This window comes from Cornus florida, unplaced genomic scaffold, assembly GCF_030987335.1.
Source record: "Cornus florida cultivar Cherokee Brave unplaced genomic scaffold, ASM3098733v1 CherokeeBrave_3.0.0_Hap2_Chr09, whole genome shotgun sequence".
NCBI lineage: Eukaryota > Viridiplantae > Streptophyta > Magnoliopsida > Cornales > Cornaceae > Cornus > Cornus florida.
This window is the reverse complement of record NW_026775579.1, coordinates 44,196,751-44,268,839: the sequence shown is the minus strand read 5'-3', so window position 1 is coordinate 44,268,839 and position 72,089 is coordinate 44,196,751. Positions and strand designations below refer to the sequence as shown.

Here is a 72,089-nt window from a genome sequence, read left to right as displayed (position 1 = left end):
GTATCTTCACGATTGTATTTTTTGTTACCCTTCTTGTTAGTTGTTGAATATGCAATCCTATGCTCCTTTCCTTTTAACATTTGTTAATGATTCTTGTTTGGTTAGTTACTTCCATGTTCCATCTTCTCACTTTAAATATATAAAAATAAAAAAGGAATGGGGTTGGGGGTTGTTGCTATCCCCCTCCCATTTACACGAAAAGAACTTCTTTAAGTGCATAAAGTTTTGGCCACTTCCTGTATTTATGATGATAAAATTTGATAGCATAGAATATATTATATTGATACCTCATATTTTCCTTTAGGCCTATTGAATCTCGTCCTCAACGGCATAATGAGCAAAAATCTTTTTTCAACGATTATAATGCCCAAACATATCAAAGGCCTCCTGCAGTTGCTTCTTTTGATGCTTCACATAATTCTGGAGCTGGCATTTCATCAAGGATTGCCCAGTTTCAAGACCACAAAAGATCCAGATCGCCTCCTTTACTGTCTACTAATGAAAATAATTTGAGGAATTCCAGAAATATATATCACCACAAGGTATATTCTATCATTTCTCTGGTATCATATGCCTGTTTGTTTTAACCCCCATCTTGGTGAACCTTATCATGTGTTTTCCTTGTCTAGGCTTACTCTATCTCCTCCCGTCTCGGGTACTGCATCAAATGTTGTTTCCAGTGCTCCTGATTGTCGAATCCATCGAATGTGCTCACCACCTGCACTGAATATTGGTAGTGAAGCTGTTGTGACTAAAGCCTCCAACTTCTCAGTCCCCAAGAGAACTAGGTCACCTGCCCAAAGCATCGATGGTGCTGCTGTTGTGAAGCCTGCCAACTTTCCAGCTATCAAAAGAACTAGGTTGTCACCTCCTTCCCCTTCTGCTGATCAAGTCATTTTTGAGAATTCCAATTCAGTCCAAGATGATGATGGACGGTAAGATATTATCTGCTTAGAATCTAATTATCATTTGTTACTCTTGTTATTCATTATTAATTCCAGTTCATTATGTTTCTTATGTCTTTTCACTTGTGATTATCAGAGAATTGCGAGCCAAAGCAAAGAGAATGGCCCGTTTCAAGGTCGAACTAAGCCAACCATTGCAAAGCACTCCTGGTAATGGAAACCAGAAATTCTCTACTAATAGACCTGATCGGACTATGGGAAGGCAAAAATTAATGGAGGAACATTCTGCCGATATGGTGGGGGATCTCTCCAGTGGCAATGCTTTATCTGATCTTGAAGCAGCAGAGTCATCCACTATTATAACTGGATTATGTCCTGATATGTGTCCAGGTATGGCTTTCAATTTTGATCAATGTGCAAGCCTTTAAATTCATTGTTTTCGAGCTGCGATGTTGAGGTCCTAGGTCCAGTCCAATTTTGTCCATCCTGCTCAAAGTGAAAAAATGGTTACAATATTGTTTTCCATATATTTTTAATTTTAAAAGAAAGAAACTGCCATTCTGGAAACAGATAATGTCAGTCTATTCTGAACTTGATATGAAATTATATCTAGTTCATTGCTATTCTGAATTTTACAATTGAAAGTTCCATCTAGTTTTTAAGTACTCTGAGAAACTAGTGCGCCTTGTTAGTAATGTGGGAGACTTCTGGAGTAAGTTTTACCTAAATCTTGTAATACATGTTAGCCTCTTGTTTTATGTTTCAGAGCGAGAAAGATTGAACAGATGAAAAAGGCATCAGTTGAATTGACGCAAATGGAATAAAGACTGATTTTATGTTTTCATGGTTGTGCGGGATCAATTCTTGGTTGCTGAAATGCCATTTAGTTCTTCTCTAGACTAAATAGTGTTGCCGATTGCTGTTGTTGTCAGATAAGACTTCACATAGTTGCCATGCATGAATTGTGTGAATACACAAAAGGAGAAGGCTTTTCGGATGCACACCTCAACATTGAACAGATGAACAAGGCGTCAGTTGAATTGTTCCAATTGTATGATGATCACAGGAAGAAAGGAATAAAGGTGCCAAGTGAAAAAGAATTTCGAGGTTAATATGCACTTCTCAAACTGGACAAGCATCCTGGGTACAAAATAAGTCGTCTGCAGCAGCCACACAATTGTACAATATTTATTTCAAAGTTGCGTGTAAAAATAAGATCTCCGTGCTAGGTTGAACCTGCCGAGCTCTCCCTTGAACTTTCCAAGATGACACCAGAGATAAGACGAACACCAGAAGTGTTACTTGCCCGTGATGTAGCAAGGTTGTCTCCTGGTTCTCCTTCCTTTATTTAATACATGCAGGTTGCTGAGTCGGATACAATCTAATATTAATTGTTGTTTTGCTCTTTCAGAGCTTGTAGAACGGGTAATTTCATAGCCTTCTTTCGGCTTGCAAGGAAAGCGAGTTACCTTCAAGCATGCCTAATGCATGCTCACTTTGCGAAGGTATAGGTAAATGCCTCCCATTGTTCTATGCTTATGCTTTAATTCGAGCCATCTATTTTGGATTGTTTGTCCACTGTAATTATGAGTTTGCTTTATATATATACCCATGAATTCAGCTGCCACAATAGTAAGTCCTGTGGATAATGTAACAGCCTAACAGGTGGATTTAAGTTCCTTTTTTTTTTTTTTTTTTTTTAATTAGTTTGTGCTGTCCATGCTTAAATATTTCTCTTTTGCATGTTTTAATTATGAGTTTGCTTTGTTTCTCTTTTGCATGATATTACTGTGTATCTAACATGTGCGCATACACATGGAAACATGATAGTCTCATTCTTTTGTTGTCTTAATCAGTTACGAACCCACGCACTTGCATCCTTACATAGTGGTCAACAGAACAACCAAGGTATCCCTGTGGCCCATGTTGCCAAATGGCTTGGAATGGAGGTACTTTTTCTTTGGCTTGCTGGTGATTTGCCTTTGTTTCAAACTAGCAAGGAAGTTCCAACTACCAAATATTAATGTATCATGTTTTTACTGGATTTAGGAAGAAGACATAGAAAACCTTTTGGAATATCATGGGTTCATGATAAAGGAATTTGAAGAGCCATACATGGTGAAAGAAGGCCCATTTCTCAACTTTGACAATGACTTTCCTGTGAAGCTTTCGAAACTTGTTCAACTGAAAAAGTCGAGAAGGATAGTTGAGGATGTTTCATCTCCTCCTGTACCTGTTGAACTTGTTGAGACAGGAAGTTCTGCCCTGGCCATTGATGAGGAAATGCCTGATTCTCCTACCGCAAACTATGATTGCTGAAGACTTTGATGATGAAGAGCATGCAGATATTACAGATATACACCAAGAAGTTGAAAATGATGTTAGGAGTTATCATGATGAAAATGTTGCTGAGGAAATGCCTGAGAAAATAAGTTCGGCCCTGGCCATTGATGAGGAAATGCCTGATTCTCCTACGGGTAATATAGCACCGCAAACTATGATTGCTGAAGACTTTGATGATGAAGAGCGTACAGATATACACCAAGAAGTTGAAAATGATGTTAGGAGTTATCATGATGAAGAAGTTGCTGAGGCAAGACTAAAACTAATCTTAAGGTTGTAGCTTATTCCTACTCGTTCGGCTCTAATTTGTTGCATTTGTTTTACTTTTTTTTTGCTTTTTGTTTTTCTTATTGTTCCTGCATTTCTCTTTGGTCAGAATATGGAGGCGGCACTCTTCAAAGAAAAGGCAGTTACGTGAGCAAAGGCAGTTAGCAGCAAATGCTGCATTAAATTCCCTCTCATTGGATCCACCAATTCGACATAGGAAAGATGTAAGTCTTTTTGTTCCCCACCTTCTCTCCAATATATAACATGAACTAATCCCAAATCACAATATACTTTTTGTCATTCTATTACCTTCCTTTCTCTTCTGTTGGATTTCATTTTATTGCTTCTCTTGTCCCCTCCCCCCTCTATCTTTTTGTCTCTCCAATATATAAAGTGAAGTAATCCCAAAAGATGAAGATATACATACATGACTTTGTTTGGGCCATCTCCCATGGTCACACATCAATGCAGTCTGTAGTGATTGGAGAATCATGGTTGATATCTGTTTACTCCATTATTTTTGGCCCATTGGAAAGGCGACATGTGGCGAGTTTCAATGGAACTTACCACGCTGGATCGCAACTCTAATAAGTTATTATTGGAAGCTATGTAATATTACATAGTAATTGAAAGTGGACCAAACAATCCTACTATATGGAGTTTTTCTATTTTAAAAAGAAAAGAGGTGAGTCTTAATAGGATTTGCCATCTTTAAAACAAGGGCCCAAATCTTCTTGTATGGAATGAGTTTTACTATATATGGTGAGTTCTACTGAGCTTACTATGGTGCTTACTGTTGTAGATAAATTCTTTTAAGGGATTGTTATCTAACTAAATATGGTAAGACCAAAGTTGGTTTAGCCAAAAGAAGGAGAACGTGGGTTGATTTTCTCCTCATTTTTAGGAGACTTCAACGATTGTTTAGCCAAGTTGAACAATATTACTCAAAAGAAGGAGACGTGGGAGTTTAATTCGCTTCTATAAATGTGAAAATATATTTATGTTTTAGATTCAGCCCACGATGAAATACCCACGATGTAAAGTTCCATGAAGCCAAGATGGAAAGCTCAGCCAAATAAGGATACCTAAAATTAAGGAGGCGTGGTCTACAGAAGAGAGGGGGCGTGGGATGATCTGTATCTATAAATATATTTATGCATATATATATATATATATATATATATATATATATATATATATATATATATTTATGCCAGATATTAGTCCACGATGAAGAAGTCGCTAGGAAAAAGAGGCCACGACGCCATGAAAACCAAGGTTAAACTGGAAAGTTCAACAGAAAGAAGTTACCAAAGAGAAGGACAACATGGGTCTGCAAATAACTTCTATGTATATACATGATATATATATATTTATATATATAATTGTACAAGAATGGAACTTCTGCAGAAGAAAGACTTTTGAAATCGTGGGACACTTCACTAAATAAGGATACGATAGTTGAAAGTGGTGGTATTTCATGCAACTGCTACCACTAACTGAAGAGAAGTTATCGTAAATCATAGATGGTGACGCTGATGAAATCATGTCTGAAGGGGAAGATATTTACGGTAGGAGAAAGAGAATGAGAAATCGTGGGACAGATGTTGATTTATTAAAAGGACAAGTGGGAATTCACTTTAAAACTACCCACGACACAAGTTCATTGAAGACTAAAGAGAACATGGCTGAAGTCTACAACAAAGGAGGGAGAAGATGGAAGGAAGAAGTTACAACTGCCAAGAGATCATGGGACATTTGGCAATCCAGAATTTGGCCACGTGGAAATCGCTGGAATTGCCACATCAAGTTGCTACATGCATGGAGAATTCTATAAATAGAGTACTTAGAGCTAATTAGCAAACCCTGTTCAACACACACAACCAACAGCACTTTAATTACTTTACATTCATGTATCTTTACATTCATGTAATGCACTTTCAATATGTTTAATTCAAGCCATGCACTTATTATTCCTACTTTCCAGCACTTTACTTTGAAGTCCTGCACTTTCAATACCGCTTTCCTTTCCACTAGCCATAGTTCAGTCCGAAAGTCCTTTTTCAAGGCAAAAAAAACCCTTGAAGGTGGTAATTCCAGTCATTCATTCAATCGTCTGATCTTTGTAAATTCCTACTGGATAGTTGTTCAGATATCCACTCTGGAACGACAGCAGTTCCTGGCACGCCCGATATCCACTCCTACTTTCTATTCACCTGGAAAGCGGAACTAGCGCTTTTTTGCGAGCCAAACATTATTGGCATGCCTAGCGGGACATCTAGATAGATTGTTCAATGGCCGGTGGAAGAAGGCAAGGCAAGTCTGTCCAAGACCCTGCTGAACTAGAAGAGATGCAAGTCAGTGAACTTCCAGTGGAAAGTTCATGATTCGCACCTGATGAAAATGATATGGTGGAAAAATTTGCTCAAATAATGGCAAATGGACCCATCATAGACAACATCCGCATGATGGCAATGCAGCAAGATAGATTTGCGCAAGACCAAGCTAAGGTCGCTCAAGATTTAGCCAGAGTTGCTCAAGACCAATCTAAAGCTGTTATTTCTCAAGAGCGGAATTTAGCAGAAATGGTAGACCAAATCTCTCAAAGGTTTGAGTCCATGTTGGAACGAACCCTTAGAAGCTTAAACCAAGGTTTGACCCCTCGGCCAAACAACTCTGAAGGGTCTCAACAGTTGGCCTTCCAAGTGAGTAGGCCGGCCATATTTGTTAAAGGGAGTTCCTCTCAGAAACATGCAGGGCCACTCCCTCCAACTCAGCAGCAGGTACAGTCCCTTCTAATAGCACAGACTTCTATTCTAGCTACACCTGTGACTGCTCCAGTGGCACAGATGACTGTTCCACAAGCTGCGCCCATGCCAACCATTCAGTAAGTTCAGAATCCTCTACCTGTGGCATTTCCACAGCAGACTTGGTATGATCAGTCTGGCCAACTATGGCCATGCCACATCCCTCAAGCACAACAAAACGTTCCACCTGTGAACATTCAGCCAGCCGCACCTGTTCCAGCAAGGCCACCACCTATGGTCATTCAAATGGCGGTTAGGGGGCAACTTTTTCCAAGGGAGCCACTTCTTGACCAAGGAGGAAGGAACCGTGGTAGAAACAACTATGCAGATGCCAACCCCTTGCTTATAGCGGGTGGGGGGGCATCAGGTGGCTAATCAACCTCAAGGTTGGCCAGATAACAACCTTCCACAACCTATGGCGCTTGACAGAGGTCAATTTGCAGAATTTCTTCAACAGGAATTTGGCCTAACTCGAAGGGGTGGAAGGCCAACTTACAGAAAGCCCTATCCAGAGTTCATTGATGAAGTTGAATTTCCAAGGAATTTCAGAATTCCAGAGTTTGCAACGTTTAATGGAGAGGGCAAACAGTCTACCTTGGAACATATCAGTCGGTTCACTGTCCAATGTGGAGAAGCAGCAGCCAATCCATGGCTGAAAGTACGCTTGTTTCCAAACACACTGACTGGATATGCTTTCAGGTGGTATTCCAACTTGCCAACCAACTCTATTCAAAGTTGGCAGCAATTTGAGGATTTATTCCATACTCAGTTCTACAGAGCTGAGCTTGAAGTGTCCATGGCAGACCTTTCCAGACTTCATCAACTACCTGGAGAGTCCGTGATGTGCTTCCTTTCCAAATTTAGGCGGGTCAAGTTCAAATGCAATTTGTCTTTGCCGCCGGAAAAATATGTGAAGATGGTTGTGAACGGCCTAGAATTTGAACTTCGCAAGAAGTTTGAAGGTGTACAATTCCATGACTTGTTTGACTTGGCCGGCAGAGTGGCTAAGTATGAAGAACTCCTTCGTGAGGATCAAGACCGGAAGAGTTCTTCCAAGGGCACTTACTATCGTGATCCAAATTATGAGGTGTATACCACTGAAACTGAAGGGGAGTTTGAAGTAAATGTAGCCGAGCTCAACATAAAGAAGGCCTATACTTGTGAGGCCTTGACAAAACCAAAATTAGCCACGGCCAACTTGCAGGCCGCTTCTGGTTCCAAGTGGAAGGGGGCAAACCTTTCCAAGAGTTATTCTTTTGACATCTCTAAAGCCGAGCAAATTTTTTATTTACTCATGGCTGATAAACAACTAATTTTCACAACAGGCCACAAGATGCCATCGGCCTCCGAAATAACCGAGAAAGAGTATTGCAAATTTCACAATTCATGGAGGCATTCCACTAATAATTGTGTGATTTTTCGTAACATAGTGCAAAAGGCGATTGAAGATGGCCGGTTGAAGTTTCCAGAAAAAATAGAAGTCATGGGTGTTAATGAAAATCCCTTCCCCAAGGTTGTTGCCACGAACGTTACTTCCCTTGCTGCGGAACACCCTAAGAAGAATGTGGACTTGGCAAATTCAAGAGCTAGTGTAAAACTTGAAAGTCCTAAAGCTGCAGTATCCTTACAGAAAACGGTGGCCGAGTTAGAAAAGCAACTCCGTAAGGCTCAATTAGCCTTAATCCAGCAAGGTTGTTGCCCCAAGTGTAAAATTCAGAATGAAGGCTGTCATAGAGATGTTCCAAAGGAGAAGCTGTCCAATGATGACCGAGGCCAAAAAAGGAAGGTCCATGATCGGCTGACTTTCCAAAAGGTGGAAAACACAGTTACTGTAACTATTCCAAAGAAGGAAAGCCTGGTCCATACAGAAAGAAGGGCAACAACAAGGAAGCCAAAATTCCTTCCAAGGAGTATGGAAAATGAATAGAATTTCCTATCAGGCAGGGCCTTGTCCTAGCAGAAAGTTTGAAAGTAGTAGATGGCAAGACAGAGATTCTGAAGGTGACAGGTATTCCAAGCCAAAAATGGCCTCAGAAGTATGGGTTAGAAGGGGGAGTGAGCATCTCCGACTAAGGATGGTTAGACCTCCTACCTTGCAAGATGAGGGGTGGAGAAAGCTTGATCATCCCAAGTTTCCCATTCATGATGACTCTTTTATGACCCGCACACAAAAGCGAAGGCAACAAAGGAAGAGGGTTGATAGAAGGAAATTATGGGAGAAAGACCATGGTTGGACTAATTGGTCAAAGAAGACTACTAAGCTATCAGACTTGTCTGAACTTCCAACTAAAGGAGGGGTTAGAGATCCGGATGATTTATTAGATTTCATTTCAGAGGTTGGAAATTCCTTGACTACAAACGACCCTCCTACAAAAGATAGAATAGACTTGGAAATCCCCAACAGTTCCAGCAGCAGCAAAAAGATCTGTTTTAGGAGCCTTCCAGGTGAATTTACTTACAACTGGCATCTGAGGCCTTTCCACTCTTCAGCCTTGGAATTACTTTGTCAGTTTGATGATTTCCAACTCAAATATTGGCCAAGGCATCTGAATACGGAGGCTGATGATTTAGCACAACTAGACTCCCGTGTGAAAGTCCCACCGGGTGTAGAAGAAACTTTGATCACAATCAAAAGAAAGATTCTCCCTTCTATAGAGTCACAGCATGAGATGGCACGTCATTTCCAAGCTGATGAGCCAGAAATAATCAAACTTACCAAGAAGACATGGGAGATTTTCAATGTTGATATAGATGGATTAGACTTGGAAGATTGGAGAACACCAATTATCCAATTATTGCAGGAGCCTAATACCAATGTGGACAAGAGGGTTCAGCTTTTGGCGCCACATTACATTTTGATTGATGGAGGATCCCACAAGCATCCTGTGAATGGTGTATACTTGAAAGAGTATTACCCTTCCATATATGAAAACTAGAAATCCACAATCATTCAACCGGCCATGTAGAATGGCTGGTATCTTCCTTTCCAAGTAAACCGGAAAGTTGGAAAGAAAGCGTAATGGCCATACTTCGGCCATTCCAAGAAGGAAAAACTAAGTATTTGGAAAAGTACATTGGCTAAAGTTATAAAGCAAACTTAGCTAAATTTCCAAAATCAGCTGATTTTCTAAGTATGGAGCATTTCATTGAGAAGATGCTATATTACATGGTCCAGGTTTTATTTATACAGGAAATTACTTATCTTGCTTATACATGCATTTGAATGTTAGCAATTCCAAATTAAGTCCAGCCATATTGAAAATACTTCAGAAACTTTTTCTTATCCTTTTGTTTTATACAAAATATCCCCTCCTTCTTCCAGTACTTCCACTTCCACTTCTTCTTCTTCAATTTCTTTTTATTCTACTTCATGATGGCAGAATTCAAATCACATGCCTTATTATCAAATTGTTCCACAAGGCATGGAATTTGTGGGGCATATGTTTACTCCATTATTTTTGGCCCATTGGAAAGGCGACATGTGACGAGTTTTAATAAAACTTACCATGCTGGATCGCAACTCTAATAAGTTATTATTGGAAGCTATGTAATATTACGTAGTAATTGAAAGTGGACCAAACAATCCTACTATATGGGGTTTTTCTATTTTAAAAAGAAAATAGGTGAGTCTTAACAGGACTTGCCATCTTTAAAACAAGGGCCCACATCTTCTTGTATGGAATGAGTTTTACTACATATGGTGAGTTCTACTGAGCTTACTATGGTGCTTACTGCTATGGATAAATTCTTTTAAGGGATTGTTATCTTACTAAATATGGTAAGACCAAAGTTGGTTTAGCCAAAAGAAGGAGAACGTGGGGTTGATTTTCTCCTTATTTTTAAGAGACTTCAACGATTGTTTAGCCAAGTTGAACAATATTACTCAAAAGAAGGAGACGTGGGAGTTTAATTCGCTTCTATAAATGTGAAAATATATTTATGTTTTAGATTCAGCCCACGATGAAATACCCACGATGTAAAGTTTTATGAAGCCAAGATGGAAAGCTCAGCCAAAGAAGGATACCTAAAATTAAGGAGGCGTAGTCTATAGAAGAGAAGGGGCGTGGGATGATCTGTATCTATAAATATATTTATGCATATATATATATATATATTTATGTCAGATATTAGTCCACGATAAAGAAGTTGCTAGGAAAAAGAGGCCACGACGCCATGAAAACTAAGGTTAAACTGGAAAGTTCAACAGAAAGAAGTTGCCATAGAGAAAGGCAACATAGGTCTGCAAATAACTTCTATGTATATACATGATATATATATATTTATATATATAATTGTATAAGAATGGAACTTCTGCAGAAGAAAGACTTTTGAAATCGTGGGACACTTGGCTAAATAAGGATACGATAGTTGAAAGTGGTGGTATTTCATGCAACTGCTACCACTAACTGAAGAGAAGTTGTCGTAAATCATGGATGGTGAGGCTGATGAAATCGTTTTTGAAGAGGAAGATATTTACGGCAGGAGAAAAAGAATGAGAAATCGTGGGACAGATGTTGATTTATTAAAAAGACAAGTGGGAATTCACTTTTAAACTACCCATAACACAAGTTCATTGAAGACTAAAGAAAACATGGCTGAAGCCTGCAACAAAGGAGGGAGAAGATGGAAGGAAGAAGTTACAACTGCCAAGAGATCATGGGAGACTTGGCAGTCCAGAATTTGGCCACGTGGAAATTACTGGAATTGCCACATCAAGTTGCTGCATGCATAGAGAATTCTATAAATAAAGTACTTAGAGCTAATTTGCAAACCCTGTTCAACACACACAACCAACAGCACTTCAATTACTTTACATTCATGTATCTTTACATTCATGTAATACACTTTTAATATGTTTAATTCAAGTCATGCAATTATTATTCCTACTTTCCAACACTTTACTTTGAAGTCCTGCACTTTCAATACAGCTTTCCTTTCCACTAGCCATAGTTCAGTCCGAAAATCCTTTTTCAAGGCAAAAAGAACCCTTGAAGGTGGTAATTCCAGTCCTTCATTCAACCGCCTGATCCTTGTAATTTCCTACTGGATAGTTGTTCGGATATCCACTTTAGAACGACAGTAGTTCCTGGCACGTCCGACATCCACTCCTACTTTCCATTCACCTAGAAAGCGGAACTAGTGCTTTTTCGCGAGCCGAACAATATCTAATCCTAAAGACAAAATACCCTGGTTTGACATTTATTTCCATTAGTTTTGCCACTTTGGCCTTGTTTAACCAGGCATGAATAACTCACTGAAAAAAAAATAAATAAATAAAAATAAAAATAAAAATAAAAAATTCCCAAATGACAAATTTTATCCATCATAAACTAAAGACGTGGAATCCTTGGAGAGGAGGTCAAATCGAGGGTGCCTTCTATAAGTCCAGTTAACATTACATACATAGCTTTAACCAGAGATTTATGCAAGCAACCATCATGTTTTAACAGTTTTACAAAGCATAAAAACATACAGATAAAGTTCAGTTTAAGCACGAACAGAGAATGGTTTAATTGATTCAATTAATCCTAAAACTGTTTAAGAATGCAAATAACACGAAACCTAAGGGAGAGAGTGAGGATAGAACTTGCCTTACACCGACGTTCGTCCAAATCGTCCGACGAATCCTCTGTTTACTTTCTGTTTTCCTCCCAGCCGTCTCTAAACTCTTTGTATCTTACTGTGGTGTAATATCCATCTAAAAACCCTAGGCAGACACCCTAGAGGAGTATTTATAGGCCACATCAATCCTAGACTCTCTTAAACCCTAAGTGGATTTGCTCGGCCCATAAAGAAAACTAGGTTAAATGCACTGTCGGTTGTGAGCTATGATTCTAATTTATAACCATCCATGTGCAACCTTCCCTACAGCCACGTTAAAATAGAAACTAATTTAAACTAATAATGAAAACTATCAATTAATTCAAATGAAACAAATAATAACAATTAAAGCAAACAATTCCCACAACTAAACAATTAACCAGTAAAATTGCAAACAAACAGTTAAACAATAAATAAATAAAAACAATAAAAACAAATAAAACAGAGTTACAATTAAATCACAGTTAATTAATGCCAACCAATTCATCATTTAAACAAATAAAACTCAACTTAAATAATTAAATAAATTTCCAGGTCTATCCTTTTAAATTAGGGGTATTACATTCTTCCCCCCTAACAAAAGGAATTCCGACCTCAGAATTCGCTCTTACCTTCTTCCCATATTTCAGGAAACTGCGAGCGAATGACATCCTCCCGTTCCCAAGTGGACTCAGCCTCATTGTGATGACTCCACTGAACACGAACTAAAGGGATAACCTTGTTACAAAGGATTTGATCCCGACGGTCGACAATACGACACGGTGGCTCCAAATAAGTTGCATCCGGCTGCAACTCAATCTCCCCAACATCGATATGCTGATACCGATCCTCATCTTGCAGAAATTTCCGCAACATCGAAACATGGAACACATTATGGACGCAATCCAAATTATCCGGAAGTGCCAACCGATAAGCGACAGCTCCAACTCGATCCGTAATCATGAATGGACCGACAAACCGCGGTGACAACTTCCCTTTCTTCCCAAAGCGCATTACACCCTTCATAGGCAACACTTTGAGTAGCACCTAATCCCCAACCCAAAATTCCAAAGCACGAGTGCGACGATCAGCATAGCTCTTCTGCCTACTTTGGGCAATACGCATGCGATCTCGAATAAGAGTTATCTTCTCAGAAGTATCCTTGATGAACTCAGGACCCAAGAATCGATTCTCTCCAACCTCCATCCAACAAACCGGTGATCGACACGGTCGACCATATAACGCCTCAAAAGGTGCCATCCCAATAGTCTTCTGGAAACTATTGTTATAAGCAAACTCCACAAGTGGCAAATAGTCCTCCCAGTGGCCCTTGAAATCCAGAACACACGACCGAAGCATATCTTCCATAATCTGATTCACCCTCTCAGTCTGTCCATCAGTCTGAGGATGATAAGCAGTACTAAGGTGTAACTCCGTACCTAAAGCCTGCTGAAAACTCTTCCAAAATCCAGATACAAAGCTCAAATCCCTGTCCGATATAATAGACAATGGAATGCCATGTAACTTCACAATCTCTGAAATGTAAAGCCTCGCCAACTGCTCCAAAGTGTAATCAGTGCAAATAGGCAAGAAATGAGCTGACTTGGTCAACCTATCCACAATGACCCATATGGAATTATGCCCCTTGAAAGAATTTGGCAACCCTTCCACAAAATCCATAGATATGCTCTCCCATTTCCACTCTGGAATTGGTAGTGGCTGTAGAGCTCCTGGCGGCCTCCGATGATCAATCTTAACCATCTGACAAGTACTACACTGAGAAATAAAAAGAGCAATGTCCCTCTTCATACCTGCCCACCAAAACTGCCACTTCATATCTTGATACATCTTATCGCCTCCTGGATGAACAGAGAACTCAGAGTGATGAGTCTCAGTCATCACATCCTTCCTCAAATTATCAGCAGAAGGTACCACTAACCGTCCCTTGTACCTTAAACCTCCATCAGCCCCAACATAGTAGAATGGAACCTCTCCAAAAGCTATCTTTGCGACCTTGTCGACACACTGCTGATCGGTGAGTTGTGCTTGTAAAACCTTGCGAATGATGGAAGGTGTAACCATCATGCAAGCCATAAAAGCGTCTGACAACTCATCTACATTCTTCAAAGCATTCCACTCAGTAGTGAATAGAGCAGAAAGACTACCAACAGGTCGGCGACTGAGTGCATCCGCCACTACATTCGCTTTCCCTGGATGGTACTGTATAGAAAAATGATAGTCTTTTACAAACTCCAACCACCTGCGCTGTCTCATATTCAGCTCCCGCTGAGTAAACAAGTACTGCAGACTCTTGTGATCACTAAATAATCTGAAGGACTCACCCAACAAATAATGCCTCCAAATACGCAAGGCAAAAACCACTGCTGCCAACTCCAAATCATGTGTTAGATAATTAAGCTCACGAGGCTTAAGTTTCCGAGATCCATAAGAAATCGGTCTCTCCTCCTGCATCAATACACATCCAAGACCCTACAACGAAGCATCCGTGTAAACAAGATACTCTATCCCGCTCTGCGGAGTAGCCAGAACCGGTGCAGAAGTCAGCTTCCTTTTCAGCTCATCAAAAGCTCACTAACAGTGTTCATCCCACACGAACTGTACACCCTTCTTGGTCAGATGAGTGAGTGGTCCTGCTATCTTGGAGAACCCTTGGATGAATCTCCTGTAATATCCTGCCAGACCGAGAAAACTCCGAATCTCAATAGGTGATGTAGGCTGTCCCCACTCAATCACCGCTGAAACCTTGGCCGGATCCACTGCTATCCCCTTTTCTGACACCACGTGACCCAGAAATTTCATCTCCCGCTACTAAAATTCACACTTCTCGAACTTGGCATATAACTGGTGCTCACGAAGCGTCTGCAAGACTATGCGAAGATGTCTAGCATGATCGTCCTCCGACCGAGAATAGATCAAGATGTCATCAATAAAGGCAATAACAAACTGATCCAAATAAGCCCAGAAGACTCTATTCATTAAGTCCATGAATACTGCAGGTGCATTAGTCGTCCCAAACGGCATAACACGAAACTCATAAGAACCATATCTCGTGAGAAATGCTGTCTTAGGAACATCCTGCTCCCTAACCCTCAGCTGATGATACCCAAAACGCAGATCAATCTTGGAGAAGTATGTGGCTCCCTTTAACTGATCAAACAAGTCATCAATCCTGGGCAAAGGATACTTGTTACGAATCATAACCTTGTTCAACTCCCTGTAATCTTTATACAGACGAAGCGAACCATCCTTCTTCTTCACAAATAGTACCGGTGCTCCTCAAGGTGATGTACTCCTACGAATAAAACCCTGGCTGAGTAACTGCTGAATCTGATCCCTCAGCTCTCTCATCTCCACCGGTCCCATCCTATAGGGTGCCCTAGCAATAGGCGCAGTGCCTAGAGCTAAGTCTATCACAAAATCAATCTCTCGACTAGGTGGCAACCCTGGAATCTCCTGAAATACATCCGGGAAATCTTGTACAATCGGTATATTATCCAATGGCACAGTAATCCCCTCCTCATTTTCCTCCTCCACATGGAACAAATAGGTGCTACCACCCCCTTTAGAACGTGGCATAGCTACTACATACATATCCTAACCAGGTATGGTAAAAATAATAGATCTATCAAAACAATTAACTTGAGCATGGTAGTGAGACAACCAATCCATCCCAAGTATCACATCATAAGTGTGCATGTCCAGGACCAATAGATTGGCTAGAAATCTGAGTCTGTCAATATCTAGTGTCACAGGCCCATCACTCTCATGTATAATAGCTGTATCACCCAATAGTGTAGAAATACCCTAAGGTCTAGTACATACCCTCGTCCTCATCCCAGATAAAGCAACAAAAGTCCTAGCTACGAATGAGTGTGTAGCACCCGTATCAAATAAAACACGTCCATGCAAACCATGAATAGGAAACTTACCCTCAATAGTCTGAGGTGCTTGAACATCCTGTGGCATGGGGTGATACACCCTGCCATAGTGCAACTGCTGTGGTGCTTGTCCCTGAGTTTGCGGCGGTGCCGGTAAAGCCAGATGTGTCTGTCCCTGAATCCGTGGAACCTGTGGAGCTGGTAGAGGCACTGGCACCCTCTATCCCTGCTGCACATACTGTCCCTGTCCCTGTCCTACTTTAGGACACTGCCTGGTGGTATGACCATACTCTCCACAAGTGTAACAACTACCCTGGAAAGTACCAAATGGCCTCCTCTGTCGGTTAGCCTGTGGCTGACCCTGTCCTGCCTGTGGTCCCCCATTCTATTGCCTCTGAATAGGTGCCCCATTCCGGTGAGCATCTGAACCACCTTTGTGCTTCTTCTAAGGCTGTTGTCCTTGGAACTTGCCTTTGTCATTCTGCCGGTGACCATTGCCATTCCCCTTTTCAGCTGACTGATTAATAGAGTCTTTATCACCCCGCTTCTCACCACGAGCCTGTCTGATGTCCACAGTCAACTGATACTGTTGTAGAGCGGCGTCTACCACCTGAGCATAGGTAGTATAGGCTGGACTACCTGTAATAGCTCTCTTGATAGACCACATCAGTCCCTTGATGAAACTGTTACGCTTCTTCACATCTGTATCCACCTCCTCCGGTGCAAAGAGAGACAAGCGTGTGAATTGCTGCTCATACTCCGCCACTGTCATGTTTCCCTACTGCAGATTTAGAAACTCGGTCTTCATAGCTGCCCTAACTGCATAGGGAAAATATTTCTAGTCAAAGCGAACACTGAACTCATCATAAGACAATATCATCCTCTCCTCTGAGGTGGTAACTGACTCCCACCACTATAGTGTATCCCCAACTAGCTTGAAAGTAACAAGCATCTGCTTCTGAACCTCCATGCACTGAACCAAACGAAGATGACGCTCAATGTCCTGTTTCCACTGGTGAGCTGCTCTCGCATTGGTTGAGCCTGAGAACACAGATGGACTCCCCTTTGTGAAAGAGCTCCTAGCCTTTCCCCAAGAATCCGTCTGAACCACTAGTGCTGGTACAGGTGCCTGCTGAACCTGTGGTTGGTTCCAGAGTGCAGCTGTTACCCCAGCCTCTATAGCCCGAGCAACAAGGTCATTGAGGTGAGGAGGAATCTCTGGATCCCTGACCCGTTCTTGAGCCTGTTGAACTTCCTCCTGTTCCTCCTGAAACTGACCCATGTTATCCTGAAACCCAAACCTTTGCAGCTCTTCCTCTATTTGCTGACGCCGTAGGAGATATTATTGCCTACGTGCCGCTCTCCTTTCTTTCCTAGGTCCTTGCATGTTTTGTCCGTTTCTAGCGTTAACCATCTGTTAACACGAAAAGACAGACATCAGTACCATTTCTATACGAACTATAAGGAATACAATGAATCCTAACTTAAGCTCTGTTCAAGAGAACGCTACGCGGAAGATTTAATACGAAAACATCCTAGAGACACTTGAACCTGGAGTGCTCTGATACCAACTGTGATACCCCTCGGATCCGAGACACGGGTTGATGAGGCCCAGGCCCAAACCCGGGGGAATATCTAACAATTAATATTTTATAATGAATACGGAATACAAAACGAATTAAGAAATGAAATTAAAGCTGAAAGGAACTAAAAATAGAATCAGTAAAATAATATAATTATTAAAATCCATCAAACCCAAACTCCAAAACTCCAACAATTTACAACTCGGGAATCCATCTCTAGTGGACCCCTATTAAACATCCAAACGGAAAATAAAGCAACTATAATAAGCATCTAGAAATAAACTATGGAGAGAATCCTACATCGTCGGAAGAGTGAATAGAGACCTCTGCTCAGCACGAACACGTCTAAGCCTGGAACTGTCGTGTACCTGAAAAAATAAAAATGGGTCAGGCCCACGCGCAAATTCTATACTACTACAATCCAAACAGAGGCCCGATACGCATGTACATCCTAAAAAATTTAACAATAACTAATAGTCCGTAAGTGTATATATATATAGTCACACTAAAGGACTCTCACTGGACTACAGGCCGGTCTCAACCTGAATAGAGGTAACATGCTAAAAACGCACACAAAGTGGGCATGTGTACCTAAACCTAAACAGGGTACACCTCTAACCATCGTATCCAGCTATGCATCCCAATGCATATACGCTCCCTAACCGTCGATCCTGAGACTCAAGCTCATATCGAGGTACCATAACAATATATTTAAAATCCATCCTGAATCCTAGTAGTGCCATTCAACTAGTTGTTGCCATGACACTACAATCAATAGGACTTAACTTTTAGTTAATCCAATTCTTAATCCAGAGTCGGTGGGTTTTGGTATTTTGAATCCAAACCGCCCTTAGTATACCACCGTCCCATACCGGTGTATACTATCCAATCATCCAATAGTTGATAATATCAACAATTAAAGTAAACATCAACTAAATCCATTCATCCCACACTTGATACCAACAGTAATAATGTAAGCATCGATAAGTAGAGTACAAGTATATACATAAACATGCTCAGTACATACAGTTCCATAAAATCCGGTGTACTATTAAGTTTAAATCTTAATAACATTCAACAGTCAGCAGTTGATATTACAGATCTCAAAGTAACTATCAACTAAGTTCATAACTCCAATAATTGACACAACTGAAATCATGGAAACATCAAGAACAGAAATACTGTAAGCATATAGACATATTTAATCTATAGTATTTCCCCAAAATCCAGTAATACTAAGTTGGTTTAATTCTTAATATTATTCCAAGTTGGTTTAATTCTTAGTATTATTCCACACCAACTCATTCAGAATAGTTATCATTCAGATACATGATCATGATATACAGTTAAGTATGTTACAATTATATCGTTCGTCTCAGAAGACTACTAATTCAGAGAGTTAAATATTTCTAACTTTCCAATTCCTAAACATAGTGAAACTGTTTGATTAATTCCTCACGGTCCAAACTGTTCTAAGCCCTTAGACTTAATTAATACCACATCTGGAGCCCTAACCTAACCATATACATCCATTAGACCTTTCATATTAAATCCTGAACTCAACTGGAAACTTTAGAAGCAACCATTGCATGCAAAACTAACTGGAACAAAGAAAAAATAAATAAATAAATAAATAAATAAAAATGCACCAAAGGAGACGTCTCCAAAAAGTGGAGCTGCCTCCTTTAGACCTTGGAGCCGGCTCCACTTTTTGGAGCCGCCTCCACATAAAAAGGGAGCCGGCTCTCTCCAAGGGAGAGCCGACTCTCTCCCTCTCTGTCTCGTTTCTTCGCCCTCCGTCTCCGTTTTACGCCTCTCTTACTTCACCGTCACAATTTCCAGAGGCTGTAACCCAATCCCAGTACATTCCCAATCCATGCTTAAGTCCAGTTAACATTACATACATAGCTTTAACCAGAGATTTATGCAAGCAACCATCATGTTTTAACAGTTTTACAAAGCATAAAAACATACAGATAAAGTTCAGTTTAAGCACGAACAGAGAATGGTTTAATTGATTCAATTAATCCTGAAACTGTTTAAGAATGCAAAGAACATGAAACCTAAGGGAGAGAGTGAGGATAGAACTTACCTTACACCAACGTTCGTCCAAATCGTCCGACGAATCTTCTGTTTACTTTCTGTTTTCCTCCCAGCCGTCTCTAAACTCTTTGTATCTTACTGTGGCGTAATATCCTTCTAAAAACCCTAGGCAGACACCCTAGAGGAGTATTTATAGGCCACATTAATCCTAGACTCTCTTAAACCCTATGTGGATTTGCTCGGCCCATAGAGAAAACTAGGTTAAATGTACTGTCGGTTGTGAGCTATGATTCTAATTTATAACCATCCATGTGCAACCTTCCCTACAGCCACATTAAAATAGAAACTAATTTAAACTAATAGTGAAAACTATCAATTAATTCAATTGAAACAAATACTAACAATTAAAGCAAATAATTCCCACAACTAAACAATTAACTAGTAAAATTGCAAACCAACAGTTAAACAATAAATAAATAAAAACAATCAAAACAAATAAAACAGAGTTACAATTAAATCACAATTAATTAATGCCAACCAATTCATCATTTAAACAAATAAAACTCAACTTAAACAATTAAATAAATTTCCAGGTCTATCCTTTTAAATTAGGGGTATTACAAGGCGGTATTAGGTGCAAGTGCCATTCTTTTCCTTGTATCTGAAAGCATTCCTTGGGAGCTCCAAAAGATCAGGCTCCATAACCTTTTTATGTCTTTACCTTCTGGTTCCTGCTTGCCTCTTTTGATCATCAGAGGCAGACGCGAAGAAAATTTGGATTCTTCATCAACCGTGGTTGAAAATTTGGGGCTCCATGATATTAACAAATCACGTCTAAGTAACTTTTTGGTGGTTCATCTCGTTCAGAACCATGGAGACGAAAGATTTGATGGGTTTTTTAGTGACGAGCAATTAAGAGATGGGCTAAAGTGTCTGGCAAGTGAGTCGTATTTACAACCTGTTCTGAGTTGTGTTAGAACACATGAAGTGGTTCTAACCCATTTGAATTCTTCATTGGGGGAGCTTAATGAGATGAATGCTTATGATGTGGGTCCAAACCACTGTATCTCAACCTTCAATGAAGCCCTGGATCGATCATTGGGAGAAATTGCTGCTGTAGCTAATGCGAACCCTGCTTGTTGGCCTTGTCCAGAGATTTCTTTGCTGGAGGAGTCCAGTGATGAATATAAAGCTGTGAAGTTGTACTTACCAAGCATAGGTTGGAGTTCAGCAGGAAGAATTCAAGCACTTGCTAGTGCACTAAAAGACTGTAAAATTCCTACATTCCTGGATGATATATCGTGGCTTTACAGAGGTTCCATTTTGGGCGAGGGTATTGTGAACCAGATAGTACAACTTGAAAATTGCTTGATCAAATACCTAACCCAATCAAGTAAGACGATGGGACTTGCACTGGCAACAAAGGAGGCTCGTGTAATGCTACAAAAGAATGCTTGGCTTGAGCTCCTTAATTCAACCTACTGTATAGTTCCAAATTGGGTGATGATTTTTCGACGAATTTTCAATTGGCGGTTAATGAACTAAACCAATGGAGCAGTTTCTATAGCTTATATCTTAGAGCGGCGAGGTGTAGACGCTGCAACCTATGATGGTGTGGATAAGTTGGTGTTTAAAGGTGGCATATTTTCACCTTGCTATTTAATTCATCCATCACTGGATGAAATGGTTAAAGTCTGTTGCAGCCCGCTTATGGCTCGGATAAGTTATTCAGAACATGAAGCTTCTCAATCTCCATCAGTGGTTGTTTCCAATGTTGGTAAGGATCAAGATTTTGCCAATGCAAATGATTTTGAAGATGAAATGAATATTGCACAGAATGATACACTGGTAACCAATGGATCAAACTACACTAGTAGTGAATGGGTGGTGGAAACCAAAGTCACAAAGGAAGCTGACAAACTTAGCAAGTTGTTAGAACAATGTAATGACAAATAAAGAAGGATTTTTCTTCATATATCTATTGAATGAATACAACATGTATATATAGCAGTACAAACACAAACTATGGAAGCTATTCTAGGCTATACACAATCTTAGGCTCAGATTATAGTTGACCCTTAAAGAAAGGAAAATAATAAAATACAAACAGAGCAACTAATCAGCCCTACAATTTCTCCAATTAAATCTGGATTGACAACTCAAGCCAACATGTAACATATTACAGGACAGGATAGACTATACGTTGTCGATTTATTTCTGATATGTTTCTTATTATGAGAGAATTATTGTATCATATATGTAGCTGTTTGGCAAGCAGTTCTCTATTTTTTTTTTTTTTTTTTTTTTGTGTTTTTTTGGTGTTTTTTTTGTGTTTTTGTGTTTTTTTTTTTTTTTTTTTTGTGTAATTTGTACATGAGAAGTGTAATAAGAGTTCTACATGATTGTTTCCTACCACTGAGTCGTCCCTTTTTTTTTTTCTTTTTTTTTTTTTAATTCTTTTCCTTGAAAGTTCATGCAAACTTTCCATTCCTATTTGTTTTCGCTTTTTGTTAAGCTGTGTGTGCATTTTCACACTTTCCAATTTTTTTTTTTTTTTTCTTGGCAAAAGCAACACCCTACGGCATCTATATGAAACAGAATAACAAAACATAAACTACAACCAAAACAGACAAACTAAACAACCCAACAACAAAAGACCCACGGGACCCATGAACACAACGATGATGTGGAAAACACAAGGCAACACAAAGATTATGCATCCCAGGAGGCTGATGTGGCAAACACAGTGCAACACAAATAGATGGAGAGGCACCCTTCCACGCACCATCAAGACATTGAAAGCCCACAGTATCACACGTCACAGGACAATGAACACCCACATGATCACCACACAAAACACTGACAAGTTGACCCACCTCAGCATACGCGTAAACCAAACACCAAAGGAAGGACATCAACCGGATGCAACAAGAAGCCACCGGCATCGGAAAACACTAGAAACGAAGGCCATCGGGAGGTCGATACAGCATCTCGATCGACCAATATGACAACGATTGATAGATAACCCACAAAGGGATTTGAGAAGGGAGGCCATGGCCAAAAGAAATCCAGTAAAAGGTGATAGTAGTAGGGCCATGAACAACTAGAAAAGACAATATAAAACTCTAAAGCAGATGGACATCTTCCTCATCAAGGCCGAAAAGCCTAGTGCCTCGAAGCCACAAAGACCAAAACCACCGAGGGATCTGCAGCTCCAACCACTGCTTGAAGCAAGGAAACCCAAACCAACAGCAAGACGAGATAGAGACTAACACAGCGCAGAGAGAGAAGTAAAACTAAAAAATATATAACAATGATAATACCCGGGTCAAAGGGGAACCCTAACTCAGAAGAGCCAAGCGTGTGGCCACCGGCCAAAACACGCAAGGCAGGAAACTGCCGGAAAAAGCAAGCCCTCCAAGCGAACCACTCACAAAAACGAAGGACTTTGGATTTCCATGAAAACCCACTCTGATAAATGGAGAGTCTGCGACTGGAACCTTTCCATTCCTATTTGTTTTTGCTTTTTGTGCAGCGGTGTGTGCATTTTCACACTTTCCATTTGCTTTTGCCTATTTAAATTTTGTGTAGGCTTTTCACCTTTTAAAAGCGTTTTTATTTTAAAAAAATAACATGTGGACAATGTTTGGTAATTACTAAAAGCGATAAGCCCTAAAAGTCCTTTTGGGATTACTTTTCACTTGTTTAACAACATTTTTAATGGTTACGAATATTAAATCAAGAGCTTTTGAATAAAACTAGAATTTGAAGCTTTTAAAATTGCATTCCATATTTTAGGTAACTATTTTTTCTTGGACAATTCCATCACAAAAGACTATTTTACCCTTTCTTTTTAAAATTTCATTTCTTATTAAATTTTTTTTTATTAAATTTTTTTATTTAAATATTAATTATACCATTTTTCTTAATTTTATAATCAGTATCAACTGATTATAAAAATGGAAAAAAATAAATAGATTTCTAAATATCATTTTCTATAATAATTAACTTATTAAATAAAACTTATTGTACTCACTTTTAAAAAAAAAAAAATTAGTATAAAAAAATATCTTCTTTTTCAAACAATATTCATGAAAAATTAATAAATTACGTAAATAAAAAATATCTTCTTTTTAATGCAATATATTCATGAAAATTAAGAAATTACTTAAACTATTTCAAAATTTTCCATTTAAGATTTTTATTTAAATAATTAATTTAAAAAATTAAAGGCAAACTTATGCAAATTTAATGAAGATTATTTCATCAAATTAGTATGAATTTTTTTCATAATTCATTTCAACAAGAAAAATATATCAAGTGTAATTCAATAAGAAAGGGTTATTTGCAAACAGAGTAAGTCATCCAACACTACATAAGTGTCATTTGAAATAATTACACGAGCTTATTAGGAAAAAATAATTATGTCAATTTATTTTTGAAGTAAAATTATGAAATGTAGGTACCGTTAGAACTCGTTTGGGACTACTTTTTGACCATCTAAAAAAACCGTGTTTAATTGTAGTTGGAGATAGATTGAAAAAAAAAAAAAAAAAAAGGCTTTAACACTGAAGGGTGGGTAGTCCAATGATACTTCATCACTTTTCAAAGGAAAGGTTGAGGATTGAAGGGTTCAAATCCTCATAGAACACGTGGATTTGTAAGTTTCTTGTTTAAAATATAATAAATAAATAAATAAATAAAACCTCTTTTAGGGAGCAGTGATTTAATAATAATAATTTATATATATATATATATATATATATATGAAACTAGAAATTGGAACTTCTCAAATTGCGTTATGGATGGTGGTAAGAGTATTTTAGGTAATTAACTTTTTTTTAGTGGTAAATGAAAATATTATATAGTAATAAACAAAAAAAGTGATATTAAAGAAGAAATATAGAATAACTTGATCTTCTTGTAATTATTGTAATCAATGAAATTTCACAATAATTAGTATTTGTGTAATATGTTTATTAGACTATTAATGTATGAGTAATATAGTAAAATTAGTAAAAGTGGTATTCATAGAAGTGTTTTGTCAACCTTGTGGACTCTTGTGTGAAATCCACACCATCTTACAAACCAAGAAAAATATTTAGTAGGTAAGATGGAAACTGGAGTGCCCTCCATCTCTGTCCAAATATTAAACATAGCGGGTGGCTGGGGGCGGGATTGGAAAATACTTGTAATTGTATTACGAATCTAATATAGTTAAATAATAAAATAAAATTTTAATTATAATAATAATTATTTTTCTCTTATACATATAAGTATAATATTCAAATTCTCAATTAGAACTTGAGATTTAATAGTATTGTGAAAATATCAAAATAATATATAGCGGTTCTTAAATAAAAATAATACAAAACCTGTGGTTGGAATTTGCAGAGGTGCCTAGGAGTTCAAGAAGTGGCAGAACAGTCTATTCAGAATTATCAAAGGAGAAATATCAAGAAGATGGCCAGAATACTTTTCACTGCTACACTGTACAGTATTTATTATGGTGGGAGAGGAATAACCGATTGCATGATAAAAATGCAAGAAAGGTTAAGAATCTAGCTAAATGTATTCTTTGAAAGGTTTTAGATGTGTTAGGAGTTAATCTCCAAGACATTTTGTAATCTTATATTGCTTGCTAGTTTAGATTTATGAGTGTCCTTTAGGACTTTGGTTGTTTAGATGAGGGTATGCCCTCATATGTTTCTATGTACCATTTTGTTCATGTTTAATATACTCCTTTCATTTAGGAATATATATATATATATATATATATATATTTAGAAGGATATCTAATGATTGGAATACAATAATCTAAAGTTTGTTGGGAAAAATATACATAAGTAAAGTTAAGAGTCCTAAATAACAAATCGGTCACTTTTTAAAGTTAATTTTCTATTTTGATTGGATTAAGCAAAATAATTATAAATACATCAATATTTATTGCTCAGTCCAAAATATCCTCACTCTTATTTCAAAATACCAAAATATGCTTCTTAAAATTATATAATTTTAATATAATAAAATAGATAATTAAAAATTAGTTTAATTAGCGAATAATAATTCTCTATTAGTTATATTCGTAGTCAATTATATAAATATAAATATGTAATATGTAATCAGTTTTGTTCACAAGTTTTAGATCTATTACTCTGTAGGCTTCAGAAGTATGTTATACTGTATGAAATTAAGGTTCTTGCATAGGGTTATCAATTTGGCATCTCAAAATTTGTTGTGATTTTTTATAATTAATTGAAGAAACAACAAAAAAGAAAGGCAGATAGATATTCCAATACTTCATATTACCCTACCATGAAAAAAAAAAAATTTTATTTAATTACCCTACCGTCCAACAGATATATGTATCAGATGACATCAATCCCAAAGGGCAATCCAATGCCATGGACAAGAGATATTGGAGAATTTTATTTCCTAATTAAATTAATTCTTAATTATTTATTTTAATATTTGAAATTTGATAATTTTAAGAAGGATATTTTTGTATTTTGTAATAAGAGTGTGAGGACATTTTGGACTGTAGCAATAATTTTTGATGCATTTGTAATTATTTTATTTAATTCAATCAATGTGAAAAATTAACTTTTAAAATTGACCAATTTATTATTTAGAGATCCTAACCCAATTTATATGTAGTTTTCCAGTGTTGTTTGTATACTTAATATTTTTAATATAAAATAAATTACAAGGGCAAAATTGAATTTTATTTGACATTTCTCAGTCTCCCCTCTACAAGAGCGCGGATTTTTAGTCATAATCTCTATCCAGACCCTAAAACCATTTAACCACTTACTCTTTTAAAAGGGGTGGGACGAGATGGACACCGAGGAGTAAGATATTTTGTCATCCCTAATAGTAGAGTATAAACAGTGCACAATATGGGTTTGTTAATCATGTATATGTATATATATATTTTTAATTATATACGGAATGTGCATGCTCTTATTGTTCAAAAAACTCTTAACATATTTTAAATTGAGCAAATAAAGATAATTCTTCAATTTGAAGACTAAAATTCCTTTTAAGACAAAATAAATAATAAAAAACAAAAACAAAAACAAAAAATAAATAAATAAGGGCATTTTTTAAAAATTTATAAAAACCCCAAACAAATTGTTTTTTATTTATCTATTTTTTGTTTTATTTTTATTTTATTTTAACTTTTTACTTATTGAAGAAATACCTAAAATTTCTTTAAGGGTATTTTGAAATTAAAAAAAAAAAAAAATTGGTCAAAATTATTGATCATGGACAATTTGTTACAAATTTTTAAAATACATAGATTTATATATGCTTTTTTAAAAATGAAGGTGTTTCTTGTGATTTATATATGCTTTTTAAAAGCGGGGGTGTTTGCTGCCATTTTTTTATATGACATGATTATTTTATTAGTATTATTATTATTTATTTATTTATTTCAATTTACCAATATATATGTGCGTATATTTGCAATATATATATAGAGAGAGAGAGAGAGTCCTGATCTCTTGCTCTCCATAGAACAAGAAAATTAATCCACACTTTTTATATAGACCGTTAGATCAAATCCACATATGATCTTTCTGTCTAACACAAAACCACTCACACCTTATTTTTAGTTTCTATATTTAATTTTATCATTACCACCTATTATAATAGTAGAAGGTAATTATCAAAATAAAAATAGAAACGGTATATTTTACTAAAAAAATGTTTTTATTTAGATGTTTCTTTGAAAGAAAAACAATACCCGTATCTTTCAAATTTGCAACAATAGTATGATATTATAGTCTTTTCCTATGAAATATTTTATTGTTCTCAGTATAAGTAAATTAATATACTTCTCTAGTATAAATAAATTTACCAATAAATATACTGTAATATTGCATTTTGGAATATCGAATTGATTAATTAGAATTGAAATTGAAGAAAATTTCATTTAAAGTTTGAACAAAAATTCTTTCTATTTCAATTTAAAGTTGGACATTTTGTGAAATTCAACGCACAGGGAAATGGAGAGAGAGTTGATAATTACCTTTTATTGTTACGTAAGTGGCAATGATAAAATTAAATAAAAATTTGGTGAGGGTGATTTTGTGTTTAAAAGAAAAGGCCATAGGTGGATTTAAAAAATGACTGTTAGATTTAATCTAACGGTTTATATAGAAAGTGTGGAATAATATATATATAAACCGTGGAATAATATATATATATATATATATATATATATATATATATATGCGTATATGCTTGTAACTATGCGCATCTTTGGTGATAGCAAATGACCCCATTATGATGACACATGGCCTGACCAAAATCCGAGTACCCGATAAAAGTGGCACGCGCGACGACGAACATTTACGGAACCTGAGAGAAAGAGAACCCAAAATCCCCATTCCGCAGTATCGTCATCTCTCTCTCTCTAGCCCACGACGCAACGTAACCTCCGCCAACGTGAGCGGGAGAGCAAACATCGCTTGTTGCTTCTCTCTTTCTCCCTCTACCATCTAAACTTATATCCCTCATTTTTCTTCGTTCTTTCTCTCCCTCTCTCTCATCAATCGACGCTGCTACTCTCGCCCTCCCGGCACTTCCAGGTATATTCGATTCCGATCTCGAATTTCATTTCTGTATCTGCAATTAATTGGTTTCTCACTATGTTCATGTGGTCTTCATTTTCGTATTGGTTATTATATATACTATATGTGCATTGAAGTAGAAATACACACATTTTCTGTTTTGATTTGTATGTATTTCTGTTTTTGAACTTACTCTTCGATGTGAAGTTGGTCGTGCTAAATTGGGTCAGTATTTGTTGGTGACCCATATTCATAATCACCAATTGAAGTAGAATTGGAGACTTATATTGGAATTATAAACAAGTTGAAATATGACCTTTTTGAGAAAGAAAAAAAAAATGCAAACTTTGCTCATTCATCTGTCAGGAAAAAAAAAAAAAAAAAAGCTGGCTTATTTATACACATATGTCAAAATTAAGGAGTAATTAGACTAATATGTACCCTACATTTCAACTCCATTAAAGAATAAGTATGTCATCTTTTGATGAAACTAGTATTACTGTGCTACAGAACGTTTGGTTGAGTGGTATTTCCTCCTCCTCCTAAGTGGAAGGTTGATGATTCAAGTGCTTAGGAGCAATAGTGGGTGTTTGTGTGAACACTGATGATTGTGTGTGTGTTTTTTTTTTTTTTTGGAATTGGTTTCTTCGAGTTGGATTGCATCGAAGCAATAGTAATCTGGTTAATTTTTTTTAAAATATTTTGTTCTTTTGTCTTTTTAATCTTTAATAGTTCTTGCACCAATGAACCAGGACATTCACATAACTCTATTTGTCTTGCCTTGTTTAGGTAGTCAGTTTGAGAATGAACTTGTAAAGCTGATACAATGACAAAGAAGCATTTTTTCCCAACTACCTGGGGTCGGTTACATGAATCCTATGTTTTCATTCCCAACTTCTAAAGCTGATACTTCGATTTAATATAAGCTACTTTGATAAAGAAACTGTTCTTCCCATGTGTGTTAATGTTGATAGAAATGTCGTTTTCATTCTTTCTTTTTACTCGATGCCTTCAATAGAAGCAACCTTAAAAAGAAAATGTGACATCTAGGTCACAAATGGAGCAACCTTATCATTATGCCAAGCCCCGCCCTCAAATTTTATGAAAAATGTTATGAAAATTGAGTTAAAGAAAGTTTTTTTTTTTTTTTTTTGGAAAAACAATCTTTTATATTAATTTCAAAGTTCTTCAGAACTGTTTTAAGATATCTGAACCAACTAGGCCCTATGCTTCCTTGATCTTACTCTCATTGTAGTACACCGGTCTCTTCTCATATTTAATTGTAGCCTCTTTTATAGAATAAGGGAAGTGGAGGTGTTTTTCTCATCAACTAGCTTTGATGCATGCTCGATAATCTGATAGCTCATCACGTACAACAGGATTTGATGACCGACCTTCAGTTGTATATTCTATTTTGTACCATTTTTATTTCAATCAACATTCTTTGTCTTTGTCGCTCAAAGACAATTTTCTCATTATTGAACATGATAATGTGTGTTAGTCTTTACACCGTATTAAATACATCTAGGTCATAAAACCAAGGAAGGCCAAGTAAGATGCGTATTGTAGATTTACCATAATGACCATGGTATAACAGAAATGTTACTGATCCATGCTGCCTCGTATAGTTGAGAATGTGGCTTGAATAGCAACTTCAGCCACTTAAGAGGAGTGTGAACTCCACATTTGATTTGACCTATTGAATAAGCTGGTTTATTCTCACAATAAACCAATGTTTGGCAAATTGTGCTATGTTTTCAATCCTTTTACTTTTGTGACTGCTAGTAATCAGTTTATACTAGTAAGGAGTGAAGTATGCTTCTTGTTTTCCAAATATTTAGCACTGTAGTTCCTACATAAATTAATTGTAAATGAAGAATTTCCTACATAATTATTTTAATTTAACTGTTCCTTGTTTATAGTGATAACTGATAGGTCTATTTCACTTTAAAAATGTACTCTATTTTAATGGACTTTAAGTGATTCAAATTATGTCATTAATTGGATAATCACTTAGGCTATGTTCGGTTATGACTTGGAATTGGAGAAAAAAAATAGTTTAAAGTTTGAACTAACTTTTCACAAATTCCAATTCCAAGGTACCCATTGGATGCAACCAAACATAGCATTAATGTACCCCCAACCCCCTCCTCTCCTATATCAATGAAATATTGTACTTGTGTAAAGGTATATTACAGATTGTTTTGCACTGCCTTTATAACTTTCTTTAGTAATTATTTTTCCTAATGTTGCATTTTTTTATATTTTCAAGTAATTGGACAGCATTTAATTGAGTTATTTAAAAAATAATAACTAACAAAATCCCCTCATTTTCTCTCTCAAAATATTGTATATCTTATAAGGAAGTTTAAAACAAGCCATTGTATATGTGGGGATGAATATCAAGATGGGTTTTATCAACACCCCCTTTCTAGCAAGAGATAAAAATGTCTTGCTGCAACTTTTGACTCCAAATATTCAAAAACCTTCTTCGACCTTCCTATCACAGATGGCAAACCCAGTTACTTGTCCCTCACTTGCACTTTCAATATACCCAACATTGAACTAAGAGTTTCTCTTTTATTGGGAAGTGCTTTTACTGTTAAATATTGCTGACCTTTCAAAGTTTCTCATTCCTGTCCTGTGGCCTTTTCATGCTTCTTCTGTAAATTTTGAGCTGCTGCATCTCAGAATATGTTGATTTACAGAAAAAGAAGGGAATTAAGTTATCAAAGAACACCATAGTCTTTGTCTTCATCCTCACCATCAATAAGAATACAACGGCAATAAAAGATGTTAAGATGATTTGGTTTATAAAAAAGGGGCTAGCTGAGGCTCCCGCCATTGCGGTGTCTGGGGAGGGTTAGGTGTACACAACCTTCCCTCCGTATGTGGAGAAGTTGTTTCTTGATTTGAACCCGCGATCTCCAGGTCACAATGGAGCAAACTTACCATTGCCCCAAGGCCCGCCCTCTTAAGTTGATTTGGTTGTGGGCTTTAATTCTTATAAAGTGTAGAAAGTTGAAGAAAAGAAGTAGGTGAAGATGCTAGGAATCATCCTTAGAATTTTTTTTAGGCATTTTGCCCAGGGTTAGGGTTGCAGTGAACAACCTATTGGGATATAGAAGCTTTTCGAATTTCTCTCAAAAGAAATGTTTTAAATTAAAATATTCATAAATATATGTATTGATTGTTCATCCTCTACTAGGGGTGTAGGACTATGACTCCAAATCAGAAGCTCTTAAAGACTTCCTCTGTGAAACTCTCGAACACTGATGAAATGTCATACATGAAGACAAACCAACATAATTTGGCCCCAAAAATGACCCATGGGCCTCCACTCGTGCAGAAAAACTGAAATTTTGAATTTTGACATTCAAAATATGTAAATCATTAATAAAATTGACTAGCAGCTTAAAGTTTAAAAAATAGAAAAAAACTTCAAGAAAAGAAGTAGGCGAAGATGCTAGGAATCATCCTTAGAATTTTTTTAGGCATTTTGCCCGGGATTAGGGTTGCAGTGAACAACCTATTGGGATATAGAAGCTTTTCGAATTTCTCTCAAGAATTTCTCTCAAAAGAAATGTTTTAAATTAAAATATTCATAAATATATGTATTGATTTTTCATCTTCTACTAGGGGTGTAGGACTATGACTCCAAATCAGAAGCTCTTAAAGACTTCCTCTATGAAACTCTCCAACACCGATGAAATATCATACATGAAGACAAACCAACATAATTTGGCCCCAAAAACGACCCATGGGCCTCCACTCGTGCAGAAAAACTGAAATTTTGAATTTTGACATTCAAAATATGTAAATCATTAATAAAATTGACTAGCAGCTTAAAGTTTAAAAAATAGAAAAAGTTAAACTTGATATGACAGTTTAATTTAGCGGGCATTGAAATTGAAAAAGTTATACAATTTTCTCACCTTGTAATTTACTCTTTTCTTTTTCTTTCTCTCTTTCTTTCTTTTTAAATTGAGTTTCTTGTGTCACATGATTATTATGATACATAAAAATCCACCTTTCATCATTAAAAAAAAATTAAATTTGAATATGTTTTAGGAATGTGAAAAATAAGTGGCGGAACTAGCAAAAAGAGTATTTTTGGGCGTTCCCTTACATTTTCTTTATGAACTATTGTGTGTATTGTCTTACTGATCAGATGGGTTATGGGCTTTTGCTTCCGGTACACTAACATGCAGCTTTTGCCTCATAGTACTTGGGACTGTAGTGTATCACGGTTCCCTACCATATTTGGCTAAAATAATTATATTGAGATGATTTAAAATGTTTTTTGTTGGGGGTAAAATCATTTGTTAGGGAATACAATACAAATTGACATTACTAAATAGAATGAAAACTTGAGTGACTTTGAGTCCTACATAATAAGCCAATTTACTTATTCAATTTCTTTTGGACATTCAAAGCCCATTTACATTTTCATGAATAACTCATGGTTATGAATTTCTTAAGATCTAATCTTGTATTAATTTAATTTTTTTATTTTTTGTATATTATTTTCTTTTTATGATTTGGGATGAGTACCAGGTTTACTTGTAAATGGCAAAAGTTAGCAAGGTGCGGCGGAAGTCCAATTACTGGTCCAATTACTGGTCTCGTAGGGTAACCCCATATCTGTTACCATCCAAACCCTTGAAGGTTTTGGAAGATATCCACCAAAAGAAAAGGTGCGCAAAAGCAACAGAGAAGAAAGAGTGGGTAGATGCCACTTGCTCAGTTTGTTTGGAATACCCTCACAATGCCGTTCTCCTCCTTTGTTCCTCCTACAACAAGGGGTGCCGTCCTTATATGTGTGCCACTAGCGATCGCTATTCCAACTGTCTTGAGCAGTACAAAAACGCTTACACTAAAGTTACTTCAACCCAGAGTGGAGAACCATGGCATGGGTCAAACAATGATTTGGGTTTCAATTTGGGGTTAGGTTGCCCCACTGAAAAGATGGAAGCATCAGAACTTTTGTGCCCACTTTGCCGGGGACAGGTGAAAGGTTGGACAGTGGTGGAACCGGCACGCAAGTATCTTGATACCAAGAGGAGGACCTGCATGCAAGATAACTGTTCATTTGTTGGAACTTACAAAGAATTAAGGAAGCATGTAAGGATAGAGCACCCATGGGCACGCCCCAGAGAAGTGGACCCTTCACTTGCAGAGAAATGGAAAAGGCTTGAGCATGAGAGAGAACGAAATGATGTGATTAGCACAATTAACTCATCAGTGCCTGGGGCGATTGTTTGGGGGGATTATGTAATAGAGGGGAACTCTCGAGGGTTTTCTGGAGCCTTCGATTTGAATGACTATTTTGGCGATACTCTTTTCAGGTTGGAACCATTTGGTGGAGGCCGGAATGATCATGTCAACTCACATAGGATTTTTGAGAGGGGTTATCAATCATTGGATGAGGAAGATGTTGGGATGCGTCATCCTGGTATTTTAACCACATCTGGACGTATTGATAATTATATCTCCAGTCTTTCCCACTACCACAACAGATTGTTGTCTGGGAGGTCGAGGAGGCGGCGGAGGCGCGAATCAGCTAGTGGAGGCAGGTAGTTTACTCTACTAGAATTATAGAAAAGAAGGGAGCAGGGAAGACATGGGCTTCAGCTCTTTTACAAATTTGTTGTCTGGCATCCGGTTCTTATTGTCATCCCATGGCACATTACTGATATACTGCAGCATTCTCGTCATTTGATTGGGAAGTTGAAGTTGAGAAAGTGGCAGCATCCGGATCAATAACTGGTCGACAATAGCATCAATGAAGCAAATCCAAAGCCTTGCCCCCTATTGCAGATGTTTAGTTCTGTGAAATCAAGTTAATTTAGTTGATTGTTCTCTCATTTAATTATGCGCACAGTAGTCATTTGAACAAAAAATAGAAAGTGTCCCCTTTTCATATTTATCTTGTAACTCCTGTCTTTGCTTTCTTTTCTATTTTTGTGTCAATATTCTCCTAGTTGTTTCATGTACAGATTGAATAAGATTTGGAAAAACAATTTCCTTCTGTAGCTGTTGCAAGTTGACTTTGAAGCAATAAGTACCAATTTTGTAGGGACTCTCAAGCTGGTGCGTGCACGACTTTTGTTCAGGTCTGTCATTTCAAGAGGGGTTGTGCTTGAATTTAGTAACCTAGTTGTATTGTGACTGCAAGAGGTTTCCCCTACACCAATTGCCACTATCCTTGGGGGTTTTCTTTTTGCCAAAGCAACACAGGCTGCTGCCAGTTTGTGTGTGTGTATGGGTGTGTGTGGATTTTGGATAGAGGGTAAACAGAACCAAGTAGCTGCACCTGTGAGCCAACTTCACTTCCATTTATGCATATAAATAGTGGTATTGATGGCTAATCATGCTTAATACATGGGGTTATTTCTAATGGGTAGCAATAAACACTCCTATAATATGCAAATAGGGTATAAAATCTCCTATAGGTTCTTAAGAGTCCCTATTTTTTATTTTTTGCGCGAACTAGGGGTAGAGCAATTAAAAGACTAAAGTGTCCTTATGTATTTGAAAATAAAAAAGATGAAAAACAAAATAAATATAAAATGACCAATGTACCCTAACCAAAAGAGAGGGAAATGGTGTTTATATATGTAAAATGGTATATGGGCATTTTGGGTTTACCTCTTTTAGATGCTTAATCACACTTGTCTGGTTCTTTTCAGTTTTTCTAACTAAAACAAGATATGATTAGATTCTTTCCTTGTCTTTTTATTTTTGTAAGTTGTGCTCAAGCTCACAAGAACTCTAGAAGAAGCAAAGTAACTTTTTGACTAGAAATGATTACATGGTCCTAGAAGAAGCAAAGTAGTTTTTTTGACTAGAAATGATTACATGGTCCAAGATGATGTGGTTCCGACAAATTGCTTATGTATCGAGTTATGACTGACCATAACTATGTAAAAATTTACTTGCGTGTTAAGTTGTGATTGAAGAGAACTATGTATAAATTTCTATGAGATCTTCACATGTGCTGTGAGAGAGTTGGTCAATTACATAAGTAGGATGATTAGGACCAACACTTTGATGCTACAAAACAGCGCAGACACACAAAAGAAATAGAGGGTTGCTTTGGTAAGTGGTTTACACCTAATACAAAAGTGTAACACCAAACAAAAGTGCTGAAATATCATCTCTAGTACTTCAGTGTTATTTTCTTGCCGACAATGACATTGTCATTGTTCACAATGTGAGGACCAAACTAGTGTTCCAAATTAAGTTGTCTAGTTATAAGAAGAAAAAAAAACTTTTGAAGTTGCCCTAGCAAGCTATTCATCTTTGACAAAACTCTAACAAATATGAAAAATGATTCGCTGGTCGAAAGTGAAAGGCCAAACTTACATCCGATGCTTTCGAGCGAGGGTCCCAATTGAAAGCATCTCTTGGTGCTGAATATCTTCGGCTTCTGTTCGTCCACGAATGAGATTATATATATACACACACACATTGATGCATATGTGTGAGAGAGAGACATGGGGATGGAGAAGGGTGTGCTCGGTGTACCGTGCATCGGGTACATCAAAACCTTCCACGCACAATACGTATTACGAGAACGAACGATTTTGATGTACCTAGTTCACGGTGCACTTGACACACCGAAAATATTCTCATGGATGGGGGTAAAAAAATGGAGAGGTTGGGAAGTCGCAACTGGGACAGCTAATAGAAGGCCAGGGGGTAAGGAGACAGTGGCTCTTTGGTGAAGCGTGGAGCCACTTTTGTATATGGTGAGAGCTCTCTCTCTCTCTCTCATGTGGTGCATATAGGTTTTGCACTCCACCGGTTCACCCCAATGGGTTGCTCATTGGCCATCGGGGGCTCCCATTCGCCACTTCGCATGGACTATATGGGTTTCCTCGACTCTTTTTTTCTCGGCTTGTCTCAGTCAAACTCAGCTAATTAATCTGTCTTGCTGCCAAATCTTTAAATTAATTATCTTATTAAAGAAATGAGGTAATTAATCTGTCTTGCTGTCAAAGCTTTAAATTAATTATCTTATTAATTTAATTGAAAGGGTATGAGATACATCATGATATTATCTTCAATGAAATTAAAATTGATTTTTGATGAAACCTTTTACTTTGGTAACCACGCAGGGACAAGTGCAGCAAATACTCTTAAAGTTTAATTCGTGCATTTTTACCCTTTATTTGAGAAAGTATGCAAAAAAACACCCCTAATCTTTTCACATTGGGCAAAAATACTCCATCTGGCATAAATTAATGATGTAATACCCGTTTGCCCTTTTACTCTTCCGAAAATGCTCAAGGAAGTATATATGCTACTAATTTCATACTTTAGGGATGTGATGTGCACATTACTATATATATATATATATTGAAACTTTTTTCTCTATAGATATCTCTAAACTACTACTTCTTCTTCTTCTTCTTCTTCCTCCTTTTTTTTTTTTATTTATTTATTTTTTTTTTTAACTTTGAGAATTTTTAGAACAAAGATTTGAATATTTTGAGATTCTAGTTACTCTTTTCTACTAAATTTTTAAATTTTTTTCGTACCAACACTGTTAAACAAAAAAAAAAAAAAAATCAATATCAGTGTGCACTGGTCTTTGGAGTTTGAAAATTTTTTGTTTTCTTTAGTTTGCACTTTATTTTTGTTTTTTTTTTTTCTATTTTTATTTTTACTTTTCTTTTATACTTTTATTTTTATTTTATATTTTTATCTTTACTTGTCCATTATCGGCGTACTCCAATAGTATTATTTTATAAAATTAATTATTTTTATATATTTTATAAAATAGTTCAATAAGGTAATTTAGTCAACTTAGGGTTTAAATTTGTCAGAGAAACCTATTTGCATTAGATTAAAACTTTAAGGATATTTTTTGCACAAGAAGGGTATACTCTAATAATGTCTTTTTCAGTCATTTTACAAAATTATTTATTTTTATATATTTTATAAAATGGTTAAGTAATGATAATTTAATCAATTTAGGATTTAAATTTGTTATAAGAATCTATTTGTATCAAATTAAAATTTTAGAGATATTTTTTACACGTGAAAAATGTGAGTGATATACACTGTAAATATATTTTAGAAGTATTTTTTGCACTTGACCGGTCTCACTTGCACATGCATTTGTTCTTTGAAATTTTGAATACCTCGAGTATAATTTGAACAAATCTTTGATACTGCCGATACTTACCTAATAAAATGAATAAGAATAAGACATACAGTACAAATCAAACAAATATTACATTTTCTAATAATAAAATATTATTGATGCGACTGGATGCTATGTATTAGAATCATCTAAAATGGTTAGTTATGAAATAAATCGAGCTAAATTAAATTCTCATATATGCTTTGTGTCAAGAAAAAACAAAGCAGAGAAAACGTTTTTTAGTGTGTGTGTGTGTGTATATATATATATATATATATATATATGCATCCAAATATGAAATTAGTATATATGTGTGTAAGTTTTACATCTGAATTTTTTTTTCTTCATATAAATCTTTTACACAAAAAATATTATTTTTCTACATCCGTTTGAAACTTTGAAAAACAGTTTATCAATTCTTAAAAAATATAATATAGAAATAATGGAAGCGTATATAATTCTCATATTTAAACTTAATTATTATGCTTTTCTTTCGTAACAAAGTAAAATGTTTAGGTTTTTGTAAATTCACTTTCATTTCTTCAAAATTTTGTAGAACGTTTTATAGAGAACTAATACTAAAAATATATAACAAATACTAAAAATATCTTTCAAAAATGCTTAAAATAAAGGGATAAAGTGCAAAATACCCTTCTACAGTATAGAGAATGTATAAATAATCTCTCGTGTAAAAAAAAAAATGTAAATTTTTCAAATTGAGCAAATAAGGATATTTTCTCAATTTGAATATTGAAATACCTAAAATGCCTTAAAAAAATTTTAAAAAAAATCACTGTGAGATATAAGAGAGAGAGAGAGGGATTATTAAGGGTATTTAAAGATTTTTATAAAAAAATTTGGTCACAAGTGACTGTAAGTATATATTAAGGGGCAATTTGCACATATTTTCAAATGCCAGCAATTTATATATAGGTACTAAATTGCAGGGTGTCTTTTTACACAATTTTTTATATGACAGTATTTTTTTTTTTTTTTACATTTTACCCTAAATAAATAAATGAAAGATAATGACACTCGGATACAAGTTGTTATTCAACTTTAGGGTATCCGTAGTGCAAGTTTTAATAGCCAATATAATGTGAAGTTGAGAGCAATACAACTGGTGTGCATATGGAGTAGAATGCCATGTTAGAAGATTCCACATGTCATTTTGTATCACAATCTCTACATATAGCTAATGAAGATGAGAATGCTAAAAATATGTTAGCATTTAATTTTGGTGGATCCCTTAGTGTCTCTCTTTCCTTCTTAATAAATTTTAAAAATAATAAAATAATAATGTAAAATTGTAGATAGGCAAATAGTAGTTTGCACACCGTGGAATATGGTTGGTGAAAAAAATTAAATAACTACATCATCATAATTTAATAAAATGTAATAATGTAGCTATCCATTTTTTAAAAAATAAATAGATATTCTTGCAAATACACTCAGATGTAGATATACAGATGTGATTGCGTGTATTGATATTGTGTATAAATTAGGGTTTGGGGAGGAAGGGGAAAGGATTTGTGTATAATATGTGTCGAGGGTGGATTTAAAAATTGTTAATAGGGTGAGTTAATACTAAGAATAATTTTTTTGGGTAGACTAATACTAGTAATAAATTTTTTTTTGGATTGGGCTAAAATTTATTATGTAAATAAATTTTTTTCTTTTTTTTTTGGGTCCGCCATGTATTGATTTTGTGCATTTTGATGTTGCGATGGTGGTGGTGGATTGCTGGATAGGATAGTGGTAGAGGGTGGAGGTGGTGGCCGGAAGAAATAGAAAGAGGGGAGAGAGAAAAACGGGTCTCTCAATAGAACAAGGGAGGGTTAGAGAAGAGAAAGTTTGGTCTCTCAAGGGTGTTTTGGTCTTTTAAAATGTATTACTCCCTCCGTCCCATAAAAAGTGTCACTTTTGGAGAACCGTGACTCTCACAAATTGAACTGTTACAATTCTTTAAAAGCGACACTTTTTTTGGGACGGAGGTAGTATATCCTATTATTAAACAGATTAAATACTTAAAGGGTAATCTCATCTTTTAAGATTAAATTTCTGATAGGGGTATGATTGTTAAAAAAAAGGCTAATTTTCGTCTCGCAGACAAGTCTCATATAGTGTGAGTGTAATTAATCCTAATTGTTATTTTACCGCATACATAAACTATATTATAATTTTTGTGGGAAAAAATTTGCCTTAGGTCACATAAACAAGGCTCCCATCTGATGTTAGTATGGATCAATAACAGCACGACATGTGCCAGATTTTTTTTTTTTTTTTTTTAACCTGAATCATTAGAATCTTTTCACGAGTCATCCAAAAAAGAAGATGATTTTCTCTCACGCTTGTGTGAGACTTTGAGCTCCCCCTTTCTTTAACTCACTACTCATTCTCTCTTCCCACCAAATCCCCATTGATGCCCTCCATCTCCTCAATTTTAAAACCCTAACATTAATCATTTCTTCTGTCAACCGACCTCCACTGCCTGCCACCTCTTCCATTCCCAAACCATAATCTTTTACATCTAATCTTTAAAGATGATTCAAGCCGCCAGTTAATAAATACTTATAAATCTAGAGGTATCCAAAATTTTAAGATTTATCACCATTTGTTGCAATTTGAAGCCAAATTGATTTCCTTAAACTCCATTGATAATTTGAGTCTTACAATTATGATTAATTTACCACTATAGCAGCAAACCAGCTATTCTATTGGTTGATTGATGAACTACTCTGGCAAGGGTTTGAAGACGGATATAGAGAGAAGAACTTGGTAGATATGGAGACATCTTCTGATAAAAGAGGGCGCAGGTCTATGATCTATAAGAGATGTTGTGCGAGTATATATAAAGGACCTCCTAAATGAAAAGGGATCTCAATAATTAATGAAAATGGATCTCAGTAATTAGTCCGAGAGTCGCTCCCCTTTCTAGGATTAGAGCTAATTGTTTAGCTATTTATGTAATTAATTGCAATATGAAGGGTTTGAAATAGAAAATATCAAACGAATGAAGGAAAAAAAATATTCAAACAATTTTTATTAATTATTTTAAATATTTTTTTGACACATTTCATATTTTTAATGATCCTTATCGGTGAGTATATTCCTTGACACAACCATAATTCATTTTTGTGTTATAAATTGTTGAAATTTATCTACCGTATCATTTTTGTATACTTAAGTGGTTGAAATTTACATACTGTATCTTTTTGTGTCTGCAGCCCAATACCAGAAGCTCGCGACCAAAGCCACGGCTCTCCTCCATGCTGGCCCGAAACCATAAGCTGCTCCCCTGATCTATTCTCTCCACTAAATCAAGTACAACATTCACTTTCTCTCTCTACGAATCTTTCTAGCCCACCCACCTCTATATAAGTCCCCAACAGAGTTCCTAATCATTTTCAATCAAAAGTATAGAAAGAGAAACAAATCCTAATTATCGAAAAAAAAAGAAAAAGAAACAAATCCTAGAGAGAGAAACAGGAAAGAAAGGTCCTCTCTCCCTTCTTTCATTCACTCACTCCCATCCACAAACCACTAGTCCATATTCTATAATGGCTGCGTATGTCCAGAACCGGCAGTTCGACAGGCTCGAACCTGGTATAACCGGCGTCGCCCGCGCCTACAAAGCCGGTTCGAACCACCGATCTGATTCTCCGGGTCGGGGCTGCAACTTCCCTCCAACTGCGGAACTGACCCGCCCTAGAAAACAAGTTGTGTTCGATGACTCTTCCAGCGAAGATGAGAGCGGAAATGATTATAGCAACACCATCAGAAAAGGTAACAGTGAATTGGAGCCGTCTGTTTTGGACCCGAGAGACGAGGGAACGGCGGATAACTGGATAGACCGGAACCCGTCCATGATCCGTCTCACCGGGAAGCACCCGTTCAACTCGGAGCCACCGTTGGCCCGGCTCATGCACCACGGGTTCATCACCCCGGTCCCGCTCCACTATGTCCGGAACCACGGTTACGTTCCGAAGGGCACCTGGGAGGACTGGACCGTGGAGGTGACCGGGCTGGTCAAGCGACCCGCCCGGTTCACCATGGACCAACTCGTGAACGAGTTTCCAACCCGGGAGTTCCCGGTCACACTCGTTTGCGCCGGAAACCGCCGCAAGGAGCAGAACATGGTGAAGCAGAGCATAGGCTTCAATTGGGGTGCTGCCGCGGTGTCCACATCGGTTTGGCGCGGTGTACCGCTACGGTACATTCTCAAGAAGTGCGGAATTTATAGCCGCCGGAATGGTGCCCTGAACGTCTGTTTCGAAGGCGCCGAAGATCTCCCGGGCGGTGGAGGATCTAAGTACGGCACCAGCCTTAAAAAGGAGGTGGCGATGGATCCGTCGCGAGACATTATATTAGCTTACATGCAGAACGGAGAGCTTCTATCACCGGATCACGGTTTCCCGATCAGAATGATCATACCGGGATTCATTGGCGGTCGGATGGTGAAGTGGCTCAAGCGTATCATTGTAACAACCCAAGAATCTGACAGTTACTATCATTTTAGAGACAATAGAGTCCTTCCATCCCATGTAGATGACGAGTTAGCTAATGCTGAAGGTACGTTATTATTACACACTACTCAGCAGCTTCACTCTGCTCACTCTTTGTGTGTCCTAATAAAAAAAATAATATATTAATTTTAATTAAAAAATTAATAAAATTATTAAAAAAAAAAAAAAATTCGAATCGATCCGTTTTAATTAAGTAATCACCCTTTCTCTTTTCTATCTCTTTTTCTTTAATTCTTAACACCCCCTGTGAATTAAATTTGCCCCTCCCATCTACATTATCCCCCCCTCTGTGAATTAAATTTGCCCCTCCCATCTACATTATTTTTTGAGATGTTTGTTTTTAATTTCAATCTTTTATTATTCTTTTGTGAATTTTCTTTCCTTTTGTGATCTGTTTTGGGTTCATCATATAAATTAGTAATGATAACTCATATCTTTTTTTATTATTATCATTATTATTATTTTGTATAAATTTAATCAATCTATAACTTAAGTTTGATTCGATCAATTTGGGTGTTGGCCAAGTATATTGACTATCGATAATCTAGGTGATTGAAGTTCATGGTATAATCGGAATTTGAGTCGGATCAAATTGGGTATTGCTGGCAAACATTAATGCTATGAACATGTTTGACTCATTGGCGTCCTAGCATGAGGACTTTTAATTCCCATGTCAGTTTAAGTATTGGAAGCCAAAGGCATTAATTATGTGCTTTCTTATACTTCTTTGCTCACGAAGACATCAAAAAAAAAAAAGAAAAAAAAAAAGGCTGCAATGTGTGTTTTGCTTCTACTGAATTGACAGGGATGGAGGAATTAACATTTTGCAGTACTCTATAAGGATGGCGTGATTTTTGGAATCCATGAAAAAAAGAGACAAAAGAAAAATGGTGGTTACTCAATTAAAACGGGTCGATCCGACTTTTTTTTTTTTTTTTATACTTTTTTTTTATTTTGTTATTAAAGTTGATATGTTATTTTTTTATTGGAACACATAAGGAGTGAGTAGTTAAGCATTGTCCTTATATGTATATATTATTGATAATTGAAAACGTGTTTTATTATTGATAATATGGGAGAAATGGTTTTTATTTTTTTATTTTTAACATAGGTTGGTGGTATAAGCCAGAGTACATAATCAATGAGCTTAATATTAACTCTGTGATTACAACACCTTCTCACGAAGAGATATTGCCGATCAATTCATGGACAACTCAGATGCCGTACACTTTGAGGGGCTACGCTTATTCAGGTCAGTTGCCAAAGTTAAAAATATTATCTCATTTTGGTATCGGACTCCTAAAAAATGTCATGAAACGACAAATACTTCACGTATGGGGTCTAACCATAATTTTGATTTTTTTTCCTTCCTTGCCAACCATGATTCATGCTTCTTACTTTTACGTTACATGTCTCATCATGAATCTAGATATTGGTTGGATGGGTTCACAAGTTATCTTATTGTAACCTTTCAAAAAAATAAAAAGTGTATATCTTATTGTAGTTTCACGTATCTGATAAATAAGTGAGAAAAAGAAAAAAAAAATTTATTTGTCTTCATGATTTGAAATTTTTTAATTGGTGAAAGAGTTACTACTATCTTGAATAGTGCTATAAATTTTTTTTTTTTTTTAGCTAGAATATAGCTATGACGTGGGCACTCTTAGTGAGCTTGTGTTGTGCTGTGCTTGTCACCTGATGAGGAGACTCTCTTAGTAGAGAGCTCGTGTTACACTTTTTTTTTTTATTTTTTATTATTAGATTTCTTTTTTCATTTTTTTATTCAAAAATTGAAAATTGATTTTGGAATTGAATTTTTTTTTTTTTTTTTTTTTTTTTTTCCTCTTTCCGACAAGTATTTTGGAGTTGGATTGGAGCATTAAAAACAATCACTTTGTAATTTGTATAACAAAAGTAATTAAAGTGAATTATTCTCAAATTTGAACCAGCACGATTGAGAGTTTGATTCCATTTTAGTACCTGAGACGAGCAAATTATTTTATATTTCATTTTCCTCCCATTAACGTGACGCAATTTCCTTTGTCTTTGTTTGAAAATTGAAAGTGAGATATTTTATTTTTGTGTTTGTGATTGTGATGAACTAGGTGGTGGAAAGAAAGTGACACGTGCGGAGGTGACAATGGATGGTGGGAACACATGGCACGTGTGCACGGTGGACCACCCAGAGACACCCAACAGATATGGCAAGTACTGGTGCTGGTGCTTCTGGTCTGTAGAGGTTGAGGTGCTGGACCTCATCGGTGCCAAAGAGATTGCTGTCCGAGCCTGGGACGAGTCCCTCAACACACAACCCGAGACCCTAATTTGGAATCTCATGGTACGTTGTACTTGCCAATAACTATGAACTGGTTCTATCGAAACTTTTGGATTGAAGAATGACCTCACAAAAATATATTAGTATATTACAAAAAAAATTTCAACATTAGTTTCATTAAATTAGTTTAAGTAAGTGTCAAATGATTCAGAATAATTTAATAATTTCTCCATTCCCGTCACCAAGATCACATAATAATTTCTCATGTTCTTACTCTCACCGCTAATTACTTGTTTGTTTGTTCATGTAATTATCCTTTTTATAATTCGATCATATAATAATTTCTCGTGTATTCGAGAATGTCAATTTGTTTCCAGGGGCGGGTACTTGTCCTGTCCCATTTATATCGATTTTGAAGGACTGTTTAAATTATTTAGATAGAAATGAGATTTAGAAGTAAAAACCCGTGCGAGTGCGGGAGGGGGAGGTCAACCCGTCCCGTTTAGGTGCATGTGTAAATTATTAAATTATTTTTATTAATATATATAGTTAATATTAAAAATTCTAAGTCACATTCACTCACTTCGTTAACAGTTCTAGACTTCTAAAGAGCCCTGCGAACTAAAAACACTTATATATACCTTCATGTCTAAATACCTCAACCCTAGCTACTGTCAAAACAATTTAAAATTAAGGAGAGATTCTAAAAATAAATGGGACTAGACTGATACGCGGAAGATGAAAAAATTTAACCGAGGAATAGAGTGAAAAAACACCCGTTTAGGTGGTTTTGGATCAAAATTGTCCCTATTGCCATCCCTACCACCTCTTACTACTACTAATTGCTCCGCTGCTTGTTCACTATATTCCCACCTTCCCATTTGTCTAATTTGTAGGTAGCAAATTTTTTTGACAAAATTGTCTAATCACGTGGAATTCACGTGACTTCACGTGTCTTCCCCCTTCGTATTGGTTACTTGCCCGATCAGTTGATTTATTATTATTCTGTTTTTAAGAACAATCATTGACTTGCTAATTTGGCGTGACGATAATGAATTCAACCAAAAGGGCTAGCCCAAAACACTCTGGCTAGTCCATTTGACTAGCCACCTCGACTCATCATGTATGGTTGACTAAATTCTTACAGTTTTCACATATCAAATTGGTCACTTTTAAAATGTACAAGGCTATAAAACACTAGTTTATTACGAGTGATTGGCACTTTTGTGACATTGTGTCCATTGATTAAAGTTTCTGATTGAACGCGCAGGGTATGATGAACAATTGCTGGTTCAGAGTGAAGATAAACGTGTGCAGACGACACAAGGGCGAGATCGGAATCGTGTTCGAGCACCCGACCCAGCCCGGAAACGAGTCCGGCGGGTGGATGGCTCGGGAGGGACAACTCAAGATATCATCAGAAATGAACCAAACGTTAAAGAAGAGTGTCTCCACACCTTTCATGATCACTTCTACAAAGAAATACTCAATGTCCGACGTCAAGAAACACAACTCAGCTGATTCGGCATGGATCATCGTCCACGGCCACATCTACGACTGCACTGGCTTCCTCAAAGACCACCCGGGAGGCGCGGACAGCATCCTCATCAATGCCGGTACTGATTGCACGGAAGAGTTCGACGCCATTCACTCCGTCAAAGCCAAGAAGCTCCTCGAGGAGTTCCGGATTGGCGAGTTGATAACCTCCGACTCAACCAACTCCTCGCCCAATAACTCCGTCCACAGCGCCTCCAGCGTGACCAGTACTACTCCCCACCTCGCTCCCATCAAAGAAGTGGCTCCCGCGCGAAGCATAGCACTGGTGCCACGTGAAAAAATTCCATGCAAGCTCATTTTGAAGAGGTCGATATCTCACGACGTCCGATTGTTTAGATTCGGATTGCCCTCCGAAGAACAGACACTAGGGTTGCCAGTGGGGAAACATATATTTTTGTGTGCTCAAATCAATGACAAGCTCTGCTTGCGAGCTTACACACCAACCAGCACAATTGATGAGATGGGCTACTTTGATCTGGTGGTGAAGATATACTATAGTGGTGTGAACTCTGACTTCCCAAATGGTGGACTAATGTCACAGTTCTTGGACTCGCTACCACTCGGGTCCGTGCTCGACGTGAAGGGTCCGCTAGGCCACATCGACTACACCGGCAGAGGCAACTTCACCGTGCATGGCAAACACAAGTTCGCTAAAAGGTTGACAATGGTGGCCGGAGGGACCGGAATAACGCCCATTTATCAGGTCATTCAGGCCGTTTTGAACGACCCTGATGATCATACGCAGATGTTTTTGGTGTATGCTAATCGAACCGAAGACGATATCTTGCTCAGAGATGAGCTTGATGGATGGGCACAAAAACACAGTGAGAAATTGAAGGTGTGGTATGTGGTCGGAAAGACTATACGGGAAGGATGGGGTTACGGTGTTGGGAGGATCAGTGAGAGTGTTTTAAGAGAACATGTCCCCGGAGCTTCGGAGGATACTCTGGCTTTGGCTTGTGGACCGCCGCAAATGATTCAGTTTGCTGTAAAACCGAATTTGGAACAATTGGGATATGATGTGAAGAATTCGTTGTTAGTGTTTTGAATAATATTACTACAGAGTTTCTCTTATGCTATAGATGTATATGTTGTATAAAATTTTTATTTTTTATTATTATTATTATTTTTATTTTCTTCCACTTTAGTTTTTGATCATTTTCGCTGCAAAAAAGTTTTTATAAATATATAGGATTTGAATTTATTTTAAACTTATCGACCACATAAAATTCTACTAGTTTTTATTGATGTACTAATCCAAATATTTAGGATTTTAGTTTATTTTGAATTTATAGCATTGCGGGTCTACACTCTAGTAGGGCTTGAGTATTGTAGCAGCTAGGTTAGCTAGGGTTTGAGTTTATAAATTATTATTTTTTAGAGTGTTATACTCCAGCAACAGTAACTCTATTTTTTTTTTTTCAAAGATGCATTGACAAGGCGGTTCATTCATTACCTTCTTTACCATCGAAGAGGGTATAATATATATATATATATATATATATATATATATATAAAATATAAAAAGATAATTTAGTTAAAGGGATTATATTCTTTAATTCAAAATATCGTTACTCTATTATAGAAAAGAAAGAAAAAAAAAAAGCCCTCTGAAATAACGTGAAGTATACTTTATTTTAGAGTAATATTATTCAAATCAAAAATAAATAAATAAATAACTCTACTAGTTTACACAAACCAAAAGAAAATTAACTGGTAGACACATTCATATAGATTTGAGGTTTTTTCGTATTTTGTTCGATTGGCTAAGTGTTTTTTTTTTATAATTTTTATAACAGGTGTTCGGAGTTTTACCTCATCTAATTTACGAATCCGTGTAAATCAATTTTTTCACAGAAATCTAGTAAAATTTAAACTACCTCTGCAATCACTCCAAGAAATTATTCTCACCTTAAAATTATCAAACTCGAGACCTACGCTTCAAGTCGAATCTTTTTCATAAAGTCTGAGATTAATAGGCTAAGTTTGTCTCTTTGACTAAAGGTGGATTTGACATTATATCATCATATCATTTCTTATTGATTATCTTTTGCTTTCCGTACTTTATACAGTTGATTTAGCTTTTTCTTTGTGATGTATTTTCCTCGTCTTAAATTACATCATCAACATACGAAGCTGAAAGAGAAATAATTAATTATTTGATATTCTATGCATAAATCAATCGGTTAAAAAGAAATTTAATCAGTCAGTACAAAAAGAAATTTAATCATATATTATTGTTTTTTAATGTAAATTAATCATACATTGTTGTTGATCAACTATATGGAGCGGGGATAGAAATGGAGAGGGACATTCACTTTGTTTGCCTTTCAACAAATTTAATTAACTATATTTTAAACATTATATCCTACAAATGTGGGACAGCTAAAAATAATTTGTAAAATGAATTTAACTCTGATAGCACATTTGATAGCCATTCTGAACATTTATTTTGGATAAAAATTCAATTGGTTGATAACGACCTAAAATGAGTAAAATTATCTAATTAATTCAATTCTTGTTTATTATTAGGGAGTTGTTATTGGCCCTCCAAAATAATACTCAGGAGCTTCACTTTTATATATTCATAAATAAAATAACAAAAGTAACCAGAACTATCCAAATACATCTTCTTTTTCCTCCATTCTCTCTAGATTCCACACACACATATATATAATTGTGATACATTATATGAACATATATATCGTCTCAAATATTGGACGGAATAGTTTAATTAGAAATCAAACACAAATAATTCTAGGAAACTTTGGAGTTTCAAACCAAATATCTAAAAAGTATCGGTAAGTGAATATATTTTATGTAATATCATATGAACATATGTACAATTTCTTATACCGGGAGGAAGAGATCAATTAGAAGTCAAACTTAATAATTTTGAAAAACTTGAAACTTCAACGTTTACTTATAGCGTTCATAATATGTTTCAATAGTAATAGAAAACTAAGCTCTCGATTTCACTTTAAGTGGTGAATGGAAAGTTCACCACTTAAAGTTCAGCAATCCAAATATTTTTTTTTAGTTTTGTTGTTAATTCTATTTTTTTATTAAAAAATCAATTATGCTTTTGTTAATGAGTTCAATTAGCAAATAAGCATTGTTGCAAATTGTAATAGAAATATCCACTCTTACTTTCCACAACTCAGCCCGACTCTTGTTATTCTGATTGAAAACTTAATTCTAATATTTTTACAGGCACTCGTCTAGATCAAAGTTAATAATTTCATTGTGACTGGTGAAAAGGTTCATAAAAAACAATTAGCAATCCGGAGATTTTTTTAATTAGTTTTGGTGTTAATGCATTAATATACAGGTCTTTGATTAGTCTGTGGAAGAAAAAAAAGGAAGCATTATAAAAGAAAGCAAAAGAGTCGGAAGATAAGAATAGTTTGATATATAAAAAGAGAGAATGATGGATGGTACTTGAACAATTATAAAATTATTCTATCACTTTGAAGTCACGAGTTCAAAATAAAAATATATTTTTAATCTTTGATTGTTTTCAAAATTATCCGTTTGTGAATTTAAGGATTGGGACCAACAATTCCCACTTGGCCACTGTCCATTATCATTTGGCCGCTGCAGCCTTTGAAGGGACCTTAATTTCCCGGTGGCCCGACGACCCTTGGGATGCATGTCTTCGTTGCTTGGCGCTTGGAAGGGTCACAAGACTTGTCTCCGCACTCAGCTGCTTGTCTTGCCCCCTAATCTTTTACTTTGCTGTTTTTATTCAGTCATTGTCCCCATTCTATCAAATTTTAAAATAAAATAAATTTAATAAAATAATAGAAGAAGACAGAAAGTTGACCACCTCAAAGATGCAACCGACTCAAATCAATTTTTGGAATCATCCCATGTTGTCTTCCCCAACAGATTCTGAATTTTAAATCCCTATCTCAATTGAAAATTTGTCACAACTACAAATCTTTTGCCCTTATCTAAATATTAAAATCCCAATTTATAAAAAATAATCATTATAAACTCACTATATATATATAGAATGTACAACTATTGTATGTTTTAAAAAGTCCCTCACATTTAATTTTGAAGCAAATAAGGACTTGAATGCCAAAAAGACTAAAGGTCTCTTGATGATGGAATAAAAAATAGGTGAAAAACTAATTAAATATGAAATGATTAATTGTCCCTCTTTTTTATATATAATATACGGTTGCAGGCAAAAAAATACCTTATAGTATGCTAAAAATAGAATATATATCTCCCTATACGTTCTTAAAACTTCTTAACATTCAATTTTGATGCAAACAAAGACCTTAATGCTGAAAAAACTAAAATATCCATCTATAACTGAATAAAAAATAGGTAAAAAAAAAAAAACTAATTAAATGTGACAAGTGCATATATATATATATATATATATATATATATATATATATAAGTGCATTATCGGAAGAGAAAATTGTATTTTTGAAATTTTATATCTTAAAAATATCATGTGCAATGCATATAACTATCTTTTTAACGAAACATTGACCTCAAGTCCTTATTTGTCACATTTTTTCAAACTTAACAGACTTATATACTTAAAATAAACTATATGTGTAAACATTAGGGGGGTTTTCTCACTTTGTCCTTATAAGGGCATTATCGAAAGATATAATAGTATTTTTAAAATTTAATAGTTTAACAATGATTTCAAGTCATTCTTTGCTCATTTTCGAAACTTAAAGGACTTCTATACACTTCATAATTCATTATTTGTTCATTTTTTCAAACCTTATGTACACAATCAAATATAAGGGTGCTATTTGCTCAAAATGTAAATATTAAATGTGTTTTTCTCATTTTATACATAGATAAATTAAATAATTCATTCACTAATAATACAATAAAAAAATACTAAAACTTAATTCTAAGTTAAACTTTCAAGAAAGAACATTTTATATTGGTACGTGTAGGTGCAAAATTTCGCTCAACCAATAATGATTGAGAAAAATAAAACAACTCACTCAAAAAACAATAAAAATAAATAAGAACAGTGTATAGAGAAGCGTAAATTGCTTGATCCCTTTATTGGAGGTCTAAGCCTCTATTTATATACAAAAGATTGTAAAATTATGGTAGGACTCGCGTTGCTTGTCCTCCAATTCTTTCTATATAAACATTCTTTACTAATAGAGTTCTTTCCATTGTCTAATTTTCCATACATAGAACTTGCATTGTACAGAACTTCCTATCTCAGAATTTTCCTTCTACGGTAAATCCTTCAACTGGTAGGACTTGTGCATTCTTGAGTAACTGGGCTGAACATACTTTGATCCGGCTGGGCTTGAGTAACGGACCGGATGTTAAATATTAACATGTTGGGCTGATAATCTCTTAATTCGGGCTTCAACAAGGCTGAAGGTCATATAACAATAGTATTGGGCTTGTGAACAATGATCTTGGACTAGTATCAAACTCAATTTGGGTTTGAGCGAGGTGGGCTTTATAAACTTATCAAGGATATGTTTATATCTATGATGACGTGGATTATTCTCATTTGAGGGGATTTTTTCCCTCCACACTTAGCCCCCAATTCCTTTTTTAATTGGAGTACTACTCCTAATAAGAAGGGAATTGAAGCTGTACGATTACCAATTTCGTAAAAAGTGGATTTGAGGCGTGATTACTGATATTCTGACCAAAGGGTTTTCATAAGAGTTACTTCCGCTCTTACTGCGTTCATTTCATTCCTTACGTTCTTCACTTTGTCATATCACTAGGTTAGAGCATTTGTCATGGCAGAGACTAGAGCACCTTGGAAGCCATTTATATCTAGAGTTGATAAATCAGTTCTTCACTCTGGTGATTCTATGATTACCGACCCCTCTGTAGCACTAGCAGTTGCTCGGGGAATGTAATATGGAGTTGGAATAACTGCCTCCATCTGCCCCTGTTCGAGCCATTGAGGTTTGTCATTCTCCCTTCCTTTTTGTCTTCTCTCCATCAAGAAGTTGGAGAAAGATCTTGGCAATTCTTAAAAGAAGGTCTCGTATGCAGCTATGAATGCAAAGATTGCATCTTGGTGCGCTTGTCCAAGACTAAGGCCTTTCGGTTTGGCTTTGTACAAGGTTCGGGAGACAAGTTGAACGATCCGGAGGCCTTTAATGCTGACATGGAAGTGTCCTTCCCTTATCCTGAGGGTCCACAAGCCCAAGAAGTTGAAGTGCTTTTTGCTGAAATGGTGAAGTCTCATCAGGATGATCATCTAGCTCCAACTTCATCAGTTCCTGCAGCTCCCAACCCTTCGATTCCTCCAACTTCAAGTCCAACTGTGGTGGACACTTTTGACTCTGCTTTGTTATGGGAATTTGTGACTGCCCTTACATTGCATATGCTTTGTTGCACAGTAATGTCCTCCTGTTTCTCAAGAAAATACACTTGTTTGAGGACCTTATATTTTTTGTGGTCCGAAGTGTACAGTTCCTCGGCGCTGAGCCTGAGAGGAAATGTACTGAACTGGACACTTAGAGTCCTAAGCAAAGTATTCCTCGGCACTGAGCCTTAGAGGAAATCTGCTGAATCGGACACTTAGGATCAGAAGCGAATCGGTCCTCGGCGTTGAGCCTTAAAGGAAACGTGCTGAACTGGACACTTAGGGTCTGAAGCGAAGTATTCTTCGGTGCTGAGCCTTAAAGGAAATGTGTTGAACCAGACACTTAGGGTCCGAAGTGAATTATTCCTCGGCGCTGAGCCTTAGAGGAACTGTAATGTAACGGACTCTGAAGAGCCGAGGCATGTAGTTCCTCGGCGATAAGTTTGAGGGAAACTGTATTGTACCAGACTTTGGAGGTCCGAGGTATCTAATTCCTCGGCAATGAGCCTGAGAGGAACTGTAATGTACCGGACTCTCGAAGTCTGAGGTATGCAGTTCCTCGGCTATGAGCCTGAGAGGAACTGTAATGTACCAGACTCTTGAAGTCTGAGGTATGTAGTTCCTCGGCTATGAGCCTGAGAGGAACTGTAATGTACTGGACTCTTAAGGTCCGAGGTAGTAAGTTCCTCGGCCATGAGCCTGAGAGGAACTGTAAGGTATCGGACTCTTGAGGTCCGAGGTAGTAAGTTCCTCGGCTATGAGCTTGAGAGGAACTGTAATGTACCGGACTCTCGAAGTCTGAGGTATGCAGTTCCTCTGCTATGAGCCTGAGAGGAACTGTAATGTACCGGACTCTCGAAGTCTGAGGTATGCAGTTCCTCGGCTATGAGCCTGAGAGGAACTGTAATGTACCCGACTTTTGAAGTCTGAGGTATGTAGTTCCTCGGCTATGAGCCTGAGAGGAACTGTAATGTACCGGACTCTTGAGGTCCGAGGTAGTAAGTTCCTCGGCCAAAAGCCTGAGAGGAACTGCAAGGTATCGGACTCTTGAGGTCCGAGGTAGTAAGTTCCTCGGCTATGAGCTTGAGAGGAACTGTAATGTACCAGACTCATGAGGTCCGAGGTAGTAAGTTCCTCGGCCATGAGCCTGAAAGGAACTGTAATGTATCGGACTCTTGAAGTCTGAGGTATGCAGTTCCTCGGCTATGAGCCTGAGAGGAACTGTAATGTACCCGACTCTTGAAGTCTGAGGTATGTAGTTCCTCGGCTATGAGCCTGAGAGGAACTGTAATGTACCGGACTCTTGAGGTCCGAGGTAGTAAGTTCCTCGGCCAAAAGCCTGAGAGGAACTGCAAGGTATCGGACTCTTGAGGTCCGAGGTAGTAAGTTCCTCGGCTATGAGCTTGAGAGGAATTGTAATGTACCAGACTCATGAGGTCCGAGGTAGTAAGTTCCTCGGCCATGAGCCTGAAAGGAACTGTAATGTATCGGACTCTTGAGGTCCGAGGTATGTAGTTCCTCAGCGATGAGCCTGAAAGGAATTGTAATGTATCGGACTCTTGAGGTCCGAGGTAGTAAGTTCCTCGGCTATGAGCCTGAGGAACTGTATTTAGGCCAGATAGTCTGGGCTTAAAAAAGAGAGAATATGTTTTCTTTTCTTAATATCTCTTTAGGGCTGCTTATACAGCCCCCGTTATGGAAGGTATTGCCCCCATGAAGGAAAGAAAAATATGTCTCGTTTGATGGCGGCGATGCAGATAATTTTCATGTAATTATACGCATCGGCACTCTTTGTGCTTTGGAGGAGTTTACATGAAAATTTAACCTTCGACGTATTTGAGTTCGAGGTGATTTTCATGTAATTTTATTCATCGGCACTGTTTTGTACCTTAGAGAATTTTGTATTTGAGTTAATTTTCATGAAATTTTATTCCTGTTGCAGCTCATTATGCGTTAAAGGAATTTTGAAGTCTTCGGACTCTTGAGGTCCGAAGATGAATTTTCTTCCTCAGCAGCTCGTTGTGCCTTTAGAGGAAATTTGAAGTCCTCGGACTCTTGAGGTCCGAAGATGAATTTTCTTCCTTGGCAGCTCGTTATGCCTTAGAGGTAATTTGAAGTCCTCGGACTCTTAAGGTCCGAAGATGAATATTCTTCCTCGGCAGCTCGTTGTGCCTCAGAGGAATTTTGAAATCTGCGGACTCTTGAGGTCCGAAGATGAATTTTATTCCTTGGCAGCTCTGTGTGGTTTAGAGGAAGTTTGAAATATGCGGACTTGTGAGGTCCGAAGATGAATTTTATTCCTCGGCAGCTCTGTGTGCCTTAGAGGAAGTTTGAAATATGCAGACTCGTGATGTCCGAAGATGAATTTTATTCCTCGGCAGCTCTGTGTGCCTTAGAGGAACTTTGAAGTCCTCAGACTCTTGAGGTTCGAAGATGAATTTTCTTCCTCGGTAGCTCGTTGTGCCTTAGAGGAAATATGCAGACTCGTGATATCCGAAGATGAATTTTATTCCTCGGTAGCTCTGTGTGCCTTAGAGGAACTTTGAAGTCCTCGGACTCTTGAGGTCCGAAGATGAATTTTCTTCCTCGGCAGCTCGTTGTGCCTTAGAAGAATTTTGAAATTTACGGACTCTTGAGGTCCGAAGATAAATTTTATTCCTCGGCAGCTCTGTGTGCCTTAGAGGAAACTTGAAGTCCTCGGACTCTTGAGGTCCGAAGATAAATTTTCTTCTCGGCAGCTCGTTGTGCCTTAGAAGAAATTTTACTTTTTGATACTTTCGAACTCTTGAGGTCCGAGGCTACTTTTTGGTGTTCTGCTTGCCCCCAATTTTTTTTTTTCCAACGTTTTGACACCACATATAGCATAGCTGTATAGTTGGGCTATTTGCCACTTCACTTAGGGATCAGTCTTTCTTGCCATGCAAATAAACCAAACCCAAATATTATTAATCAATATACGAATAAGGAGCAAATATGAAGTAATTTGTAAACAAAGTTATCAGAAGCATGTAAAATAATTACATGTAGCATATAGCAACTGATTGAAGGAAATAAAGAATTTTAAGAACTTCTTATATATCACAATTGAATTTTTAATAAGATATTCTAATTAGCAGCAAGTATATTGAAATTACTCAATGTATGTAATATTTTAGGACTTCAAGTAATAAACCAAATAGCACAGCTCGTGCATTCAACAATGCCTTTGGCCTCAGATCTTTTATTCAGAAGTTAATGTAGAGGGTCAAACGCTTTTTAGTTGAGTATTGACAAAGTAGTGCATCCCTCTGAAGAGTCTGAACCAATAATATCAGGTGTTATGGTTCTAAGGTTTTGATCAATTATCAACCTTCAGTGAACAACTAAGGGATATAATCTAAAAGTCTGATCAAAGTCAATCGTGAGCGGAACAGCTAGTGGATATGACTGAAATTGCAATGCTAAAAATCCTCGATGAGAGAAAGAGGGATGAATTCGTAGATCTACTATAATATTGACAGTCACACATACACATATGTATATATATATGAGGAGAGATGCAAATTAAGTGTGAATAAAAGTGATTTCTGATCACAACCGAAGAAGGAGAGACTAAAGAATCTGTTGAGTGCTGACGGAGACAGAAGCTTACGGTGGCCTCTCATTTATATTTTTACATAATAGAGTGTGCCGAATAAACAATTTGGTTCTTATAGGTTATACCAAATTGAGTCATAAATCTTTATGTATAATGATCGTCTACATGAATTACAAAATATGATTGCATCATGTGTAAATATATATATATATTACTATGTATTTAATTTTTAATAACAATTTGTATCATGAAAAGCTTAACCCAAATTGTAAAAATCAAAGTTGGGAAACTTATCTGATTGGATGTTTGAAATACCCAGCCAATAAGTCTGCTGGAGTTTGTGGCGTTATTGATGGAAAGAACCTTATGCGCCGGCTTGCGTTTTTAGACGTCGGCGCTTGTTATATGGAAGCCTTTGACCATGAGAGTGGAGGCCTTTGACCATGAGAGTCGTTGTTGGAGAGGACTTGGGTTCAAATCCTGGACTTGAAGATGTTAATTTCAAGTCACGTTGCTGGACTTGGAGATTTTAATTTGAAGTGTCGTAACTTTGGTGGGGATATATTTCTATACGTTTCCCACAGACGGCGCCAAAGTGTAGGTGCAAAATTTCGCTCAACCAATAATGATTGAGAAAAATAAAACAACTCACTCAAAAAACAATAAAAATAAATAAGAACAGTGTATAGAGAAGCGTAAATTGCTTGATCCCTTTATTGGAGGTCTAAGCCTCTATTTATATACAAAAGATTGTAAAATTATGGTAGGACTCGCGTTGCTTGTCCTCCAATTCTTTCTATATAAACATTCTTTACTAATAGAGTTCTTTCCATTGTCTAATTTTCCATACATAGAACTTGCATTGTACAGAACTTCCTATCTCAGAATTTTCCTTCTACGGTAAATCCTTCAACTGGTAGGACTTGTGCACTCTTGAGTAACTGGGCTGAACATACTTTGATCCGGTTGGGCTTGAGTAACGGACCGGATGTTAAATATTAACATGTTGGGCTGATAATCTCTTAATTCGGGCTTCAACAAGGCTGAAGGTCATATAACAATAGTATTGGGCTTGTGAACAATGATCTTGGACTAGTATCAAACTCAATTTGGGTTTGAGCGAGGTGGGCTTTATAAACTTATCAAGGATATGTTTATATCTATGATGACGTGGATTATTCTCATTGGAGGGGATTTTTTCCCTCCACAGGACGGATGAAATATTTATATACGTACACATGTATATGTAGATGAATTTAGATTCTTTCTGCTTTACAATTGGTACACATGTATACAAATGCATGTATAGATGAATTCATATTCTCTCTTGTTTACAATCGGTACAACGTGATTTTGTGCACCGAACGAAGTCTAACAAGGATCTTGTGTAGGGTTCGATACAAATGCGCTTTAATATACTGAATGACAACACAGAATTCACTTTTTTGTATAAATAATTTTTAGGAGTAGGAAGTTCATATTATTATTATTATTATTATTATTATATATATATATATATATATATATATATATTACTTTATTTATGTTCTTTCTATGTTTATTTTATGAATTAATTACACTGATTTTTTCTGAGATTTGGACAAATTATACACAGATACATTTAACCTTTATTACTTTTTTCTTCCCCTAAAAGTGAAAAAATATCTTTTATACCCTTATGTAATTTAATAATAGTTTAATAAAAAAAATTATTAAATCAAAAGACTCTATTACCCTTTTAATGTTTTTTCCCATCTTGTAAACACTGTATTACCCTACCTAGCTTTTTTTTTTTTTTTTTTTTTTTTTTTTTTTTTTTTTTCAGAAGAAAGAAAGAAACCTAATCAAATGTCACTAACAAAAAAAACATGTTTTTGTAAAATTTAATAAAATAAAATTGATAATTTGTATTTCAAGGGTTTTTCATGGTATTTTTTCATTTCATATCAAAATATAAAGTTATTTAGATCTTTTAATACAAGGAATGACAATTTAGTCAATTTTTGAATTTTCATTAACGACAAGAGAAGTCATTGAGCACACTTGTCAAATCTCAAGGGAGGTCAAAGTAATAAAAGTCAAACCCTTTACCCGTGTATAATTTTTTCAAATCTTAAGGATGTGAGTATAATTTATCATTGTTTTAAATCTAGCAACATAGGATTAGGGCTGCAACTCGGGCGGATTGGGCGGGTTTGAGGTATAACTTGAGCCCAGCCCATCGTATAAAATGCTAAACCCAAACCCAACTCTAACCCTATCATCAACCTTAACTACTCAACCCAAGCCTAACTCATCCTTCTACTTTTTAATTCGGGCTTGTAATTCGGGCTTAGATTCCATGTAAAAATTTCGGGTTAATTCGAGTTATTCATATGGCTAATACTTACACCGAAAATTTAATATGATTTTGAATTAGTTTTAGATTAAATTACTCTTAAATAAGAAAAAGTTTAAAGATTTTTTTGTAGATTTTTAATAAATTACAAACAAATTTTTAGAAAATTAATTCTCCTAAATGTTAACATACAATAAATTAAGATTTAACAAAAGAAGTTGAAAAGAAAAAAAGTAATCATAATTTAAATATTATATATAATGTATTTAAAAGTAAATATATATATATAAAAATAATATTATAATTCGGGTTCGGGTTAGCTCAGGTTGCTAGTATTTCAACTCAAGCCCAACCTTAATTAAATTCGGGTTGAGATTTTTCAACCCAAACCCAACCTTAATTGTAAAAATAATTGTCCAAACTTATAAAAAATCGGATTGGGTTCGGGTTACTCAACCCAAATTGCACCCCTACATAGGACTGAACATGCCAAAATACATACAGATTGTTATATTATATCTTCTTGTCAAATTGCATAAAAAGATTATTATTTCTAAAATTAAAATCATAAAACCCCCATCTATTTTCAAAATCGCGTATAAAATTCTCTATAGAATTAAAGAAAATCTTAAACTAACAAAGCTTACCTAGTTACTCTCAAATTCATGACCTATCCGTTAAGTGGGTTGTAAAATATTAAATTTTACCTTGCTATTTAATATTAAATTAAAAATTATAATTATTATTTTAAAATTATAAAAATAACACGGGGGGCGAGAAAGCTAGTTAGATAACAATCCATCTAACATTAAAAAATATTATTATAAAGGTGCATTTTTTAATTTGAAAAGAATAATTATAGTTTTTAATTTAATATTAAACAGTAGGGTCAAATTTGATATTTCACAATCTATTTAACGAGTAGGTCATGGATTGAAAAATAATATGATAAATTTTGTTAATTCAAATTTTTTTAAAATTCTACTGAAAATTTATGCACGATTTTAATAATTGGGGGGTGATTTTATGATTTAAATCCATAATAAGACATTATCAAACTCTCACTCTTTTATTGCGCCTACCTTTGGTGCAGGGGGTCCGGGAAACTTTAAGAGAATAGAAGACCACATATTGGACCCTGCATCATCACTTTGTATACAAGAATCGCTTTCAAGGTAGATGCTCCCACTCCAATAAGTACTATACATACTTATTGCATATGTGTGTGTGTGTTCGCATCATCATGCAATTATGTGATATAGTAAGCATAGTTTAGTTTGACACGAAATTAAGGAGCATGCTAGTTGGTAGGACTTATTTATTAAATTAACCAGTAATAATACAAATATATATATATATATTTGTATTATTACTGGTTAATTTAATAAATAAGTCCTACCAACTAGCATGCTCCTTAATTTCGTGTCAAACTAAACTATATATATATATATAGTATTGCTGTACTAAGAAGGACAAATTAAATGATTATGCTGTCACCCTCTCCATAGCTGTGGGCGTGTAATTAATAGATATGCAATAGTTTCATTTGTTTAATTAAATTAATAGCAAATTGCTTTGAGTTTATTTTAACTAAACAAGATACTTGTCATAGTCCTGAAATTATTATGGAGTATTATATACAGCAATTTTAATTCATTTATATATGTATCATTATATCTGTTAGTTTATACATGCACACACTATCAAGTAAAAGTGTGTGTACATGTAACATGCATACAGGATAGCTTAAAATCGTGTGTATGTATAAAAATGTAAAAGACTAATATTATCTTAAAAGTCTTTTATATTTTTACATTTTAAATATAATTAATAATAATAATATCTTAAAAATAACAATATAATGCTAATGGGGATTGCTATTTTATTGCCTAAAGTAGTAAAAGATATTGTACTTAAATTTTCTATTTTTTTTTTGGAAGTTTTTTAAATTTTCAGGTTGTATATGCATACTCTTCGGATTTCAATAAGATAAGGATGGGTGCGGCTTTGGTCCAGTGGTTCGGACTTCGCAATCAGGACTCGGGCCCACCAGCCTGACCTAGTCTGTTGGTGATTGCCTGGCCCAGCCTTGAGAGGGGTGGGTAGGGCTTGGGCTTAGGTCTCACCCCAGCATGGCCTGCTATCTAATACAATAGAATACACTTTACACTACAATACCATATAATGAATGAAAAGGAATTATTACATATAAATGGTACTAATGACTCATATTTATTATTTAATAGAGTCAAAATCTCATAGTTTCAAAAAAATGAAGTTGATCAAAATGCGTGGACATGAAAAAATACTGTTTACCCTTGTTGAGGTACCACTTTCAGGCACATAGGTATCACTTTTTGTGTATCAATTACCACTTTTGTTTTGGCATAGAAGTACTAAATTTTTTTTTTTTTTGAAAAGTAATAGAGGTACCACTTTTGTGCACATATGTAACATTTTTTGATACCTAATGACAAAAGGTGGTACATGCGTGCACAAAAAGTAATACCTATGTGCCTAAAAGTAGTATCTCAAGGAGGGTAAACAATATTTTTTCATGTCTTAATTTTTTAGAAACTATGAGACTTTGACTCCATTAAAAAGTAAATATGGGTCATTAGCACTATTTATATGTAATAATCCCTAAAAAAAAAAATATTCTATCAGACATATAGCATATTATTCACTCTATGCTCCGGGTGTACTGATTAAAAACTGACGCATAAGTAAAAATATTTTATTTTTAGATAAAGTATACAATATTCCGGGGTATTTACACGTGGTACCCTCAATTACCTAATGCACAGTTATGAAAACTCTCAATTAATCTTGATGCATAAAATAAAAAGTATAAGTATGTATTGGGCGAGGATACCATGTGTTTTTTTTCAGTAGATAATATCAAAGCATGTAATTATGTGGCCCATTGGGAACTACCCGAGACAATTTTCTTTTATGATATTTAGGAAATCAATACTCCTTTCTCTTTCTACTTTTTCTCTCACCTCTCTCAAACCCTCAGCCGCCTCCTTTTCATCTTCTCTTTTCTACTCCCTACTCCCTCCCATGGGAGTGGGGAGGGCCCGATCCTTGCCTCCCACCGATAAATAAACTCGGCGTAGTGTAATAAGGTCGCTCGGTGGGTGGGCTTCACGCCATTTTGTTGTTGTTTTATTAGATCTGCTCCTAGTTGGCTTGCTTTTGGCTCGACAGGGTGGATCTAGTATTTTGTTTCCGGTTAGATCTCTGATCTATGCTGGGTTTTGGTGTCCCCGCCTTTTTGTGTGGGGTTTAGGTGGTTTTTCCCCAGTCGGCGACGCCTTGTGGATGCAACTTTGGAGCTGTTGCCTTAATGATGGCCTGACCTTTAGGTCACTTTTGTTGCTACTTTTCTTTTTGGGTGATCCGCTAGTGTTTTTTGGGCTTGTTTCTCACCAAATCAGAGGCCTGTTCTTCAATTTTTATTCTATTGTTTCTTGATTTGTTTGCCTTTGTATGGTGTTTATGACTGTATTTGTAGATGTTGTATGGCAAGGCTGTTTTTCTTGCCAAGATAAAAAATAAATTAAAAAAAATTAAATTTAAGCAAAAGAGCTGATGATTACAGTTTGTAAACTTCTAAGCACGTGTTTATATGTGTTTGATTAAAATGGTTAAGAACTAATTTCGAAATCTGGTAATTAAAATTAGAGGATTTATTAATTCAATGGAGGGATATTGTCCTTAATCACCCAAGTTGTCATATGAATTTGAGAGACATTTCTCTATACAAGTTTGAATTAAACTTGGGCATGGTTGAGGCCTAGAGCCACACTAACAATAATGGGCCGTCTTTGGTCTATTTTAACCTTTTACTCACATCCGCATCATGATGATGTTGGGTGTGCCGAACATATCATTGGTACACTAATGAAAATTTCATAAAAAGTCAGACCCACCTACTTTTAAGAATAAAGAAATTATTATATTGTTTCAGGACCATTTTTTTCGGGCCAATTAAATAATGATACATAAGCAAATATATCAGCTAATTATATGCTGATACATAAGTAAATATATCAGTTTTATGTTAACGTCAACTCATTTTTTGCTTATGTGTCAAAACGTGATTGGCCGGACCAATGGCTCATGGGATACGATGAAAGTAAGGGGAGACATACAAAACACTGTGATAGGTATCTCAAATAATAATTCATGCTGATTATTATTTTCCTAATTATAACTACATGTATAGCTAGTGAGGACAATTCGCCCCACTAAAATATCTTTTTTAGTATTGTATACTCTAATATTTTCCTACCAAACAAAAAATAAGTAAAATAGACATTCCATTCCACCAAACGCAATTACACTTCTTTTTTTTTAAAAGAAAAAACATAACATGTATGCACAAGTAATTAAAACACATGAAGAATAAAATGCAAGAAAAGAATGGAAGGAAATTTTTTTTAAGATCAGGAGCAGGTACGATCGTTCGCAACTCTTGCGATTGATATCTTTATTTGGAGGGTCTTGATTGATTTATTTTATTTATTAAATTTTTTTTTTCTATGAACAGATGACGAATCATGCAAAGCTATTCATGGGCCAGAGAATCAATAATTTGGGCCTTATGGTTGTGTAAGACTTTGATCAGATTTAAGTAGCTAAAGCCCAACCCAACTGGCTTTGATCATCTTTTCACAGTTTTCTTCGGAGTCTTCACTGTGAAACTCAAACGATCTATTCTAGAGAGAGAAAATCGCTCAAGCGCTGGCTACGCCTGTCGCACCATCACTCTATCTTATCTGCAACAAAAGCACCACAAACCCCATTTCTCTCTCTAACTCTATCTCTTTTCCCACTTCAACCAAGGTACCTTTTGTTTTCAATTTGTTTGTTTGCTGAGAAAATGAAGGAAAATGAGACAATGTAAAACATCATCTAAGAACAGTAAAAAAGAAAAACTTATTATTGTTATTATTATTATTAGTTTTTGGTACTTTTCTCGGCAACCAAACAGGGGTTAGGGCTTTTATTTCATATAATAAGATTCTGGATGATTATATGTAGTTTCGTAGTTTGATCATCAAAAGCGTGCGTGTTGGAGGCGTGGAGATTCCAAGCAACAAGCGAGTTGGATTCTCTCCGCAGTACATCCATGGAATCGGCCGCACCAGATCGCGCCAAATTCTCTGTGATCTCAACACAGACAACAAAATCACCAAAGACTTAACCGAAGAAGAACTCACCAGTCTCCGTGAGAAATCTCCAAGTACATGATCGAAGGAGACCTCGTAATCTCTCTCTCTCTCTCTCTCTCTCTCAAAGCTTCATATATATATATATATATATATATATATATATATGCATGAGGAGCCCGAATTATGTTTAAGTGGGGATTTGAACAATAATGAGGTAAAAGTTATAAACTAAAATAATATTTAACTTAATTATAAATTGATAATATTTTAGGGTGGCGTTTAGGAATGTTTTCATTTTATGTTGTTGCAACCTTGAGAAAATAGAAACATGATTTTGCCTTCTTGAGTGAAAATAGAAAACAAATAATGTTTATTAACACTTGCTGTTGTCACAAATTTGAAAACATAAAACAATAATTATGTTTAGTAATACAACATATTTGTTACAAAATGTACATAATATTCTTTAAATTTTTTATTTTTTAATTTCTATTTTATTTTTTTAATGGCAAAATTTTTAAAAGTTAGTGATTAGAAGGAAGGATGAGGGGGTGAGGGTAGATGACTTAAACATGAACTTTCGGACACAGGGTGCAATCTAACCACTCAGACACGGCATTTGTTTCCATTAATATCAAAAAGTCATAAATCTAGAAAATCTAATTTAAAATTATAAATCTTAAAAATACCCAATACATCATAAACAAAATTAGATATACCAAGACAAAAACATTCCCACCAATTATGTATATAAATACATGTATATGCATGATGTATACATTTATTATGTGATATATAATATATTTAACATAAGCTAATTTATTATGAATAAAAAATATTAAATAATATATCTTATATGTAATAAAATATATATTGTGTTATAATATTGTAAATTAACTATAAATTAATATTTACATATAATATAATATAGATATGATATATAATAGTATAAAATATTTACTACTTAATAATTTAATAACATTATATTCTATATCATAAATTATTTTGTCAAAAAATAATTTACATTATTATTTAATATATTATATATTAAAATATATTTTTATCAAATAAAAAATAATATACAATATTTAATTTATTCTATATTAAAAATATATATTTTTATTAACATTTAATATGCAACTTAGTATATTATACAAATAATATGAATTTTATTTGAAATGAATAGTGCCTGTACAGTAACATTAGTGAAAACATTTCTGCGCTACAATGCCAAAAACATAAGAAATATCATTTTGATGTTTTCTCTTTTCTTCACAAAAATTGAAAACGTTTTCTGTTATAGAAAAACAAAAACATTTTATTGAACACGATTTTTGTTTTTGTTTCGCCTTTTTAGAGGTTGACAACAGAAAACAAGAAATGTTTCTCGTTACTAAATACAGTCTTAGTTTTTATGTTTTAAAAATGTTGCATGCCTCCGAAGGATGAACCGGATATGGACAGTTCTAATAAGATTTCATTCTTGTACAAAAATCCATTTATTATTATTTATTTCATCTATTCCATGACCGGAACAGGAGAGGATACACGTTACACCACGATTTTGAATCAGAAGAGAGATTTCAAGAAATGGAAGATCTATTCACTTTATAAATAACCGAGCCGGATCTGGTGTATCATAAGGGATTTGCCTTTTTTATTGATTCTTACGGATTGGATCAAAAACAATTCTTGAATGAGGTATTCAACCCAGGGATGAATCGAAAAAGAAATCAATAATATTTGGTATGCAACGTTTTTAAAACATAAAAACTAAAATATTAGCAATTTATAATTAAGTTAAATATTATTTTAGTTTATAACTTTTACCTCATTATTGTTCAAATCCGAAAAAAATAATATTGTGAGATATTAATTTGTACTTGCATCCAGTATCCCCAATATGAATGAATGGATTTATAAGTGAAGAAAAGATGGTACAGTGCATGTAACCTCCTTGAACTTTCAGTCAAAAACACAAAACCCTCCTGAATTATTTAAAATATACAATTTAAGGACAAAATGAATAGTCTCCAACATCAGAGGTCACCGGAGATGTTTGGTTACAAAATTACCTTTTTGTAATACGACGTCTTTTTAGTGTTTTATTGGCTATTGTTGTTGTGTTAAACAAAATTTGAACAACCAATAATATTAGGCCAACACATTATCACTTTACAAAACACCACCAGTCTGGGCCACTTAAAACCAAAAACTAATCAGTCCATTGCAACTGAATCAATCTGAAACTGAAACTTTGAAACCCTAACTCAACCATTGCAACATAGCTATTGTACGGACTCTCCCCCTCCCTTACTATCTCTCTTTTCTCTTCCCATTTCTTTCCTTTTCATGGCCGGCGATGGAGGCACTACTCCGGCAATGGTCATCGGCGTTGCCATTGATGCTTACACTGTCAACTACCTTTTGGGAAAATCTTGTCTCAATGGTCTAAACAAGAAAAGACCGGTTATTCCCCCAAATCAAAAATTTCTTTTGGGAAGACCTGGAACTCTTCAAGTATTGCCCGGACCAAATAATCTGGAGATGTGACGGCCCAAGTTTTTCAACTCGGTGCGTCAGTGATGAACCGAAAGATGACTCGATAACGGATCCGAAATGCGGAAGCAAAAGACAAACAACGGTCTCTAGAGGTACAACATGATTCTAAGACGCCAATGTGACCCTCAACGAGGTCACGGAACCTAAAGGAATCAAATGCGGAAGCAATGTTTCAAAAACGAACAAGAATGAACCAAGGGGCAAAAACATCATTTCCAGCTTAAAAGTGGGTGCTACCGAGCACACCATTGAAAAGACAACGAAAAATCAATGAACTTAGACTCAAAAATCACTTGATTCGGAGTTCGGATGAAGAAGATATGGCTAACGGAAGAAATAGGGGCAAAACGATCAAAAAGTACCAACCCAAGAACATCTAACCGTTTAGATGACCTATCTAACCGGTTAGATGGCCAAAAAACTTGACCAAAACACTACCCACACTCATCTGACGGGTTACGAAACCCCTTTTAACTGTTTAGATGTGAAGGAGGCAGAATGGGCAGTAAGAAACCCTAGCAGCAGGGGTTTTTCAGGAAAAATTGGGATTTTGAAGGCTAAGATGACATTTTCTGGAAAAACACAAAGAAGAAACCCCCCTCAAAATCGAGTTTTCTACATGACATTTGAGAGAATTCCAAAAAAACCGACTGTAAAATGCCTAAAATGCACCTCCATGAAATCTGGTCATGAAGGTCCAAAAAGCTGCTAAATTGAAAAACCGAAGCTGAACTTTGCGATCGATTTCCGATACCAAGATGGCATTTTCAGGAAAAACACGAAGAAGAAACCCTCCTTAAAATAATGAGACCATTCGGCCCTTGACCACACTTCATACATGAATAATGAGACCCTATGGAAGGATCAAAATAGAATTCCCACACTCAATGCAAACATGGTGAAGCAATAACTCAATATTTTTCAATATTTTCATAATATTCCATGAAGTCAAAAATTACATAGGATACAAAATACATGTCATTGGCCTCCGACCTCATCTCATACATGTCAAATACATTATAAAGAGTGTACTCATGTACACAATACATTTTTAGAATCAAATACACACATTTTGACAATTAAGGCTACAAGTGGCATTCCAAGCCAATCTTTACAAAAACTAAAGCCCTCAAGTCCACAATCATCCAAGCAATGATGAAAATCTCAACCTTGATCCCTATACCTGAAAAATGTCCCTACTACGTTGGTGAGTAACATAAAGCTACTCGTAGGAAATGAGCACGCATCGACCTATGTTTTACAAGTTTGCATGATTTAATTATTGTGGTTTATTCCACCTAACGTCTATGTCAAAGGTAAGACTCAGGGAGCATCCTAGCTACCTAAGATCATTTCTAGTATCAATTGCCTCATTCATGCAATTTTAACAACATAGGGTCATGCTTACACAAAGCAACGACATAGGAGCATGCTTACACAAAGCAACGACATAGGCGCATGCTTACACAAAGCAACAACATAGGTGCATGCTTACACAAAGCAACAACATATAGATTCTCAAGGTTATCAACTTGAAATCTAAAATGCAACATCAACTAAATATAACAATTTAGCATAATTAGAATATTTAATACCACACATCAAGACATAGATTCTCTAGGTTATCAACTCGAAATCTAAAAGTGTGAAATCAACTAAATATATCAATTTAGTATGGATGTACTTAACAACATCAAATCGCCAATAACCAAAATCACAAGTCACAATTAAACATTGGTTGTCAACTTGGAATTGAATGCGAAATCAAATAGTGGAAGACTTAGACATCACGTCTCGGATTTCCGTCGAGAACAAAATGGTTGTTCCGGGCACTAACCCGTAAGGAAAACCACCCTAAGTGCGCACAATCTCAATTGGGGAGAACTCATACCTCCCGTACTAAAGCCGAACTTTAGCCATATCACATGTAACAACAATGTCCCAAGACTCCAAGATAAACCAAATAAGTTCATAACTTACACATTTTATTACTACATAGTAACAAGTTAGCAATATAACTCTCAATTGTGCATAATAAGCATTTCGTATCCATAATGCTATGAAATCACAAGCCAACAATATATTCATATTAGAAACATACTCTCATGAATATAAATTTAACAACAATGCTCTTCAATGCATATAACACAATCAAGTGAATACATCACAAGTATAAATCCATGCTCTTAAAATATAACCAACTTCTAAAACATGATTAGATCCATGGATAAACAAGATAGAATTTAATTACATCAAAATAATTAAACTCTTTAGATTTCAAATCATTTCCAAATGGCCTCAATTTAATATATGATAAAAGACATATCATGGTCATTACATATATTCACACAAAAACTTAGTTTAGCCCATGAAATCACAAAAATAGATTTTAATTAATTCTCTTAATTAAAGTCTCTAGATTTCCAAACTCAACCAAATGCTCGCAAATTAAAGTATGTTAAAGAACATGCCATGACTTAATTTTAAAGTATATTACAACTCAATTTTATGCAAGGTACGGCCATGAACTTTAATCTTTTACAAAAGATAAATATTAATTAAAAAGAGCAATTCTTATTTAATTAATCCCAATTTAATATATGTTAACCAACATATTAAAATAAGAGTTTCTACCATGCCACAATTCAAATCCAAATTTCTCATCATCATGAAAATTAAGTCTTATACAAAGAATTAAATATTACTAACTTTCTAGATTTGATACAAGGCATACATATATGTTATATAATCATGACAAACACACAATACAACACACAAATAATTCTAAAACATTCCCTACCTCCATTTGAGATGAAATCTCAAATCCCCACCAAAATAAATCGGCTCCGAATCCGATGAAACTCTTAGGTTTTGTCAGGGACAACACCACGAACATGAATCCCAAGGAAGCCCCATCAAAAACACAACTTGACTTCAAACCTGAACTCAAGAAATGGCCAAAACGAGATTCCAATCGGTTAGAATCGAAGGCTTCGCCAACAAGAACATAAAACACTAAGGCACGATAACTTTTCATTAAAGGGAAGAAGCTCAAAAGAGGAGAGAGAAGATGGCAGCCATGGGAGGAGATTGGACCGGCCATGAGAGAGGAGAGAGAGAAAAAAATCTGATTTTTCTTTCTAAGACCTCCTATTTATAGAAAAACTCAAAAAGTGCCCCGAACGGGCCCCGCCGGGTCCGAAAAAGTAAAATTTGAGCAGACGCTCTCAAACGGCAAAACTCCGTGAACGAAAAAGATTCAAAATTAGAAAATATGAATAACAGAAGAAACAGCTTCAAAAACCGAGTCCCTACCAGAAAGTTATGCCCAAAACAAGTTTGGCGCAAACCGGGGCCAAAAACCCTGAAATTGGAAAACATCGACCAAGAGGAAATTCTAAGAGTCCACGACTCAACGAAATGTGAAAATAAATCCCATACGAGGATCCAGGCTCAAAACAAGGCATTGAGCAATAACTTTCATTAATTGCATAATGGCCTCTCCAAAAAGTGAAAACTGCGAAACTACCCCAGAATGAAAATATCTTCCAAAATATATTTTCTTAGATACCCCTGAAATAAAATATCTTCAAAAGATATTTATGAAAAACACCCCAAGAAAAGGAAATGTTTCCAAAGAACAATGCATCCATGCCCCTATGGATACCGGGAGCAACCAGAGTACTTTCTCACTAAAGTAAAGATACGTATCTCGTAGAAATCATTGAGAATGAAGATACGTGAAGTCAGAAACCAACTCCAAACACAAGAAGTGTGGTTATGCAAACAAAGTGCCAAACGGGAAAAAGACAAAATAGGGAAAAGGACGAAAAGTGAATAGTGTCGAAAAATGAAAAATGTGGAAACGACTCGGTCCTCAATGGAAGTTGTCAATCCATAGAAAAGAGTCTCAGAAATCACTCCAAAGCACTCAAGATGACACTAAGCGACATGAAACTGAACTCAGAAAGGAAAAAGATCAATGGAAAAAAATATCCGTGAAAATCTGAGAAAAGGGAAATGAATGAAAATGACCGGGTCATTACAGGAGAAGCATTCCTGAAAGTGAAGTCCAAAATATTCTGAAATTCTGCCACACTCTAGCATGTGGAGGGCACTTTAGTGCTAAGAAAACTTTATCCAAAGTCTTTTAATACGGATTTTATTAGCCTTCTCTACTCCAAGATGCTTACAATTTTTGCAAGATTTGTGAGTGATGCTAAAAGTTGGGAACCATGTCTAAAAGGGACATAATGCCATTGAACCCCATCTTAATTGTTGAGATTTTTGATGTATGGGAGATCAATTTCATGGGACCATTTCCATCTTCTCATGGCCATGAGTATATACTCTTGGCGGTGGATTATGTGTCTAAATGGATTGAAGCCAAGGCAACCAAGACCAATGATCACTTTATGGTGGTCAAGTTTATTCAAACGAACATTTTCAGTAGGTTTGGTACGCCTAGGGCACTCATCAGTGATGGAGGATCTCACTTCTGTAATCGATATCTCAAATCTGTCCTCCAAAGTACTCTGTCACTCATAAGGTTGCCGCACCTTACCACCCTCAAACAAGTGGTCAAGTGGAAGTTTTAAATCAGGAAATCAAGAATATTCTTGAAAAAACGGTTAGGCCAGATAACAAAGTTTGGGTTTACCGGACTGCGTTTAAGACGCCTATCGGCATGTCTCCATACTATCTTGTTTACGGTAAAGCATGTCATCTCCAGGTGGAATTAGAGCACCGTGCCTTTTAGGCCATAAAAAGGTTCAATTTTGATTTAAAACTATGATACCCCTAGATTTTCGGATGCGGGTTGGCGAGGCCCACATCTCGAATACCCAAGGATATCAAAAACAAATCGGTGATAATTGAACACAGAATACAAATATGATAAATAAGAATAAATAATTTGCTGAAAGAAAACTAAAATAATAATCCAATAACTCTTCAGAATAAATTCTTATTAATAATAAAATCATTCTGATACAATTAATCCTCCATTAATACAACTCGGGAATCCATAATGTGTGGACCCATAGAAAAATCCAAAATTGAACAAGTAATAGTAATGACTGTCTATATGAAACATAAATGAATCTCCTAAATAAACTCGGAAGAGTCAAGTAGATTAATCCCTGCTCAGCACGAACAATCCTCTGCACCTGAAGACTACCTGAAAAATAATGGCTGGTCAGGCCCACAAACAAGTTTTACTCTACTACAATCAAAGCAGAGATCTGATACACGTATACATCCTAGTCAATCCAACAATAACTAATAGTCCGTATATATATATATATACACACTATATGACGCTCACTGGACTATAGGTCTGTCTCAACCTGAATAGAAGGCAACATGCAAATCGCACATAAAGTGGGCATGAGTATCTAAACCTACCAGGACACCCAGATGTCTACTATATCCAGTTTTCATCCTAGGCAATATACGCACCCTAACCATGATCCCGAGACTCAAGCTCATATCATGGCTCATAACTATATATATATATATATATATATATATATATATATATATATATATATATATAATCCATCCTAATTCAGAACATAAAATAAACATCCGGTATGTCATCCAACTGATTCAGTTGACTTATTCACCATAATTAACTTCTTTACCCTTTTTCTCTTTAGGTCAGGTGATTTGGTTTTAGGGTTCAATTGTTTACGTGAATGTGGTTGCACCACCATGGAGGAGGCTCAAACCTCCTCCCTCTCGCCGGCAATTTCTGCTAGCCGGCTTTCATCATCTTCACGACCTACATTCAGTAGTTTCTTCAAGAATTCAGCATCTTCGCCCTTCAAAAATCTGAAATTTCACAAGGAGTGTTGCAGGGTGAAGGTTTCCATTACTGAAGTAGATGTGGCTAAGGAAGTTGCGTATTGGAAATCATTAGTTGTGGGTTATGTTATGGGAAAGAAACTATACTACCCTTACTTCAAAGCATTTGTGGAGAAGTATTGGTCCAAGAATTTCACTTTGGTCTATCTCAAAGACGGGTTTTTTATGGTGTGTTTTCAGAATGAGGAGGATCTTCAAAAAGTTTTCTCTCGAATTCGTACCAATCATTTTAAAAAAGTGGGATAAAAATGTTAATTTGGTGAAAGATGTGTTTGAAACAGTACCAGTTTGGCTACGTATTTTTGATTTACCGGTCCATTGTAGGAATGAAAGTTCTGTGTCAAAGATCTGTTATTCATTTGCTAACCCCATTTATATGGATGATCCTGAGAATCACGGGGACAAAGGGCAATTTGTTCGAGTGATGGTGGAGGTTGATGTTAAGGAGGAGTTACCGGATTCCATGGTTATTGACATACGTGAGTGTGATTGTAAAATTGGACTAAAATTTGAGTGGAAGCCTACATTATGTGGGCTATATAAGAGAATTGATCATTTGGAAGCTCAGTGTCCATAGGATTAAAAAGAAGAATGAAGTTTGGGTGGTTAAGCATAAAGGGAAGATGGTGGAAGCAGATGTTACAGACCAGGTGGTTGTTAATATTTCTAAACGAGTAGTGCAGGGAAATTCAAACAAGGACATGGC

At 35.9% G+C, this 72,089-nt stretch overlaps 3 protein-coding genes across 3 annotated transcripts; all 3 read left to right on the top strand.

Annotated features, from left to right (window-relative positions):
* The first annotated feature begins 3,207 nt into the window (after positions 1–3,207).
* Positions 3,208–3,783, top strand: LOC132273779 (SAC3 family protein B-like). The gene is made up of 2 exons (XM_059774839.1): positions 3,208–3,521; positions 3,625–3,783. The coding sequence occupies exons 1-2, from the start codon at positions 3,214–3,216 to the stop codon at positions 3,776–3,778; spliced, it is 462 nt and encodes a 153-aa protein (XP_059630822.1). The 5' UTR covers positions 3,208–3,213; the 3' UTR covers positions 3,779–3,783.
* A 23,960-nt stretch (positions 3,784–27,743) lies between these two features.
* On the top strand, positions 27,744–34,041 carry LOC132273778 (uncharacterized). The gene is made up of 2 exons (XM_059774838.1): positions 27,744–28,024; positions 32,564–34,041. The coding sequence occupies exon 2, from the start codon at positions 32,576–32,578 to the stop codon at positions 33,584–33,586; it is 1,011 nt and encodes a 336-aa protein (XP_059630821.1). The 5' UTR covers positions 27,744–28,024; positions 32,564–32,575; the 3' UTR covers positions 33,587–34,041.
* Positions 34,042–40,380: 6,339 nt separating this feature from the next.
* Positions 40,381–46,660, top strand: LOC132273777 (nitrate reductase [NADH]-like). The gene is made up of 4 exons (XM_059774837.1): positions 40,381–41,732; positions 42,798–42,938; positions 43,792–44,024; positions 45,232–46,660. The coding sequence occupies exons 1-4, from the start codon at positions 40,721–40,723 to the stop codon at positions 46,564–46,566; spliced, it is 2,721 nt and encodes a 906-aa protein (XP_059630820.1). The 5' UTR covers positions 40,381–40,720; the 3' UTR covers positions 46,567–46,660.
* Positions 46,661–72,089: the final 25,429 nt, after the last annotated feature.

Coding starts and splice junctions, on each gene's coding strand:
- LOC132273779 (XM_059774839.1), top strand. CDS start 3,214: ATGATTGCTGAAGACTTTGATGATGAAGAGCATGCAGATATTACAGAT. Junction 3,522..3,624: donor AGACTAAAACTAATCTTAAG/GTTGTAGCTTAT, acceptor CTCTTTGGTCAG/AATATGGAGGCGGCACTCTT.
- LOC132273778 (XM_059774838.1), top strand. CDS start 32,576: ATGGCAAAAGTTAGCAAGGTGCGGCGGAAGTCCAATTACTGGTCCAAT.
- LOC132273777 (XM_059774837.1), top strand. CDS start 40,721: ATGGCTGCGTATGTCCAGAACCGGCAGTTCGACAGGCTCGAACCTGGT. Junction 42,939..43,791: donor GAGGGGCTACGCTTATTCAG/GTCAGTTGCCAA, acceptor GTGATGAACTAG/GTGGTGGAAAGAAAGTGACA. Junction 44,025..45,231: donor CCCTAATTTGGAATCTCATG/GTACGTTGTACT, acceptor TTGAACGCGCAG/GGTATGATGAACAATTGCTG.